The 72,089-nt window shown below is 32.8% G+C and overlaps 1 protein-coding gene and 1 pseudogene across 2 annotated transcripts; both read right to left on the reverse strand.

The window, feature by feature from the left end:
- Positions 1-28,584: 28,584 nt before the first annotated feature.
- LOC107620398 (uncharacterized) lies at positions 28,585-30,667 on the reverse strand (annotated as a pseudogene).
- A 27,685-nt stretch (positions 30,668-58,352) lies between these two features.
- On the reverse strand, positions 58,353-62,259 carry LOC107623650 (alpha-galactosidase 1). 2 transcript variants are annotated; one of them, XR_015907011.1, is made up of 16 exons: positions 61,914-62,259; positions 61,625-61,683; positions 61,361-61,417; positions 61,231-61,265; positions 61,022-61,125; positions 60,850-60,925; positions 60,705-60,763; positions 60,546-60,611; positions 60,379-60,462; positions 60,228-60,292; positions 60,050-60,132; positions 59,861-59,951; positions 59,689-59,738; positions 59,468-59,608; positions 58,514-58,710; positions 58,353-58,441 (listed from the first exon to the last, which is right to left on the reverse strand). XR_015907011.1 is itself a non-coding variant. In XM_021113482.2 (15 exons), the coding sequence occupies exons 1-15, from the start codon at positions 62,069-62,071 to the stop codon at positions 58,618-58,620; spliced, it is 1,221 nt and encodes a 406-aa protein (XP_020969141.1). In that variant the 5' UTR covers positions 62,072-62,183; the 3' UTR covers positions 58,353-58,617. The 2 variants fall into 2 exon arrangements, 1 of the variants encoding a protein (XP_020969141.1); XM_021113482.2 differs by having other exon boundaries at positions 58,353-58,710; positions 61,914-62,183.
- Between the last annotated feature and the right edge of the window lie 9,830 nt (positions 62,260-72,089).

Raw genomic sequence — 72,089 nt, forward strand, 5'->3', positions numbered from 1 at the left:
TTGAGGATCATTTATCAAAACGGTTCACATAACGGCAAAGAGCGCTATATGAATTAAAATACAAAAATACTATAAGTACATTAAAATTAGTCATTAAAATTAATTATTAATGTATTGGTGTATAAATATATATGTGGGTTAATTTATTTTTAATGTATATTTATATTTCAATATATATTTTATACTGGTGGCTAATTTTGATGGCTGATTTTAGTGTACAGATAATATAGTCAATTAAAATAAGTGTCGAAAATTTAAATATCATCTTGTGTATATAATAATTTATTGGCCTATAACAAATTCTTAAATCCGCAACAAATTAGTTCTTAAGATGTTGAATTAGGAGATACTATGGAAAATTGTACACAAAGTTGTTGGTACTGGATTTCTGGAACGGCGAAGGTGGTACCTGTAAAGACACTCTAACACTCAAGTCAGAATGGATCTAAGAGGTATAGATAAAAATTTAGAATATGTCGTACCTAAAGGAGCCCTTGATTCTTTTATATAATCTTAGTTATCTTATCTTATCTTGTTAGCTAAGATAAGAAAAATATTTGATTTTGAATGTTGATTAAGAATTTGAGGTTATCAAGTCAGTTCAAACCATAAGAAAAATCTGGACCAAATAATCGAATTCGGAGACTATTCCGGCGAGAGACCCGAGAATTGGGTTTGGAACCAGAAACGGATTTACATTTAAGCATGTGGGGCAAGTGCCCCCATTGAATTATTTTTATAAAGTTTTATATTGAATATATAAAAAAATATATTTGCCCCATTCAAAAAATAAATTTGACCCCACTAAATTTTTTTTAGTTCACACACTTCTCAATGTATAAGAATGAAAAAAAAATTCAAAACATAAATATTAATCAATAATGAATATATAAAAATACCAATTCAAAGTATATCAATTCAATTTTAATAGATAAATCTATTATCATTAAAAATTGATACACTACAGATCAAATGATGTTAAAATAAAATTATTTTTTATTTGTTAATTCGGTGCTTAACAAATTAAAAAAAAATTAAATAAATGTAATGAAGAGCCAAAATTTGACTCTGTCCAATATTTTTTTATTATGAAAGATTAAAAATTTATCCATCAAAAATATATTTAGTTGGCTTAATATTAATAAAAACTTAATATCTAAATTATTTGAATATTTAAAAATGATTTTAAATTTTTGGTTGTTGAAGAAAGACCCAAAAAACAAAAATTGAAAATAAAACAAAAAAATGATATCTAAAATCAAATGGTTTAGTTTCTAAAATTAAAAAAAAAAATATTGTTACAGAGATTTGAAAGAATATTATTTTTTTATTGGTGTTTTTTTTAAATTAGTTTTAGGTTTGTCAATAACAACAATAGTTGAAGAAACTTCTTTAGCTATAAATATTATAGAGTCTATTTCGTAGTCATATGGAAGATAAATTTTTAAATAATTATTTAATAACATATATAGAAAAAAAAAACTTATTTAACTTACTATTTTAGTATTTAAATTTATTCGTTAGACAATTTAAAAATTAATTATATTTTATAATAACAAAAAATAATTATAAAAATTATGGTCATATATATATATTATCTCCACTAACAAAATTTTTTCGATCCGGTCACTGTTTGGAAAAGAAACAAATAAAAGAACTACTTAAATTTGCATTGTTATAAGATAATGTATTTTGCCCTATGGTACGATATTTTTTAAATATTTTCTATCTTTTAAACATTGTGGGAAAAAAAATAAAATTTATCTTTCTGTATTTATATCTTATGCATGTTTTAAACACAGTTAAAAATAATAGTTGTTGTTGTTGTTGTTCATAAAATAAAGTACTCAGTTAAATCTTAAAGTTAGATAATAAAACAGATAATCATGGTGTTCAACGGTGTTAAGTAGACATAAAACTCAATGAGAGAGAATCTAAAATGGTTCATCAATATATGATCAAAAAAGGGTTCATCCGTTCATTCAAAATTAAATTTTGACCGTTCGCATTTCTATATATACACACACTAATTAAAAAATAAATATAGAAAATTATCTTTTAATTAGTTAATATTAACTAACTTAATCTTATTATAAAATTAATTTAATTCATATTTTTTAAAAATTTAAAATTTAAGATTTAATATTTAAAAAATTATAATGTAGAATTTAAACTTTAAAGTGAAAAAATAATTTCAAAAAACTAGTTAATATTGTCTAAAGAGTAAAGATGACTTTCAAATTGAATTCTTAAATTAATTCAAAATTTCTCATAAATGGAAACATGTCTGGATATCTTTGTTTCCCCTTAGAATAACAAAAAGCGATAGACAAACTGTAATTTACCATTCATTTGTGATTTATTTTAATTTACCGCAGTATATAATTCCTAACATATCCATTTATATATTATATGCAACTCAGAATTTGATCGAATGATACATCGTCACTGAAAAGTTGACAATACTGAACAGAAATTCATTGTTGCATGAGCGTGACTGAGTCATTATCCATTTAATTTGATGGTATCATGAAAAAAATAAGCAAAAATACAAAACTATACAGGTAAGCTCTCCTTGTCTTGACACGTCATGATGCTGTTAAAGTTTATCAATTCCAGTAACCTTATACTGTGTAATAATATACATGGTTTTGGTGCGTTCATTTCAATCAAAATCATATATCACTTGGCTCAAAAATCAATAATTGATGAATGGGGTAATTTACAGAAGTGGCAATAGATAGAATAGAATAGAGTTAAGCTCTATTCTAATTTTATTCATAATTTTAAATTTCTCAAATTGAATTTTCATGTATTCTAAATTTTTCAACCTTTTATTCCACCTAACTTGTAAAAATAAATTTATTTTTATTTAAATAATATAATATTTAATTCTTTTATATATTATAATATCAAATATTATTTATGTATTATTCGCAAATAAAATTATTAGTTTGGTGGTATTAAATATTTAAAAAAAAAAAGAAATTTGTGTTTAAATATGAACAAACACGTTATATATTAGACTGTGTTTATTTTTGTAGATATTACAGAATATAACACTAAGATACTGAGATAATAGAATATGAGTACTAAAAATTATTTTTTGTGTATTGCATTAGATATAATGTATAAGATACTAATGTAATGTTTTGTGTTATGTTTGGGAATATAAGAGACTACAAGAAAAATTGGTCTATAAACCAACAAGATAAAAATGGTATTGAAGTAAGAAAATTAAGAATAAATAAAATAACGTAAGTAGAAGAATGAATTAAACTTTCATTGAGTAAACCTGCAGTATGCCAAAGAAAAGAAGCGAATGAACAATAAAAGAAATGAATATATCAAAGTCAAGAACGAAAATTCTGCAAGAAGAAGAGAATACCTGAAAAAAAAAGAAGAAGAACGTAGAAATAGAGAATTGAAAAGGCAAGAAAAAGGTGTACCTTTTTGAGAACGATGATGCATAGAAAAAGTTCAAATTAGGAAAAATAAGAAGGATAACGGTAGAATAACAAAAAATATCTATGGACAAAAAGAAAAAAAAAATTATTCCACTTTCTTAAATTTCGTGTTTATCATTGTCCTTCGTTTAAAAGTGGACAAAAAAATTGTATGAAGACATTGTGTCTAATGTCCATGTCTCTTTGTCAAAGCACCTTTTAGATATTTAATGTTTATGCCTCTGTGTTTTATCCACAAAACAAATGATACCTTAAAGTACGGATTAGACGAATAGAATTGACTTGATATTCAAACTCGATCCTATTTGTTACGGATTGAATTACTAATTGACTCCAACCGAATTAGAACGAGTTAGATTCAGGTGCAAATAGTATTGCTAGTCCTAGTTTTTTTTTTTTTTTTGGAGTAGGAGACACATGAATGATTTAGGGCTAATAATGAATAGAATAGTGTAGGATTTAGATTTTATCTTAGTTCTATCTATATGTTTAAATTTTTTCTAAAACTCAACCCTATTCTATTTGCGCGTTGAAAATCTCTCAAATTTAATCCTACCCACATTTTAAACTTCTCCACTTGATTCTCACTACAGGAAAAAAGTTGAGTACCGTTAAATTTATCGGCAAATTTACCAAAAAAATCTGCCAGAATAAACTTCGCCGGTAATTATTTACCAACGAATTTTTTCATCCTCCATTAATTATCGTCAAAAAATTTATGTTAGTAATTTTTACCGTCAGATTTTTTTCCAATACATCCGACCGTAATCTATTATTAATTGATAATTAAATTAATAACTATCGACGGATTTAACCAACAAAAAACTTAAATTTTAATTTTTTTAAAAAATTTGCTTAAAAATTAATATATAATTTTAAAAATTTTAATTCAATCATTTCTAAACTAATAAATCATAAAATACAATACTAATTAAGTCAAAAAATAATTAACTCAAATAATAATAAATTTAAAAATTAACAACAATAAATAATAAGTCAATAATTAACTCAAATAATTAATAAATTAAGATTAACTCAAATAATTAAAAATAATTAACTTATAAAATAATTAACTCAGATAATAATAAACTTAGAAAATTAATAACAATAAACAATAAGTCAATAATTAACTCAGAAAATAAATAATTTAAGATTAACTCAGACAAATAATAACAATCAACTAATTAACTTAGAAAATAATTAACTCAGATAATTAATAATAAATTTAAAAAATTAACAATAAAAAATAATAAGTCAATCATTAACTCAGAAAATAAAGAAGTTAAGATTAACTCAAATAAATAATAATAATTAACTCAGATAATAATAAATTTTGAAAAATAACAATAATAAACAATAAGTCAATAACTAACTTAAAAAATAAACAAATTAAGATTAATTTAGACAATTAAGAATAATCAACTAATTAACTCAGAAAATAATTAAATTAGATAATAATAAATTTAAAAAATTAACAACAATAAACAATAAGTCCTCAAAAAATAAATAAGTTAAGATTAACTCAACAATTATTAACTCAGAAAATAAACAAGTTAAGATTAACTCAAACAATTAACAACAATCAACTAATTAACTTAGAAAATAATTAACTCAGATAATAACAAATTTAAAAATTAACAACAATCAACAATAAGTCAATAATTAACTCAGAAAATAAATAAATTAAAATTAAGATTAACTAAAACAATTAACAACAATCAACTAATTATCTTAAAAAAATTAACTCGAACAATACCATAACAAAAATTAAAACAATATAGTTGGGGATCTTACACTTACAGAACAATAAACAGAAATCAAAACAATAAACAAAAATCAGAATAATAAACACAGAATCATTAAAACAAAATTCAAAATCAAAATCATAAATAAATTTTCAAACATAAAATCATCAAAACAGAATTAAAAAAACTCAAAATCAAAACAGAACTAAAAAAATCTTAAATCTAAACTAATACATGAGCTAAATGTAAGAAGCAATTAAATCTCTAATACAAAACCTTAATTGTAAATTTTCTAGTACAAAAAAAATTAAAATTAGATAAATTAAGATTTAGGATTTAATTACCTAAAACTAATTGGTGAGTTATCTAGAGATAGTGGTAGCGCATAGGACTTTTCTAGCATGGTGGCAGCACGGACGGTGAAGTGGTGGCAACAGTGACTAACCGACAGGGCTGTATTAGTTTTTTTTTAAAATAAATTAAAAAATAGTAGGAACAAGAAGAAGGACAACATACTTGGAGGGAGGAAAGAGGCAACTTCGACGACATAGGGAACAATGATGACAACGATGACAGCAGTGGCAGAAGCGACAAAAACAACGACGATAGGGCGATCAATACAACGTAAAGAGTTCACACAGTCTTTGAATGCTGTTGATGGTGGCCGACGCTAGTGGAGTGGCTGTCGGAGGTGGTTTGTGTGGGAGAGAGGGGGAGAGATAGAAAGGAGAATGTTAATAAAGAGAGAGAGTAGTTTAGAAATGAGGGAGAGAGGGTTCACAATTTGAATTTAGAGCAAGATTACCGTCGAATTTATTTTTTGCGAATGAACAAAACACAATATTCTACTAATTTGAATTATTGGCAGATAAATCCGCTTCTAAATTCAACGGTAATGATCGCGCCAATATTTTTTTCTCTCTAATTATTATCGGCGAATTTATCATCGAAAAATCAAATCCGACAGTAATTTTTTTATCTGACGAATTTATTGCCAAATCCTTCGATAAACCTACCGCTAATATCCGATGCTAAATTTGATGGTATTCAGTATTTTTTTTGTAGTGTCTAACTGCAACAAATCATTTTTTTAGTCAAAGATAATATTTAATTATTCCATATTTCATAAACATATATACTAATAAAACAAAAAATATAAAATTAAATCTATATTAAAATTAAAAGCAATAAAATCATAATGAAATTCATGTTAAAATTACAAAAGAAAGAAGACGTGGGTGTGATATCCATCATCAATTTTATTATACATGTATAAGAATTTTTAATTACATAATAACCATAATATATTTGAAGTGTAGGTTAATCGGGTATGGTTAGACCTAAACCTGTATCCGACCTTATCCACAGCTCAAGCTGTTGTGGATTGGGTTGCCAACAGTATCCGAACGGGTTGGATCGGATTAGATACCCACGAATAGAATAAATGAGAAATTCTCCACATACAAGCATTTTTTTATACAAGTCTTTACAAGTCATTATATTAACGCGCTTGAACCGTTACTGCACGTTCTTCTTCCTCTTTCTCTTCTTCTTCTTTTCTTTCGTTTCTTCCTTTCTCTTTCTCCTTCTTCAACCGTTACTGCACAATTTCACTGCACCTTCTTCTTCTTTTTGCTGCACATTCTTCTTCCTCTTCCTCTTCCTCTTTTTCTCCTTCTTCATTTACGTGCTTTTCTCTCTGTTTTCTTTCTTTGTTATTCTCGATTTCCATTATTTTTTGATATCAAGCTCTGAAATCATTTTTGAAGAAGAAGAAGTAGCAGAAGATAAGGAGGAGAAAGAGAAAGAGTTCTAAATTATGCATAAGGTGTACTTCAACGAATTTTGGGTGTATTTCTTAAATCCTTTGGGTGTAGTTTTGTAATCCTTTGGGTGTATTTCTGTAATAATTTGGGTGTATTTCTATAATCGTTGTACTTCAACGAATTTTGGGTGTATTTCTTAAATCCTTTGAGTGTATTTATGTAATCGTTTGGGTGTATTTCTATAATCGTTTGGGTAAATTCCTGTAACCATTTGAGTGTATTTCTGTAACCTTTTGGGTGTATTTCTCTAATCGTTTGGGTGTATTTCTGTAATCGTTTGGGTGTATTTCTGAAGTTTCATTATCTTCAAAATGATTTCAAAGCTTGATTTCAGAAACCATGAAAATCGAAAAAAAAAACGAAGCAAGAATACCAGTAATAAACGCAAGTAAAACAACTAATAAAAAGGCAAAGAGAATAACGAAGAAATACATGGAGGAAGAGGAAGAGGAAGAGGAAGAGGAAGATGAGTCGTTCATAATACACGGTGAGTGTAGTGTTTTGGAAACTGAATAACGCATTAAAAGACCCGTATATGTAGCAACTTGTAAAACTTGTAAGTCAAAAAGACTTGTATGTGTAGCAAGCCTCCATTGCCAGCTATAAAATAATTATGTGTCTAACAAATTAAATATAATGACTTATTAATTTGTGTTTTCATAGTTTCTATTTGTCTTTTTTTTTCTATTTGATTATTTACGCCATGTTAAATACTATATATACGAATGTACATTTAACCTAATAAATAAAAAAAATAAATTAAAATGAAACCAAATTATTTTTATTTAATTGTTAAAATTAAAATAAAAAGTATTAAATATACTACACAATTCTAAATTAAAAATAAGGGAAACACTAAAAAAATGTATTAACATTTAATAAATATATCTAATATTTCACCTTTTGTATAGTTCAAAAATTAAAGAATTTATTACATTGACATATAATGATAATAATTATAATAATATGAATTTGTTGCTTTAATAAAAATATTATAACTAAAAATTATTATAAAATGTTTATTAAATAATTGCATCCTTTAGAATTATTCATTTATGTAAGAAATGGTATAAAAGAAAGATTATCCGACAATTTAACAATTGAGTGTGGCAATAAACTATTTGATTGTAGTAATAGCTTCTTCTCACTTTATAACATTGTCCTATTTAATTTGTATATTTTTGAAATAGCAGGTAATTAATAATTCAGCTACATTTTTTTAATAATATATAGTTAAATATTTTTATAATTTTTTTTAAATAAAAGGAAGAGTGAATCTAACTTAAACCCTTAAAATAAAATGCTTGCCACACCATTATATATACTAGCTAGTACTACTATTTGCTAGGTTACAATTTTAGGTTATGCTTATTAATGGAGCCTAAAAATGATAGCCCATTATTTTAGCTAGGGTGATAACTGAGAAGTAGTGTATGTACCCTTCTTGGAGGACTATACTTGATATATAGTTGCCAATAAAGTTGGAAAACTGAGAAGATTCTGTTTTGGATTTGATTGTTCTTACTTCTTACTCACATGTTCAATGATCAAATCATATAAAAAAAAATATATTGTACGGCTGAATGCTTTAGTATAATTCTTAGGGTCAGGCATCAATATATATATAATAATAATAATAAATAATATAATATATGGTAATTAATTTAATTTATATCGCATGTATGCTGCCTAATTATACAAGATCATATAAATATTAATTAAACGGACCCTCCTATCATGTAGAAAATTACATAAAGTTATTATTATTATTATTATTATTAGTGAGTGGTGATATGATGAAGAATAATAATAATTGAATGTGAGTGCAATACATGTAACGTTGCTGATCTGTACGCGTTTTTGTGTCCATTTCTATATATCCTGCGACCAACTTAATGGGCAGAGAATAAAAAAAAAAAAAAAAAAATAGGGGGTTCAATTATGCAGAGAATTATATTGCTCAAATTCAGAAAAGTTTCTCGTGACATTCTAAATTATTGGAAAGAAATATATAGTTAGACATGAAATATTTGTCTCTTTATATAAAAATGAAATTGATTGAAGATTCACAGATTTTACAGTGCCTGCTGTATTTTTATCTGCCTTATTAGTAGTACATTTATATATGTGCGTGTTCCGAAGAATAAGATGAATTAATGCCAGCCTGCATTATTTATCTTATTCTAGCTATGATTCTTCCAATTTTGAATTGGAATTTTATCTTCTCTGTCACCCATTTTTAATTTCTTTAATTATATATATATTGTTGTTATGGATAAATATTTTTGTGTTTGTAATTTTGTATAGCAGTGTTCTATAGGATGCTTGTGACTTTGCTAGCTATCAAAACTCACGTGAGTTTTCACTTTGGAAAAGTACATTATATTCACATGCATGATGCTAATATGAAGACGGAAAACAAAATTCATTTAAAGTATAAAGTTGTGTGATACATGCTTCTGTTGTTCATCATGGATAGGTAGAAAGAGAGAACAAAAAAAGGATGTATGTTAGCATTGGTGATGATTATTCAGGAATCTATCAAAGATAATATATATAAATAATGAAGAAAAAATAAATATATTGGGTATGTATGTGTATGTATGCATGTACGAAATATGTGGATATAAACAGTGGCAGACCTTGAAAAAATTTATTGGGGAGACAAAAAAAGTTTAACATAAAAACTATATAATAATATTTATATTAAAATAAAACTTATAAATACAATTATTTATTTTTAAGTTTATTATTAATATGATATTATATAGATTGATATTATAAAATATTTTAAAAATTTTAGAATTAAAATTATAAAATAAATAATTATATAGATAAAAAAAATTAATTTTACTACAACTGAGTTTAACATTAAAATTGTATAACCCAATTAATAATGATAATAATAAATAATAATAAGACTAAGATTTTAATTTGTATAAATAAGTCAATAAAATTTTTAATTTGTACAAATTTATTGAACTTCAAATCTAAGATGTTATTGTAAAATAAATAATTATATAGATAAAAAATTAAATTTACTACAACTAATTCTAATATTAAAATTGTAAAATTTTTTGTTGATGATAAAAATAATAAATGATAATGAGAATAAGATTTTAATTTATATGAATAAGTCAATAAGACTTTTAATTTTTGACAATTTATTGAAATCTAAGTCTAAAATGTTAATGTTTAAAATTAAAAATGATTGAATAAATGCAAAAAGTGAGAGTTGATCCCACAAATTTAATCTAAAAGTATGAGTCCAATTTGAGTAAATAACTTAATTAAACTCCTTTTAAAAAAGAGTTTAAATAATAAATATTTATATTAAAAGTAGCTTATAAATAAATTATTTTGTATTTAGTTTTTTAGTCTTAAAAATATTTATTTTAAAAAAAAGAATAATAAAAAAATTATTATAGGAGAAGTCATTTTTTAAAAATAAGTTATAATTTAATTTTAAAATTATATCAAACGTTAATACTATATATTTTTATAAATTAAAAATAAAAAATTACTTATGAATCTATCTAAACTATTTCTTATACCAACTGAACTATATTTGTTCTTTTGTATTGATACTATTTATTCTTTTATATAAATTTTGGAGGGACCATAATCCCTATTGTCCGAACTATAGCTCTTCCTCTAGATATGGATTTATAATAATACGTCTTTAGGATACTATTTAATTAACAATATTACGTGATCAATAAATATTCTTATTTTAGATTAGTACTTAGTCAATAATAATTTATATTCATATTTGTAAATATTTATACATAAAAAATATATAATTTACACTTATATTTATTAGAATTTGCACACATAAATTAATATAATTTATATTCATATTTTTTAAAATTTATACATATAAATTAATAAAATTTATATATTAAAAATAATTTAATATTTATATTAATTAAATAATAATCAAAATTACTAAAATCGGCCGGTATGTAAAATTTTTATTATTTAATAACAGGCTTAAATAAATTGACGAGAAATCGGTTTACACTAGGAGTAAATCCAATATAAGTCTTGTTAACTTATACCGTCTCATAACTTCTTATGTGTAACAAATTTTATTAATTCCATAGTTGAATTATGTCATATTATCTTGATAATTAAAACTTACGAAATTATAAAAATTTGGATATTAATAAATATGTAATTTAATCATTATAGTTACTTGCATTATTTTTAAAATTATAATATATATATTATGATGATATATCAAATTAATTAAATTTATAAAATTTTATTAGATTGATTTATATAGTAAAATTAAATATTAAAATTCAACGACTAACTTATATGTATACTAAGAATTAACTACTCGCATAAAATATATATTAAAATATAAAATACGCATTGAAAATAAATTAAACACTATACGTATATATAAATATATAATGACTAATTTGATGACTAAATTTTAGTGTCTAAATAGCATTTTTGAATTCATATAATATAAAAGTCTTTTGACAGTACAAATCTTGCAACATAATATTTATAGAGAAAATATATATAAAAAAATAATATTAGAGGACCATGAGAGTATTATTTTTGGTTTTTATTTAATTATTAATTTAATTTCTTTAATCTAATAATCTAACAACATATATATTTTATCACATATTTTTAATTTTTAAACAAAACTAACTAATGGTCAAAAATAATAAATTCTGATAATCTTATAACATTCTTCAATATCAAAATCAACATTTTGATATTAAATTTCAAAAATTATTAAAATTTAAATTGAATTGATTTTATTTTATTTTTAATTTAAGTTTAAAAATTAAGTATGTATTAAGACTAAAAATAACTTTAAATTGATAAAAATAATTAAATAAAAATTTTTATTTAAATAAAAATGCTCCATTTATACTAAAAAGTAGTTATTATGAGTTTGTATATACTTATATTAATTTAGATATTTTTTAATTAAATATGTTGGAGCACTTGAAAAGCAAGGAATCGGTGTGATTTTGAGAAGGTAATAAGCCCGGCACCAGAGATAGTGAAAGAAGCCAGCAATTTAGTGCGTGAACTCGTGAGCCATACTTGATAGATGCTGCTAATTTTCTTTATTCTTACTTTACTCTTTTCTAAGCTCTTAGTCTTTCAGTCACAGTTGGTGATAAATAGAAATACCCAATTCTTTTGTACTTCCTTATGGAAACATTTTATTTTATATTAATAAAATAACATTTATCTTTCAAAAAAAAACTAATAGAATAATCTAATCTACAATAAACAAATAATTAAACTTATTTACAGTAGTGTAACAACTTTTTACGAGATATTAAATGTATGTATATGTAATCTAGGCACAACAACTGGTTATAACTTATATATATGCTATAATTGTTAAATATATTAGGTAAAGTCTTGAATCTAATAACAAAATAATAAAAATATTATTATACAATTAAATTGGTTTTGATCCGTTTACAAAAGTGAATTTCAAAATTCAATTCAATTCATGCCATTTTTTAAAAATAAAATTCAATCCTATTCAAATTATTTACGATTTTGATCGGTTTTTAATTGCTTTGTTTTTAAACAACCCTAGTATAATTATCAGCACCTTAATGTTATTGTGCAACTAGAGCGAGGTAGATTTATCACCTACTTAATTAGAACACTATGTTGTTATTGCGTGCTCCATGGACTATAGTTCTGTAACTATATGAAATCTTTGCACTTTAATTTGTACAGCTATACTAGTTTGTCTTCTATATATACGTGACTATGTTACACAATAATTTTGCTGCCTACTGTTACTGTCAACTTTGATAATACATGTTATTAAATAGCATTTGTTCTCTTTGTTCTCTTCTATATATTATTATTATTATTATTCATTCATTCAATATAATTTACATTCTGATCTATGAACCTATAAAGCTCCTCTATACTACCATATAGCTACACAAATTCGTTCTCTGCCAACAACCTCACTCTTTGTGTGCTTTGTTTGTTGATGGATCAATTATCGAAAACAGAAAGCAAAATCAAAATGAAGTAATAAGAAGAAACACATTTTTTCTAAAAAAGATAGCGATCATCTTCTCAATTATTTCTCCTTGTCTAACCCATAAATCAAGAAGTCGTCTCGCAGTAGTATGACATGTTATGGAGAAATGGTAAAGCTGGACATAATAATTTAAAGTTATTTTATTCAATTTAATAGATGTAATTTTAGTGTATATAATATTTATAACGGTTTCGCTACGTTACCAACAGCATATCTGCCAATTTCTGCCAACTCTTATTTATAATTGTGTTTTATGGAAGTGTGTTTGTGATGTGTCTAATAAAAATGTATTTTTTATATAAAGAGACACATCCAGAAAATATATCTATAAAGACACTTCTATTAAACACAGCTATAAAAAATACATTTTTATTAGACACATCCACGAACACACTTTCATGAAACACAATTATAAATAAGAGTTGGCAGAAGTTGGCAGATAATATGCTGGTACCCTATACTTTTCCTATTTATAATTATAAATTTATTATATCATGTTCTATAATTGTTATATTTCGACCTAATAACGTTATACTTTGGATTCTACTCCATTTTCAAAATAAATAACCGTCCACTTCAAAGACTACTTTATATATATATATATATATATATATATATATATATATATATATATATATATATATATATATATTAAATTTATTAATTTTTATTTTTAAAAATTAAAAATTTATTTGCTGATTGAAATTAATGAATATACATGTCATCAATTAATTGGAACATACAAGAAGAGTATGTAATATCTTTAAATTAATTGGGTATGGAAGAAATCACCTTTTTCCATATCTCGAATTAACTTCAAAGTTCGGACATAATAGTATAACGTTTGTTACCTTATATATACAACAATAAATAGCAGTATTTGCTGGACAATAAGGCAGGCCAATAACACAATTGGCAATTACAATACTTTCGTTCTGTTTTATACTTTAATAAATATATCACTGATTTGAGTGTCAGAATGCTTTTTGTAGGTTTCACGTTCAATATGAAATTCTGAGGACCTCTCATCCCTAGTGATCGGGAAGCTGGAAGCATTCACGACATAGCACCAGCGAGTTATAGCTTAGAGAGTATTCTTGATAGAACATTTGAAACCCACCGTGGGCCGATTTCTAATATTGCCCCCATAATCTGTTTTCCTTTGTTGGTACCATCTCCTTTTTGCAGGATTCCGAATATGGTTGATGACTCATTGTCGCCACCCCCTCCCACTCATGCTGAATTAGTGACCATGAATGCTACCCTTCAAGCAAAAGCGAAAAAAATGTCCGACCTTCTGGCAGGTAGGACAGACAAGGAAGGGTGATAAAAAGACTGCAAGCAAGAAAACCCTTAAAGATGAGCATCACTCTAAAACAAACACGGCAATGGAAGTAACCCCCGAAGTCTAACATGAAAAGAACAAATCCTTTCTCTGACAACATAATGAACTTCTAAATGCCAAAGAATTTTACACTTCCAACCACATTAAAACCCTACGAGGGATTCGGTGATCCCAAAATTCACGTCACTAAACTTGAATCCATGATGTTTTTGAATGGTGCTTCCGACCCAATCTTATGTCGTTCTTTTTTGACCTTTTTGGATGGAACTGTCTTATTATGATTTTCTAGTCTCCCTGCAGATTCAATTTCCAGCTTTGACAAATTTGCCGATCTATTTGTCAACCATTTTGCAGCCTCAAAGATCTATGTCCATGACTCCGATTTCCTCAGCACCATCAAGCAAGGACAATATGAAAGCCTCAAGGACTACATGACATGATTTGCAAGAGTCGCAATAAAAATTCCCGACCTTAGCCCCGATGTACATCTTCATGCGCTGAAAAGTAGACTGTGTCCAGAAAAATTCTAGGAGATTATTGCTGTCACTAAACCTAAAACACTGACCGAATTCAGGGATAAAGCATCAGGATAAATAGAGATCGAAGAGCTGAGGAAATCCAGCAAAGCCAAAAAAAACAAATAATGCAAACATCCCAAAGAGAAAAGGATAGACAAGGAAGACATAGTCAGACGCGTGAACAAAGAAAACCTTAAATTGACGCTGAAGTTTGACTCCTACACAAAGTACAACACAAAAAGAGAGGACATAATAAAGGAAATTCTCCACACTAAGCTTATAAAGCCGCCCAGCAAAGCAGGAACCTATCAAGATGAGAAATATGTGGACAAAAGCAAACACTGCGCATTCCATCAAAAGTTTGGTCACACCACTGATGAATAAGTAATAGCCAAGGACCTATTGAAAAGACTGTCAACACAAGGTTTACTGGATAAATACGTCAGTAGTAGTAGAGGCCAGAAAGAAATGACAAACCCTAAACCCTAAACCAGCCAAAATATGATTCAACTTCTAAAGATAAAGGAATTTGGCATGCTCCATCAGAACTTACCACATCAAGGGGAGTTATCAACTATATCTCGGGAGGCTTAGCAGAAGGAGGAATCACTAGCACGGCCAGGAAAAGAAGTTACCAAACCATGCTGACCATGGAAGGATCCTCCAAAGCGCAACAAGCTTCGGTTCCCACAGAATGCATTTCTTTCGATGCATCTAACTTCAAGTAATAGTGCCTGAACTTGGACGATCCTGTTGTAATTTCGGTAAACATGGGATACCTGACAGTTAAGAAAGTCTTACTTGACCCAGGGAGTAGCGTTGATATGTTATTCTACTCAACTTTTAAAAAAATGCAGCTCAGTGAAAAAGCTTTGCAACCTTCAATCGGAGAATTGGTAGGCTTCTCCGGAGAAAGGGTATCCGTGACAGATTATGTATGGCTAAGAATGAAACTAGGGGAGCCATCACACTCGAAAACCCTAGATATTCAATTTTTAGTAGTTGAGTATGTCAATCCTTATAATGCATCTTGGTATGACCATCGCTTAACTCCTTTGGAACTATTGTTTCTACAGTTCACCTGTGTATAAAGTTTCATGTGCAGGGTAACATCATAGCGATAGTGCATGCCGACCGCAAGGACACACGACAATGCTATAATGCAGGCTTGAAATTGAGACCACCGCCAACAGAAACTATTCAATAGGTCAACTCTGTCTACAACACAGAGGACATCCTGACCCTGGCCGAACTAGATCCCCGAGGAAACATCTCCAGCCGATCTTCCCCAATGGATGAGCTAAGTAAGGTACAACTTACCGAACTTGAACACCAATACACTAACATCAGATCCGCTTTTTCTGCAGGACATGAACAAAACATCACCACGTTGCTCAAGTCCATTGCCGACCTTTTTGCATGGACATCAACAGATATACCTGCTGGCATCGATCCGAATATCATATGACATAAACTTGCTATTAATCCTGGTGTCCGACTAGTGCGTCAGAAAAAGAGAAACCTAGGGATAAAAAGAAGAGATGCAGCCATAGCAGAAACTCAAAAATTGCTTGATGCAAGATTCATCCAACAGCTCAGATTCTCATCATGGTTGGCAAATGTGGTCATGGTTAAAAAGATCTCGGGAAAATGACGTATGTGCATGGATTTGACAGACTTAAATAAAGCATGTCCCAAGGACTCCTATCCATTTCTGAGCATAAAAAAACTGGTGGATGGCACATCGGGTTTTAAGGTGTTAAGTTTTATGGATGCCTATTCCGAATATAATCAGATACTGATTCACCCGGATGATGAAGATAAGACAGCGTTCATAATAGATTACGGTAATTTTTGCTATAAGGTAATGCACATTGGACTTAAAAATGCAGAATCAACATATTAGAGGTTGATGGATAAGGTCTTCAAAGAACAAATTGGTCAGAACATGGAAGTCTATGTTGACGCCATGGTCGTCAAGTCGGATTCGAAGGAAGCCCACCAAGACAATCTCCATGAAGTATTTCAACAACTTCAAAAATATAACATGAGGTTAAATCCAGAGAAATGTGCGTTTGGGGTACACGGGGGCAAATTCCTCGGTTTCCTATTGACACATTGGGAAATTGAAGCAAACTCCGATAAATGCCAAGCTGTCATACAAATGCAATCACCCCGAATAGTCAAAGAAGTTTAATAACTCACTGATCGTCTCACAGCATTATCAAGGTTTTTGCCTGCAGCCTCTGCACAATTGATGAGCGGATAATTTATACCCTTTTTGGCATTGTTTTTACATAGTTTTTAGTATGTTTTAGTTACTTTTTATTATATTTTTATTAGTTTTTATGCAAAAATCACATTTTTGGACTTTACTATGAGTTTGTGTATTTTTCTGTAATTTCAGGTATTTTCTGGCTGAAATTGAGGGACCTGAGCAAAAATCTGATTCAGAGGCTGAAAAAGGACTGCAGATGCTGTTGGATTCTGACCCTCCTACACTCGAAGTGGATTTTTTGGAGCTACAGAAGCCCAATTGGCGCGCTCTCAATTGCTTTGGAAAGTAGACATCTTGGGCTTTCCATCAATATATAATAGTCCATACTTTGCCCGAGATTTGATGGCCCAAACTGGCGTTCAAACGCCCATCAGAGACCCTTTTCTGGAGTAAAACGTCGGAATTGGCACCAGAACTGGAGTTAAACGCCCAAACTGGCACCCAAGCTGGCGTTTAACTCCAAGAATGGCCTATGCACGTGTAAAGCTCAATGCTCAGCCCAAGCACACACCAAGTGGGTCCCGGAAGTGGATTTCTGCACTATCTGCACTTAGTTACTTATTTTCTGTAAACCCTAGTAACTAGTTTAGTATAAATAGCACTTTTTACTATTGTATTCGCATCTGAGACTTTTGGACTTGGAGGCTGGCCACACGGCCATGCCTAAACCTCTTTCTCTTATGTATTTTCAACGCTGGAGTTTCTATACCTCATAGATTAAGGTGCAGAGCTCTGCTGTTCTTCATGAATTAATGCAAGTACTATTGTTTTTCTTTCAATTCACGCCTACTTCTTCTCTAAGATGTACTCTCGTACTTAATTCAGTTAAGTTAGAATGAAGGGGTGACCCGTGACAATCACCCATTATCTTCGTTACTTGCTTAGCCAAGATCCGCGTGCCTGACAACCACAAGCGGTCTACATGATGTTCAACGTAGTCATTGGATGACAGTCGGAGTATATTCTCTTGGGTCTCTAAGCCACAATTCGCATCGTCTCTCCTGACAACAGAGCATCCGAATCCGTGATTAGAACCTTCGTGGTATAGGCTAGAACCAATTGGCAACATTCCTGAGATCCGGAAAGTCTAAACCTTGTCTGTGGTATTCCGAGTAGGATCTAGGAAAGGATGAATGTGATGAGCTTCAAACTTGCAAATGTTGGGCGCAGTGACAGTGTGCAAAAGGATAGAGAGATCCTATTCCTACGCTAGCGAGAACCGACAGATGATTAGCCGTGTGGTAGCTGTACCTGGTATTTTTCATCCGAGACGAGAAATCCGACAGTTGATTAGCCGTGCAGAAGCCGTACCTGGTATTTTTTATCCGAGAGGATCATACAGCTTGCCATAGAAGGGAGCACGCATGATTGGAAGAAGACAATAGGAAAGCAGAGGTTCAGAAGCAACAAAGCATCTCCAAACGCTTATATGAAATTCCCACCAATGAATTACATAAGTATCTTATTTTATTTTATGTTTTATTTATCTTTTAATTATCAAAACCTCATAACCATTTGAATCCGCCTGACTGAGATTTACAAGATGACCATAGCTTGCTTCAAGTCGACAATCTCCGTGGGATCGACCCTTACTCACGTAAGGTATTACTTGGACGACCCAGTGCACTTGCTGGTTAGTTGTGTGGAGTTGTGAAAAGTGTGAATCACAATTTCGTGTACCAACAATCTTATCATTTCATTAATAATCTTAAAAAAAAGCCAACAAATTCACCTGGATCGACAAGTGCAAGTATGCATTGAAAAACTTTGAGAATCTTCTTAGTTCACCACCTATTCTTTGGAAGCCACAACATAGTAAATCTCTTTACTTATATCTTTTAGTTAGCTCTGTACTTGTCACAGAAACATGCAAAGAAAAACATTCAGTTTACTTTGTTTGCAAGGTGCTAAAGAATGCAGACCAACCATAGAGAAACTAGCGTTTGCCTTAGTAATCACAGCTCAACGGCTACAACACTATTTTTAGAACCACCAAATCATAGTTTAGACGAGCCAGCCACTCCGACAGATACTAGCACAACTAGACCTCATAAGACGACTCATCAAGTGGTCGGTTGAATTATCAGAGTTCGACATCTCCTACCAATCAAGAAGTTCATTGAAGAATCAAATATTGGCCGATTTTCTCGCTAAGTTTACTACACAAGAAATTCTCCCATTTTGGGAACTATATGTCGATGGAGCCTCTAATGATGGGGTTGTGGGGCAGGAATCCTCCTTAAAGATAACATTGGTGTCCATGCAGAGCAATCTATAAGATTTTCATTTCAGGTGAGCAACAATCAATCTGAATACGAATCCTTACTCGTTGGACTTCGGCTGGAAAGGGAAGAAAACATTCAAAACCTTAAAGTCATTGTGATTCCCTCCTCGTCGTTCAACAAGTAATTGGTAACTTCCAGGTACAAGACCCGCTTTTAGAACAATACTTAAATGTTGTAAAAGATCTTATCCTACATTTCAGACATTTTGACATATCTCACATACCTAGAGAACAAAACAATAAATCAAATATCTTATCCAAATTAGCTACTTCTAGGGTATAGGATTTTTCAAATACTTTATCATAACAAACTCTTGATGCGCCGACCATATTTAACAAAGATGTTCTAACTTTGTCTCAACAGGCAGATTAGAAAAACCCATACATAAGTTATTTGAAAACAGAAAATATACCATCTGAGGTGAATCCGAGGTTATTTAAAAGGAAAGCAAGCTATTACACCATCATGGGGGATAACTTGTATAAAGAGAATTCTCCCAACCATTACTTAAATGTGTCGAGCCTATGGAAGAAGATTCGGCAATATCTGAAGTATATGAAGGTATTTGCGGAACGCATATAGGAGGATGAAGCCTAGCCTCGAAACTCTTAAGAGCAGGATACTACTGGCCGACATTAAGAAGAGATTGCATGGAAAAAGTTTAGCGCTGTGACAATTGCCAAAAATGTGCACCAATCATTCATAGCCAAGCTGAGCTATTACATGATTCTGAAATCGAATGGCTTTTCCACAAATAGGACTCGACATAATCGGACCATTCCCAACGTCGGTGGAACAGGTAAAATTTTTACTGGTAGCTATAGATTACTTCACAAAGTGGATTGAAGCACAGCCACTTGCCAAAATAACTTCGAACAAAGTACGCTCTTTTATATAGAAATTCATATTATGTAGATATGGTTTTCCCAAAAAAATCATTTTTGATAATGGTTGGTAATTTACTAATAAGAGAATTTCATCTTTTTTAACCAATCTTCACATCAGACACCATTTTTCCTCTGTAGAGCACCCACAAAGCAATGGGCTCGCAGAGGCAGCTAATAAAGTTATTTTGCAGGCTTTAGGGAAAGAATTAACAGAGGCAAAAGGATGTTGGGCCGAACTTATTCTTAAAATTTTATGGAGTTATAACACAACACCATAATCATCAATAAAAGAAACACCGTTTCAACTAGTATACGGCGCAGATTCGATGGTGCCTGTAGAGGTCTCACAAGGATCACTACGAACTGAGCTTTTGGGTAATGAGACTAATAGCGTGGCATGACTTGCGAAACTCAAAATCTTGGAGGAAGAATGCAACTTAGCTAATCTACGAGAACAGTCTATGTAACTCACCATACAACGAAAGTACAACAAGAAAGTTTGGCCAAGAGTGCTGCAACAAGGAGACCGAGTACTAAGGAAGATTGAATAGGTTTCGAAAGCCTCCAGGACATGGAAAATTAGTTGCACTTTGGGAAGGCCCTTATAGAGTATCAAAGATTCATGAAAAAGGAGCCTATTCTCTAGAAACACTGGTTAGAATTGTGTTACCCAACACTTAGAACATATCATCCTTAATATTGTATCATAGTTTTTTCCTGATCACGAGGTTTTATCCCACATTGGATTTTACTCGGACAGGTTTTAACGAGGCTGATCACCCCACACCTTCCGCAATTGAAGGTTATTTCAATACAAACAAGCCTATTTTCTACATTTCATGCAAACCAACACATAAAAAGTTGGAAATTACAAATGAAGATGATCATACTGCCATGTATAAATATCTTTCAAAACAACCCGACATTAAAAGTCGGCCATAATCCAACAAACATAAAAACTGACATCCAAAAGGTTGGTCAATAGTCCAGACTTCACAAGATTCAAAGTTTTCAAAGTAAAAACATTACAAATTCAAAATCCTAGATATCTTTATCCACAAGGGCAATATTTTCATTCTTTACTTCACCAGCTTCATCCTCTACAAGCTCCCCATTGAGAACGATCTTTGTGATATCAAGCTTGCTGATATCAAACTCGGGTGCAAAGGCAGCCACATGGCTCATAGCTCGATCAAAATATGTGGCAAACATCTCTAGTACATCATTCTCAAGCTCATGAATTCTGGATGTCATTCTACCTTTGTCATTATCATTCTTCTTAATCTGATTCTGAAGAAGATGAATTTGATCCTAAAGCTTTATGATTTTCATTTTCCTATCCTTCATTTTAGCAGTAACATCTATGATGACTTTCTCTTTTTCTTTGATGGATTTCTCCAAGGCCACCACTTTCTCATAGCAGCACTCTCTTCAGCACCTAACAACTCAGCAGTGCGGCCCATACACAACAGCCTTGATGCAACTATCTATAGATGAATGATCATATTATAACAAACAAAAAAAAATACATAGGCAACCAATGAAAGAAAATAAAAAAATGTTATACTTTAAAATGTTAGTGGAAATTTGCAATCCACTAAGAAGTCTAAAAACAAGTTCTCTTTGTCACTCTTCTCAATAGCTTCTAAAATTTGCATTGGTTTTGGACACCAATATAGAGAAAAATTTTCAACAAGCTTATCATCCAAATAGAAGGGGTATTCAGTTTCCGATGACCGAAACTTTACAAACATGAATTTGAAATTTTTTTAAGGGAGATTTATACAAAACAAACAGCAATCGACCAGGATAACTACTGAGGTTAACCCAGAGACCCTTTCATACACACTTTGATTGAAACAACAAGAAAAAGATATTCAAAGAGGAAGGAAATTCAAGAAACTGCATCAAACATTCATAGGCCCATAAAAAAGCCCATGAATTTGGATGCAGTTGGGAAGGGGCACAGTTCAACTGCGTCAAAACCTTGGAATGGATTGCATCTGATGCATCTACCAAGTACATGCGACTTTTGAAATTGCTCAGATGATGCCTTGGATCAGTGGTTCCATCATAAAGATCATTGTCTGGGATCTTAAAGTTTCTAGGAACTTTAGCCTGCATGATTTTTTCTATAAATAGATCTTCGCCTATTAGAGGTTTTCTTCGCCTGCATGTTCCGGATCTTAAAGTCGGACTCTAGTTTCAAGAGCTTTTCTTCTAGATCCCTTCCTCGTCAAACTTCCCTTCTCAGGGATCTTTCAGATTCCCGCTATCGCTCTTGCTCCTTTTCGAGTCGTTCCAGCGAACATTGATGCTCGTGGACAAGTTCCATGATCTTTGTGGGATCTCTTAGCTCGGATGTTTCAGATCAATATATTTTCTAGCCGATCATGTGTCCTTCCAGGTTTGAAGTGTGGGCATCTTTGGTCGCACCTCTCCCCCTATTGGCTTGGGGAGGTATGACTATCGCTCATTCGTCGTTGTGTTGTTCTTCCTCTCGGACTTCCGAATCGGAAGCTGTGTATCCATATTCAAGGATGTCATCCGTCATCACATGGTCTTAATTTTCAGATTCCCGGCAACGGTGCTAATGTTTCGAAGGTTACCTGAATCAGGATGATTGGACCTGAAGGTGAGGTCCAGACACCTTCTAGTGAAAGGTATGATGTCTTCTCCTGCAGGGATAAAGCAGTCCATGTTCCTCGTGAGGAGGTGGGGGTGGTACCTACAAGGGACTCTGATGCTTAAGTTAGCAAGGGTTTTAGGTAGGCTTTTAGTAGATTGGATTCGAATTATACCTTAGCATATCAGGGTATTTATAAGTGTAGATGTAGAGCCGATAACCATCTTTTAAAGTTGTTCTATCTTTGATGGTGGGTAGTCGTTTTCTTTTGTTAGGGAGGTTGTTAAGATTTTCTTTCTAGATTAGCAGCAAAAATTATAGAGATTGGTTACTTATTCGGGTAAGTAATATCGAGTTTGACATTGATATAACCGACCTTCATGAGGTCAGGTTGCTGTTGACCTGATTAATATCTGTAGATCAGATTTTATTCAATGTGAGCCTGACTGTGTATTAGATCAGGGTATGAATAATAACCATATTCGAATTAGTAGTTTTAGTAATAGGTTACTAAAAAGGGTTAATAGTCAAATTTGTCCCTGAAAGATCACTCATTCTTTAAATTAGTCTTCAAATGATTTTTTTAGTTATATTAGTTCCTGAAAGATAAAATGTGAATCAAATTAGTCCTTCCGTCAGTTGGATGATAACGTGTCACGTTAAGTGCCACGTGGCATGATGATGTGGCAGGTTAATGCCACATGTCACAAGATGATTGGTTGATGTGTCAGGTCAGTGACACCTAGCACACCACGTGTCACTTAACATGTAAAATAGTTATTTATAATCAAAATAGTCCTTAAAAGTCCAAACATAAATCATTTTCATCCTTAAAATTTTAAAAATTAATCAAATTAATCCTTATATAAATTTTTTTCTTCATAATATTAAATTTAAAATATTTTTTAATACTATTAATTTTAATAGAAATATAGTTGACAAACAAAAAATTAGTAATTGTATTTTTTTCTTAAAAATTCTTTCAATAGAGTTATCTCTCTCCTTTAATTTGTCTTAAAATCTCTCTTATTCTTTTCTATTCTAAAACATTCTCTTACATTATTACATTTTGCTTATATATATATATATGCTCAAAATTAAAATGTATGTATTTATTAACCTAAACAAAGTTATATGCTCAAAATCAAAATTGATGTATGTTAACCTAAATAAAATTATACTACTATTTTTTTTCTACTACATCTTTTTTTTTTCATTACGATATTACTTACATATAGAATCCAATTGTAATGATACTTAGAGTAAAAATTTAAGAAAATCCACAGATTTTATTCCAATTCTAAACTTTACAAAATATTAAAAATTTGTTGCTTAATTATTATTATTATATATGCTAAACGAATTGCTTCTTAAGCGTAATACGTGCAAAGATCATAATAATTTTGTGTGTGTTTCATATGTTTGAGATAGATTATATAATTTTTCTTTTTATTTCACAAATCAATGAGATAAAATGAAATAGGAAATATTATACATATGCATAGCAGAGGCTACTCCGTACTAGTACATTATATAAATAGATATGCTTCGTATTAAAATAAAATTCCTTGTGTTTTAAATAAAATATTTAAAAACTATATTAGAATATTAAAATAAATATAGTAGTTATTTAAATATTTTAATCTTTTAGATATTACTAAATAAATATAATAATTATTTTAAAAAAAATTATATTAAAATATTAAGATTCAAAAAGTGATCCCACAAATCAGTTTTTCAATTATTGAGTTCTAATATATAAAGTAAACAATAATTATAATTTTTAAAAATTTAAAAGATTTAAATTTTAAAATAATTACTATATTATTTAGTAAAATTCAAAATATTAAATTTGTAAATATATAATCAACAATAATTTGATAAACTCATTTAAATAAAAAAAATACTATAAAAAATTATAATTTAAAAATATAAAATTTTAAAATACAAATGACAAAATAACTTTATAACAATTTATTATTTTTATTATTTTATGTAAAGAGAATTTTGTTTATTAAGTTTTAAAAAATAATATTAAAATTAGTAGTATCAAAAAATATTTTAAATTTAATATTATAAAAAAATAAAAGAAATTTATATAAGTACTAATTTGATTAATTTTTAAAATTTTAGGGATGAAAATTACTTACCTTTGGACTTTCAATGACTATTTTGATTATAAATAACATTTTTAAATGTCAAGTGATACGTGGCATGCTAGGTATCACTGACCTGATACGTCAACCAATAATCTTATGATACGTGGCATTAACCTACTACGTCATCATGCCACATGGCCTTTAACATGACACGTTATCATCCAACTGACGGAAGGACTAATTTGACTTACGTTTTATCTTTCAGGAACTAATATGACTAAAAAAATCCTTTGAGGACTAATTTAAAGAATAATTGATCTTTCAGGGACGAATTTGACTATTAATCCTTATTAAAAATGAACATTAAATATTATATTACACCAATCATATATATTATATTGCACCAATCATATATATATATATATATATAATTTATGTAATTATTAGCACATTAATTTTAATTTTTTTTGTACGGTTATTTTCAATCCGACACTACAAAATAAGAGAGCTATTTTAACATCTTTTTTTTAACAATCATAATTAAGTGTAAAAATTAATATATATATTTGACAAATATTATAAATGTCAAATTATCATATTTGTTCTGATAAATAATTTGACCGTAAAGAATTATTGTTCATTTTTGACGGTCTTTATTTTTAGCTTACCACTATTCCTCTTCTTCTCTTGTTGACGACCTTGCTCCTCTTTTTCCCTTCCGTCAAATTTGGGATCACCTGCTCCTCTTCTTTCTTTGGTTCCAACTCTCAGTTTTGGATTCCACTACTCATTCTTCATATTCAAAATCTCAGTTTACTCTTCAGTTTCAAGATCTCATCTCATTTTGCAGCTCCAAAATCAACTTGGTCTTGTTAGGTATTTCTTTTTCCTCTCTCAATTTTTTTATTCTTTCATAAATCTGATTTAATTTTTGTTTTGATGCTTTAGATTTCAAATTTTTTTTATTCAAACTTCTTATTACTAATACGTGTTAGAGACAAGAGAGAAATCTGAGAAAAGTGTTTCTGTGTATTATTCAGGTTGATCGAAAGTATAATGTACAAGGGGTATATATAGGTGCCAGAAGAATCAAAGTAATAAAAGTATAGAATCCTACAATTAATATACAGATATGACATATAAATATAAAAGATACTAACTGATCTAAAATGATTCTAACCACTGTCTGACACGTCAGCAGCTACGTCAGATGCCACGTCAGCTGCTTCGTCAGCAGAGCAAGACACGTGACAACACGCGATAGGAGGAAGGAGACGCGTCAGCGCTGACGCGAGCACAGAGCTAGCAGCGGGTCAGAGAATGCGGGTCGGTCCGGGTCGGGTCGGACGCGGTCTGGGCAGATCCGCGTGGGTGCTGGCGACGACACGTGGCGCTGTCTGGGACCGTTGATCCTGGGCGTGGATCCAACGGTTCTGGATGGCGTCTGGGGAGAGAGAACCTGAAGCAGTGACCGGACTTCTGGCAGCGCGTTAGGGCGCGTCCAGCGGTGGTAGGAGGCGAGGTAGGCGGCGTTGGAAAGCTTGCAACGAGTAGAAGACGAAGGTGGCGGCAGTGACGAACCAAGACGTCAGGAAGAAGTCGAAAATGGAGGATAAAGTACTGCCGGTGAAACAAGATAAAGGAGGTAGGAACCAATTGTTTCTGAAAAAAAAAAACCTAAGCTCTTGATACCATGTTAGAAATAAGAGAGAAATATGAGAAAAGTGTTTCTGTGTATTATTCAGGTTGATCGAAAGTACAATGTACAAGGGGTATATATATGTGCCAGAAGAATCAAAGTAATAAAAGTATAGAATCCTACAATTAATATACAGATATGCTATATAAATATAAATGATACTAACTAATCTAAAATGATTCTAATGATTCTCTAACAGTACGTATTAAGGTAAGTTCAGATTCTCAGATCTATTCCCTAATTTATATTTTCTGATTTGGCTTCTTATTGAGTTGTTCTATAATTCGTACTTTTTATTTGTTCGTCATATCTAATTGCTCTTGAATTTGTTTTTCATATCTGATTTATGTAAATTGATCTGAAATTTTGGTAAAGTTTTTGCTCTTTCTCATTTGATTTTTCTATTTTTTATTCATAATAAAAAAATGAGAAAAAGATAACTGTAACTTGGTGATGCAATGCTATTGTTTGTTCTGTTTCAGAGTTTTATTCATTTTATGTTTTATCTAATTTAACTTCTAATCCTTTTTCCTAAATCATAAGTTCATATCAAATAGGAGTATCTAGCGTTATTTTGAGAGTTTGAATTTTTATATGTTATGATCTATATTGTTGTAGTGTGACAAGCCAAAAATTAATCTATAAAAAATAATTTAAATCCTCGATACTCATATAAGTTGGAAGAGTGAATTGACTATTTAACAACTCAAGTTGATTACATTAATTTTAATTTAATAAATTGTAAATTTTAATTTTATCATGGGGATGACACTTTTTTTTTGTTTTTGGGTTATGAAACACGGATTATTAAACTTGTTGCATTATATTTTTGAGCCCCTGGAATTGTCCCAATAGACTTCGATTTATTATATTATTATTATAATTTGTTTGGCACAATTGACAATCGTTGGGCCAAAAGATCCATAGCTCATATTAATTAGTTAATTAGTATCAAGCCCACTCTTACAAAGAAAAGAAATAAAGCTAAAGCCCTCTCTCATAGTCTCAAGCTCTCAAATGTAAAATGTGGGGGGTTTAGTTTTAGTACCTATTTCACTGGAGATGTTAGAAATATTTTCTCATGAAGATTTTATTTAAAAATGTAATTTATTTATTTAGCTAACTTAAATAAATATAATACTTTTATAACATATTAAAATTAAAATTTTATAATGCACTATCTAATAATTAAAATAAAATATCTTCACATAAAGATAATTATGTAATCTTTCTTGGAGTATGTAATTTAGTTTTAACTTAGACAAATATAAAATGTTTAAATATAGCAACAAATATAAATTTACTTAGTTATATGTTATGAGCTTTTTTTTTTCCACATCAATGAAATCGATCAAGAAAAAGAGAATCAAACATGAGTTCTTAAATTAAGTCCTAGTTGTTTAAAAAACATTGAAATTGAGAAGAAAAATATTTTTCCAAGAGTTGATACTAGCTAGTTTAAGGTCAATCCTCGCACGCTACTCATTTTTCGATTTTGATTTTTGAACACGTAAATTATTAAGTTGTGCAAGTAAAAAATGTCTAAAAAATAAGATGTCTACATATATACCTGATGAATACTCCAATCGTAGAAAAAAAAATGTTTTTAATGAAAATAATTTCTAAAAAAAGAAATTAGAGCGCTGAATATAATTATTTCTCTTAATTGTCATCGAATAATCTTGAAATATAACACTAATTATATACACACTTGCACACCATTAATTACTTCATACTTTGTATCTTATGTTACATTATTATATTGATACATTGTTTATGGCTAAGTTGGAGACTTTACTAACAAAATCAAACTCATGCAACAAATAAACCAATCCCAATGAAGCTAAGAACACTGTGACAGGACCAAGCATCCACAGCATCAAAGGAACACTAACACAAAAAAATATATTCCCAATTAGAGCCAATGTGAACCCTCTTTCTAGAATTGTTTGTGTGTAATTCCAAGACAAAAATTTTCCATGAGTGTTCATAAGAAAATTTGCATCAATTAAGAACCCTATGGCCATTGAGCTGAATAAGAAGCTAAGAACAAGGCATAGTGATGCTGAGCCATATTTTTAGTGTTATGATTTTGTCTGATTTTGAACCAAAGAATTTGCTGGTGAAGACTGAGTGCCTTGCACTATAGGCATTGTTGGTTAGAGCTGCCAAAGCCATGTTTATTAGAATGGTTATGGAAGCTATGAATATGGCTTCCATCAGAGTGTTTCTCATGCTTTGCAGTTTGCACTGTTAGCATGTTCTTCTTATCATCACCCTGTACCAATTAATAACATCACAATTATTATTATCCCAATCTAACAAAAAAAAATTATTATCATTAGGAATTCAACTCAAGTAACTATGTTTGTCTCTTCTAACAAGAAATCTATTTATCTCTAATGTTCAAATTTAAAGGTATTAAGGGCCGTTTGGAAAACTCTAGAAGTAGCTTTTTTTTTTTTACTTTTGACTTATGAAAAGTAATAGTATTAATGTCTGGTGCAATTTTCAAAATCAAATTGCAACTTTCTAAGAAGCTATTTTGGAGCTTATAGAGAAGTTAAAAAAAATGACTTCTCTCATAATACTTCTACTTTTCATTATATTTCTATAAAATAAGCACTTTTAGAGTTAAAAATCCAAATACAAAATAACTTATTTATAAGTTACTTTTAACAGAGTCATTTATTGTTTAAGTTATTTTATCAAAAGGAGCTTAATTAAGTTGGTTACCCAAACTGGGCCTAAATGTAAACACACAAAGTAATTTCTTCAAAAATAATCAAGTGGTTAGTTCATTCGTCTACTTAAACAAATGTTTAAAGTTCGAATTTCACTTTATGCATGTGCAACTATTCATTGGTCAGTGACAAACTCTAAATTGAACTAAGATTCGCAACGAATTAGTCCTTAACTTGTCGGATTGGGGATTATCGTGAATAAAAAAATTTATCCAAAAAGTTTCATTAAAAAAAAACTTTTCCAAAATTTTATTCGGACGTTTAGTCCTTAAAAAATGTCAACGACTAGTTTTGAAGTAGACATGAATTAAGTCATTCAATTCAATGTTTATTTGACCAATTAATTTAGTTTTAAACATTGATGGTTATTTTATATTAGGAAAAAATGTAACACCCTAAGTTCTTATACTATCGTGGAGGTTTTTAAAATAAGGTGCCACACTTGATTAAGCAAAGAAATGACTAAATCGTTACGCAAGGAAGGAGTAAATACGTGTAGAGCGGAAAACGAGTAGCGCTAAAACGTTGGGATTTGGATTAAAGTGAAATAAACATCTTAACCATGAGTACGTTTCAAAATACTTATAGAAAACTAAAACAGGAAAAGAAGCTAACTACGTCCTAAACTAATCTCGTCGAAGAGACTCCCCTACTTGCATCCTATCCTATCCTTGGTCAGGAGTCTTTAGTTATTCACGAATCGAGGTACCAGGGGTCTCCTTCCAACACCCTTTCGCTCAGTGAAGACCCGGTTCCGTTGTGTGGGATGAACCAAAACTCGACGGGGTGCCGAAGTGGGGGAATAGGGTACGTATTCCACCTTTGGACTTCCGCAAGGGTTCAACTTCTTCTCTGTATCCGCCTCCATGGTGTCTTCCTTCTGGCCAGGGTCGTCGGATTCCTCTTCCTCGGCCTCGGAGTCGGACTCGAGGTGTACCACCTTAGGTGACCGCTTTCTAGATGTTGAAGCATTCCTATCTAGGAAGGTTATGACGGGCAGCTGGGGTTCTTCTTCCACGGGTTCTCGACCTAAGTGGATATTCTGGAGCACGGTAGTAGTGGTCGCAACTACCCACGCGTGCTTTGAGGGGGTCATACTCAGAAGTTACCCTCGGGGGCACTGCGTCGTCTCTATCCGTTGTGCCATGTTTCTCTGGAGATAGTATGGGAAAAGAAAGGGAGTGAGAACCTAACGTCTCAGTAGGAGTGCTATGTAACACCTCCATATCCATCTCCAGCCCACGTGCGGGATTTTAAAAACAAGCGTATAACATGGCATGTAATATGCATCTTCTTTTTTGTAAAACATGTGTGTAAAAGAAAGGGAAAACATATAGGAAAATAGAAGGATAACATCAACATAATCATAATTAAATCTAAGGAAAACATAGAACTCAAGCTTTCATTCGTGCCTTCTTTCTTTCTTAATTTATAACTTATATGGAGGGTATTGAGCTCAAACCGGTATAAGTGGGAGTCCCCTTCCCTTACCGAAGGTTCTTATCCCAAACGTTTTGGCGATCACCTTCCCTTACCGAAGGATCATCTCGATCGATCACCTTCCCTTACCGAAGGATCATATCGATATCTTGTCTTTGGGGGTCACCTTCCCTTACCGAAGGATCATTCCCTCAGTTTAATTTACAATCAAGGTTATTTAGACATACACAAGAAGAGAGTCATATAAAAAGATATATTATTATATAAATTTGATGGGATAGTCCCCTTCCCTTCCCGAAGGTTCTTATCCCAAACGTTTTTCGATCACCTTCCCTTACCGAAGGATCATCTCGATCGATCACCTTCCCTTACCGAAGGATCATATCGATATCTTGTCTTTGGGGGTCACCTTCCCTTACCGAAGGATCATTTCCTCAGTTTAATTTACAATCAAGGTTATTTAAACATACATAAGAAGAGAGTCATATAAAAGGATATATTATTATATAAAATTGATGGGATAGTCCCCTTCCCTTCCCGAAGGTTCTTATCCCAAACGTTTTTCGATCACCTTCCCTTACCGAAGGATCATATCGATATCTTGTCTTTGGGGGTCACCTTCCCTTACCGAAGGATCATTCCCTCAGTTTAATTTACATTTAGGTGTTTTAAACGTACACAAGGGAAAAATCATATAAGTGCACATAATAAGGATATTAAATATTTTGAAGAAAAACATGTACTCTTGACTTTAAAGGAATAATGATAGAAGAGATCACATAGATGCACATAGGATTAAATTTTTAAATAAAATATTTGAGAAAGCATATACTCTTGACTTTAAAGGAATGATGATAACATAATGGTATAATAGGTTACATGGATGCACATGATGGAATAGGGTAATTTAAATAATTGAATTAAAATATTATAAATAATAATATAACCATGTAAGAGATCACACATATACCTATATGTTGAACAAGACATAAGAAGGCATGTACTCTTGGCCCTTAGAAGATATTAATGATATAATGTAAAAAGTATAATCTAAGTGCATATAGTAAGAAAGTGAGTATTTGAAATTCTTGGATTAGATATTATAAGAAGTATGTACCCTTGATCTTTAAAATAAAGGAGCAATAATGATATAAGGGGTCATTTTAGTTGCATATAATAAAATAGGGTTCCTTGAACAAGATATAAAAAGGAGCATGTACTCTCAATATTAAAGGGATAATAATAATGTAACAGTATCAAAGGTCATGTAAGGGCACATAGTAAAATTAGGGAATGTTAAATAATTTAATAAAACGTTATAAAGGGGCATGTACTCTCAACATAAAAGGAATAGTGATTAAAGGGTCATGTAAATGCACATAGAAAAGATATGGGATACATATTAATGGATTCAAGAGGGTATAATTGACAAAATAGATAATCATGCTCAATGTAGATGAGAGATAAGCAAAGAATAATTCATGCCATAAAATACATGAAAGGTGGTAGCCATGCATGGATGAAAGAAAACAAAATAAAGCATACTACATGCCAACATAAGTAAGAAAGGCATAATTCCCTACCTTCTTTTCTAACGCTTCTTTGAGCTTGCCTCTTGTGTTTACCCACAGAATGTTATTTCTTTGTAGAGAGAGAAGGGAGAGGATAAGTGTTTGAGAGAAGTGATTTTCTACCTATGGGTGCTCCCCTATTTATATACATTTGGAGATGGGGTGGTTGAGATATTTTAAATTTCAAACTGAGGGTGGTTACCAGGTTCCTATCCAAAATTTCAAAATTCTAAACTTATCTTCTAACTGATTTTCAAACTTCAAATTTAATTTTGTTTCTAGAAGGGGCGGTTGTTACATTATCACCCCCATAAGAAAAGAATTTGTCCCCAAATTCCATGTCTGAACTTGGTCGATAAGGGTCGTTTAACTAACTTAGGGGTCCTACTGAAATATCCTTACTGTTGGGGAGAAAAGGAGATTCTCACCACGATTGTTACCTGTAAATAAGTCCGGGAGCTTTTGTCTCATGTCTACCTCTTTTTTCCATGTGTAGTCTCTGGAATTGCCGCTACCCCATGCCACCTTTACCAGTCGTATCGTCTTGCTCCTTAGTTGCTTCGTACTTCTGTCTACAATCTCTATGGCTGGTAGTTCAAAAGTCAGGTCGTCCTTGAGTGTTACATCCTCTTGCTGCAACACATGGCTTGGATCGTGCTGGTATTTTCGGAGTTGGGACACATGGAACACGTCATGTAGTCTTGATAGATTTGGTGGTAGGGCAAGATGGTATGCCGACTTTCCTATACACCGGAGGATTTGGAATGGACCCAGGTACCGGGGGCTTAGTTTTTGTACCTTAAGAGCCCTCCCTACCCCGGTGGTGGGGGTGCTTTTTAGGAATACGTGATCACCTTCCTGAAATTCGAGGGGTTTCCTTCGTTGATCTGCATAACTCTTTTGTCGACTTTGGGCGGTGCGCATTCTTTCTCTTATCCTCTTGATATCTTCCGTGGTCTGTCTTACTAACTCCGGTCCTAAGTAGCCTTTCTCTTCTGGCCCGTACCAGCATAAAGGAGATTGACATCTTTGCCCGTACAGTGCCTCATATGGTGCCATCCCGATGCTACCATGGTAACTGTTGTTATAAGCAAACTCGATCAGTGGTAGGTGACTCTCCCACTTTCCTGGTCTGTCTAGGACACAAGCTCGTAACATGTCTTCCAACGTCTGGATGGTCCTCTCCGTTTGTCCATCTGTTTGCGGGTGGTATGACGTGCTTAGGCACAATTTCGTCCCGAATGCCTTCTGCAATGCATTCCAAAACCTCGAGGTGAATCTTGGGTCTCTATCCGAGACTATGGTCGTTGGTACCCCATGTAACCTCACGATCTCTCTGATATATAGCGTGGCTAGTCTTTCCAATGAGTCGGTCGCCTTAACTGGTAGAAAATGGACAGTCTTTGTAAGCCGGTCCACGATGACCCATATAGCGTCACGCCCTGCTTGAGTACGGGGTAGTCCCATGACAAAATCCATCGATATGTCTTCCCATTTCCACTTCGGGATGCCAAGGGGTTGCAATACCCCTGATGGTTTCTGATGTTCGATTTTTACCTTCTGACAAACCAGGCATTTATTCACAATCGTGGTTAAATCCTTTTTTCATCCCTGGCCACCAGAACATCTTCTTCAAATCATGGTACATCTTCGTCATGCCAGGATGAATGGTAAAATCTCCTCTGTGGGCTTCTTCCGCAATCTTGCTTTGAAGGTCTCCTTCCCTTGGGACACAGATTCGACCTTGGTATCTCCATACCTTGTCCCCTCCTTCGGTGAAGCCCTTCAATCTTCCTTCTTTGACAAGGCGCAGGGTTTCTTGAAAGTTGGGGTCGGAACTCTGTGCCTTAGTTATTTGTTCTTTGAATTGACTTGCCACTGTTAGGTGGTTCAGACGTATGCTTTTTGGAGCGAGGGTAACTTGTAAGTTCATGTCTCTAAAATTCCTTATCAACTCTGCTTTTATCATCAGCCATGATGCCTTGAGTACCTTCCGACTCAGAGCGTCAGCCACCAAGTTAGCCTTTTCTGGGTGGTAATTTAGAACAAAGTCATAATCTTTAAGAAACTCCATCCACCTCCTTTGTCGCATGTTGAGTTCCTTCTGGTCGAACAGGTACTTTAAGCTCTTATGATCGGAGAATACTTGAAACCCTAACTCCGTACAAATGATGCCTCCATGTCTTTAGCGCAAATACTATCGCAGCTAGTTCGAGGTGGTGAGTTGGATAGTTGGCTTCATGGGTCTTCAGTTGTCTTGACGCATACGCCACTACCTTTTTGAATTGCATTAGTACGCAACCCAATCCTTGTCCTGAGGCGTCGTAGTAAACTTCGAAGGCCATGTCGGGGTTAGGTAAGGCTAGTACTGGGGCGGATGTCAAGCGACACTTTAACTCTTGGAAGCTTCTTTCGCAGTCTGGCGTCCAAGCAAACGGGGTATCCTTCCTGGTTAAACGGGTTAACGACAGGGCTAGTTGAGAGAAACCCTCTTATGAACCTTCTATAGTAGCCCGCCAATCCTAAAAAAACTCCTTATTTCTGTGACTGACGTCGGCCTTTCCCAGTTTAGTACCGAGTCTATCTTACTGGGATCCACTGATATTCCGTCGCCGGAAACCATGTGTCCAAGAAATTGTACCTCCTTCATCCAAAACTTACACTTGGATAGTTTTGCGTACAACTTTTTCTCTCGAAGGGTTCCCAGTATTACGCGCAAGTGCTCCCTGTGTTCTTCTTCTGTCTTGGAGAAAATCAAAATATCATCTATGAATACCACCACGAAACTGTCGAGGTAAGGTCGAAAAATTCTATTCATGTAGTCCATAAAGACGGCGGGGGCATTGGTCAACCCAAAAGACATTACTGTGAACTCGTAGTGTCCGTATCTCGTTCGAAATGCTGTCTTTGGAATGTCTTCCTCTCTTACCCTTATTTGATGATACTATGATCTCAGGTCGATTTTTGAGAACACTGTTGCACCTTGTAGTTGGTCCATTAAGTCATCTATTCTTGGGAGGGGATACTTGTTTTTCACCGTGATTTTGTTGAGTTGCCTATAGTCCACGCAGAGACGCATGCTGCCGTCCTTTTTCTTCACAAACAATACTGGAGCTCCCCAGGGAGAAACGCTTGGTCTGATGCATCCTTTTTGCAGCAGCTCCTCTAGTTGGTTCTTCAGTTCAGTGAGCTCCACTGGAGCCATCCGGTAAGGGGCTCTGGAGATTGGCCCTGTCCCAGGTATCAATTCTATGGAGAACTCAACCTCTCGTGTTGGGGGAAACGAGGGTATATCTTCGGGAAAGACATTGAAAAGTCGTGTACTACTGGTATCTCACAGAACTCCTGATGGGAGTCTGCTTTTATCGAATTTAGCAAGGCATATTCTTGCCTCGTACTGGTGTCTTCGGAGGATTTTGGAAGGTCACGTGTGTCTCGTATGGATTGAGAATGGAAGATGGCTTTTCTCTCAAAACAATCTAACAAGACTCGGTTTTCGTTGAGCCAGTCCATTCCTAGGATGATGTCTAATCCTACTAAAGGGAGGCACACTAGGTTAGCAAGGTATGATCTACCTGAAATGAGGATGCACACCCTCTGACAGACCTGCTGAGGGCAAAGACTCGTCCTTGACGTTGGGGTGCATCGGCAGAGGGTGGGGGAACTGCTGGACATTCCCTTTTTATGGATAACCATAGGAAGAGGCTCCATTAGTCATATCTCCTAGGATCGACTTTGCTCTGATACCAATAATGTAACACCCTAAGTTCTTATACTATCGTGGAGGTTTTTAAAATAAGGTGCCACACTTGATTAAGCAAAGAAATGACTAAATCGTTACGCAAGGAAGGAGTAAATACGTGTAGAGCGGAAAACGAGTAGCGCTAAAATGTTGGGATTTGGATTAAATTGAAATAAACATCTTAACCATGAGTACGTTTCAAAATACTTATAGGAAACTAAAACAGGAAAAGAAGCTAACTACGTCCTAAACTAATCTCATCGAAGAGACTCCCCTACTTGCATCCTATCCTATCCTTGATCAGGAGTCTTTAGTTATTCACGAATCGAGGTACCAGGGGTCTCCCTCCAACACCTTTTCGCTCAGTGAAGACCCGGTTCCGTTGTGTGGGATGAACCAAAACTCGACGGGGTGCCGAAGTGGGGGAATAGGGTACGTATTCCACCTTTGGACTTCCGCAAGGGTTCAACTTCTTCTCTGTATCCGCCTCCATGGTGTCTTCCTTCTGGCCAGGGTCGTCGGATTCCTCTTCCTCGGCCTCGGAGTCGGACTCGAGGTGTACCACCTTAGGTGACCGCTTTCTAGATGTTGAAGCATTCCTATCTAGGAAGGTTATGACGGGCAGCTGGGGTTCTTCTTCCACGGGTTCTCGACCTAAGTGGATAGTCTGGAGCACGGTAGTAGTGGTCGCAACTACCCACGCGTGCTTTGAGGGGGTCATACTCAGAAGTTACCCTCGGGGGCACTGCGTCGTCTCTATCCGCTGTGCCATGTTTCTCTGGAGATAGTATGGGAAAAGAAAGGGAGTGAGAACCTAACGTCTCAGTAGGAGTGCTATGTAACACCTCCATATCCATCTCCAGCCCACGTGCGGGATTTTAAAAACAAGCGTATAACATGGCATGTAATATGAATCTTCTTTTTTGTAAAATATGTGTGTAAAAGAAAGGGAAAACATATAGGAAAATAGAAGGATAACATCAACATAATCATAATTAAATCTAAGGAAAACATAGAACTCAAGCTTTCATTCGTGCCTTCTTTCTTTCTTAATTTATAACTTATATGGAGGGTATTGAGCTCAAACCGGTATAAGTGGGAGTCCCCTTCCCTTACCGAAGGTTCTTATCCCAAACGTTTTAGCGATCACCTTCCCTTACCGAAGGATCATCTCGATCGATCACCTTCCCTTACCGAAGGATCATATCGATATCTTGTCTTTGGGGGTCACCTTCCCTTACCGAAGGATCATTCCCTCAGTTTAATTTACAATCAAGGTTATTTAGACATACACAAGAAGAGAGTCATATAAAAAGATATATTATTATATAAAATTGATGGGATAGTCCCCTTCCCTTCCCGAAGGTTCTTATCCCAAATGTTTTTCGATCACCTTCCCTTACCGAAGGATCATATCGATATCTTGTCTTTGGGGGTCACCTTCCCTTACCGAAGGATCATTCCCTCAGTTTAATTTACAATCAAGGTTATTTAAACATACACAAGAAGAGAGTCATATAAAAAGATATATTATTATATAAAAAGATATATTATCATATAAAAGATATACTATCCCATCAATTTTATATAATAATATATCTTTTCTATATGACTCCCTTCTTGTGTATGTCTAAATAACCTTGGTTGTAAATTAAACTGAGGGAATGATCCTTCGGTAAGGAAAGGTGACCCCCAAAGACAAGATATCGATATGATCCTTCGGTAAGGGAAGGTGATCGATCGAGATGATCCTTCGGTAAGGGAAGGTGATCGCCAAAACGTTTGGGATAAGAACCTTCGGTAAGGGAAGGGGACTCCCACTTATACCGGTTTGAGCTCAATACCCTCCATATAAGTTATAAATTAAGAAAGAAAGAAGGCACGAATGAAAGCTTGAGTTCTATGTTTTCCTTAGACTTAATTATGATTATGTTGATGTTATCCTTCTATTTTCCTATATGTTTCCCCTTTCTTTTACACACATGTTTTACAAAAAAAGAAGATGCATATTACATGCCATGTTATACGCTTGTTTTTAAAATCCCGCACGTGGGCTGGAGATGGATATGGAGGTGTTACATAGCACTCCTACTGAGACGTTAGGTTCTCACTCCCTTTCTTTTCCCATACTATCTCCAGAGGAACATGGCACAGCGGATAGAGACGACGCAGTGCCCCCTCGAGGGGTAACTTCTGAGTATGACCCCTCGAAGCACGCGTAGGTAGTTGCGACCACTACTACCGTGCTCCAAACTATCTACTTAGGTCGAGAACTCGTGGAAGAAGAACCCCAGCTGCCCGTCATAACCTTCCTAGATAGGGACGCTTCAACATCTAGGAAGCGGTCATCCAAGGTGGTACACCTTGAGTCCGACCCCGAGACCGAAGAAGAGAAATCCGACAACCCTGGCCAGAAGGAAGACACCATGGAGGAGGACCCAGGGGAGAAGTTGAACCCTTGTGGAGGCCCAAAGGTGGAATACGTGCCCTACTCCCCCATTTCGGCACCCCGTCGAGTTTTGGTTCATCCCACGCAATGGAACCAGGTCTTCACTGCGCGAAAGGGTGTTGGAGGGAGACCCCTGGTACCTCGATTCATGAATAACTAAAGACTCCTGATCAAGGATAGGATATGATGCAAGTAGGGGAGCCTCTTCGACGAGATTAGTTTAGGACGTAGTTAGCTTCTTTTCCTGTTTTAGTTCCCTATAAGTATTTTGAAACGTACTCATGGTTAAGATGTTTATTTCACTCTAATTCAAATTCCAACATTTTAGCGCTACTCGTTTTCCGCTCTACACGTATTTACTCCTGCCTCGCGTAACGATTAAGTCATTCTTTTTCTTGGATCAAGTGTGGCACCTTATTTTAAAAACCTCCATGATAGTATAAGAACTTAGGGTGTTACATTATTGGTATCAGAGCAAAGTCAATCCTAGGAGATATGACTAATGAAGCCCCTTCCTATGGTTATCCATAAAAAGGGAATGTCCAGCAGTTCCCCCACCCTCTGCCGATGCACCCCAACGTCAAGGACGAGTCTTTGCCCTCAGCAGGTCTGTCAGAGGGTGTGCATCCTCATTTCAGGTAGATCATACCTTGCTAACCTAGTGTGCCTCCCTTTAGTAGGATTAGACATCATCCTAGGAATGGACTGGCTCAACGAAAACCGAGTCTTGTTAGATTGTTTTGAGAGAAAAGCCATCTTCCCTTCTCAATCCATACGAGACACACGTGACCTTCCAAGATCCTCCGAAGACACCAGTACGAGGCAAGAATATGCCTTGCTAAATTCGGTAAAAGCAGACTCCCATCAGGAGTTCTGTGAGATACCAGTAGTACATGACTTTTCAGATGTCTTTCCCGAAGATATACCCTTGTTTCCCCCAACACGAGAGGTTGAGTTCTCCATAGAATTGATACCTGGGACAGGGCCAATCTCCAGAGCCTCTTACCGGATGGCTCCAGTGGAGCTCACTGAACTGAAGAACCAACTAGAGGAGCTGCTGCAAAAAGGATGCATCAGACCAAGCGTCTCTCCCTGGGGAGCTCCAGTATTGTTTGTGAAGAAAAAGGACGGCAGCATGCGTCTCTGCGTGGGCTATAGGCAACTCAACAAAATCACGGTGAAGAACAAGTATCCCCTCCCAAGAATAGATGACTTAATGGACCAACTACAAGGTGCAACAGTGTTCTCAAAAATCGACCTGAGATCAGAGTATCATCAAATAAGGGTAAGAGAGGAAGACATTCCAAAGACAGTATTTCGAACGAGATACGGACACTACGAGTTCACAGTAATGTCTTTTGGGTTGACCAATGCCCCCGCCGTCTTTATGGACTACATGAATAGAATTTTTTGACCTTACCTCGACAGTTTCGTGGTGGTATTCATAGATGATATTTTGATTTTCTCCAAGACAGAAGAAGAACACAGGGAGCACTTGCGTGTAATACTGGGAACCCTTCGAGAGAAAAAGTTGTACGCAAAACTATCCAAGTGTGAGTTTTGGATGAAGGAGGTACAATTTCTTGGACACATGGTTTCCGGCAACGGAATATCAGTGGATCCCAGTAAGATAGACTCGGTACTAAACTGGGAAAGGCCGATGTCAGTCACAGAAATAAGGAGTTTTTTAGGATTGGCGGGCTACTATAGAAGGTTCATAAGAGGGTTTTCTCAACTAGCCCTGCCGTTAACCCGTTTAACCAGGAAGGATACCCCGTTTGCTTAGACGCCAGACTGCGAAAGAAGCTTCCAAGAGTTAAAGTGTCGCTTGACCTCCGCCCCAGTACTAGCCTTACCTAACCCCGACATGGCCTTCGAAGTTTACTGCGACGCCTCAGTACAAGGATTGGGTTGCGTACTAATGCAATGCAAAAAGGTAGTGACGTATGCATCAAGACAACTAAAGACCCACGAAGCCAACTATCCAACTCACGACCTCGAACTAGCCGCGATAGTATTTGCGCTGAAGACATGGAGGCATCATTTGTACGGAGTTGAGTATTCTTCGATCATAAGAGCTTAAAGTACCTGTTCGACCAGAAGGAACTCAACATGCGACAAAGGAGGTGGATGGAGTTTCTTAAAGATTATGACTTTGTTCTAAATTACCACCCAGGAAAGGCTAACTTGGCACGTCATGATCGCACTAAAAGTCCAGGTGCTACTTACCTCTACTCCTTTAAATTTAGTATTATATTTATTTAATATTGAGCCTTTGCGAGTACAACCTAAATTTTTTTTATTAATAAATAGAAAAGTCTTTACTTTAAACTACATAATCACATAATTATATCCACATAATAATAAATATATAGACTTATTCAAAACATCTCGAATACAAGTCCTACCCCTCTAAAAATCAAAACAATAATTATCGAGGGAAAAAATCTAATAACTAAACCAAATTCAGAAAATACAATCATACATAATAAACTTGTGGTTCAATCGTGGCTTCGCGCCAAAACTTGCTAAACCTGTCACTAAAAAGAAAATCTGTAGGGGATGAGAACATTGTTCTCACAGGTTCTCAGTAGGAAAGAAAATACCATCAAAATAAAAAAATATTTGCAAATAGAATTAATTTCATTAGAGAAACAGTTTATTCTTGAAATAACCTTTTGGAAAAGCTTTGCGGAAAAAATTTACTTTAAAAAGTCATAAAAAATTCCTTTAAGTTACAAATCAGTAAGGTGAATAGTTTAAAGAAATGAAAATGACCAAAAACGTGCCTAAGGGCTTCCTACCCAACTTACATCGCTCACTCCTATCCAATATATACATAAATCAAAATAATAAGGTAACACCTAGTCTATCCTACTTCAACCTCCATCACCACATATCAAAAATCACCCTCATCACGCCTCTACCAAAAAAGATCTCTCAAATAAATATACACATCAAGGCAAATAAAGAGATCACAGGTAGGATTCAGGTACAACAAGTAAAATAAGTAGCAGATAAACATGGCTAAACAATTAGGCAAACCAAAACAAATACACACTCAGTCAAAACATACAAATGCATATGATGTATGCTTATCCTATGGTTGATGAGCTCATCTGTCGGTTATATAGCTGACCCGACATGTTCTGATAGCTAACCATTGAACAGTCCTTATGTACATGCATCCCCAAACTAAAAATTATCCATGGAGAAAATCTCAAGCTCAAATTAATCTATATGCATACCCATGGGGCCAACCCATGGAGTTAAAGTGCCCAGTCACATCTTGCGATAAAAGGTCAACAGAGTATCGAGTATCAACATGGAGCAAGTGATGGCAAGCCACTGCATCTGCTGAGAAAAATTCGTGTTTTAGATAATTCAAATACATAAGTCGTATGAACATTTCAATCATAATTCATCAATATCCACATCATTCTTAATCATGTCTCATTCATCACAAATCTTGTCATCAATAACATAACCATCATCATCAATCACAGTCATCATCCCACATCACTATAATCAACTGGAATCATCACCAAACCTCAATCATACTTAATCATTATCTTGTCTCTAAATCCCAAAATCATCATCAAGCCTCAATCAAAACCAATTGTCGCTAACCACATCTCAATTTCAAATATAACCTTCAAACAATTTACCATACTTATCTCCAAGTCAGACATCACACAATTATCATTATATTCTTTAAAATAACTCTCTTTCTCTCAAATCTAATGTTTAATTCCATTAAAACCTCAAACTCACCCTCCTATTCCCAACCCTTGAAAAAATCTTTAAAAGTATTCAAGGCTTATCTTTTTTGATAATTAATTCAAACCAAACTTATTTTCAAAATCATAACCAAAACTTCTTCAAATTCTTAGAAAAATTCAGACAACACCTCCCTTAAAAACTGGAGTTTGCCACCCATCACGGGTTTCCTCTTTTCAACCTCAACTCAACAAACCAGCATTTCAAGTCAACATTTTCAAATCTGTCATGCAAGACCAATTATTATCGATTTCAATCAAAGAAAACCAAAATCAACATATTCAATCCATTTCATCAGAAATTCAAAAATCAACCAATTCACCAACAAATATAACCTTTCAATCACAGCAGAAAATCATTTACATCACAGATATTTATTCATTGCATTAATAATTCACTAAACTCATCAGGTATTCAAACCCAAAATATTTTTAATTTTTAAAATAATCCCCTACCTTGATTAGCCGAGTTCGCATTAACTTATCGTGACAATTTCCTTTCCTTTTAATTCATGGCAGCAGCGATAGCATTAATTCCCACAAGAACAGCAACAGCTCTGACGCCTCTTATAGTGACCGCGTCATTACAAATTACAATTACAATGGCTAAAACAGTTTCAAGAAACCCAAGACAAGGATACATACAAAAATTGAATTAGAACAAGCATGGCAAAGATAGTAAAACATGTAAATAGACTAGAATCGAAGAAGATATCTGACCAGAATCATTAGGAATAGCTCCAGTGTCAGCTCCCAGCGGCAGAAGTACGACGATGGCATTAGCTATGGAAAAGCAAAACGATGGAACGACGAAGAATAGAAATCAGACCAGGGCATTCGTCCTAGCGGCAGTAGCATCACTCCAAGTGGTTAAGGCAGCGGAGACACCAACAATAATAAAAATAGTGGAACAAAATAGAAGCAGAACAGATTCAAGAAAGGAAGAAGCAGAGTTACCGGTGAATCTGTCCCGATTTCGGCGATAGTTGTGACTGGTGGCGACATGTTCGATGGCGACGGGACATCCCTCATGCGACGGCGGCTACAATCCCCTTTTCCTCCTTCTCTGTCGAGTCCTGTTTTAATGCTTCTCTTCCTCTCACTTGGAGTAGCAACATCGACCTCTTCTTCCCTATTCAGTTTCTCCCAGCGACGACAGTGGCTTCCATCAACGGTAGCGGCAGCGATGATGGTCCTGGGCAGAATTGGCGGCGTCCACTACCCCCCCCCCCGCGCGCGCGCACGCGACAACTTTGATTGGTGACAGTGGCTTCACACCTCACGACAATGACGGCAGCGCCAGGTTGAGACGGAACGGTGACGGCGAAGGCTTCTCTTAATAAAATAATTTCTGAAAATAAAATCTCATAATAAGATTTTTTGAAAATTTTGGGTCTTACATCTGATATCCGATCTGCATATTGGATCCAAGTTTAAAAACTGCGGATATTAGATCTGATGATTTTAGTGCGAATCGGAACGAGATTTTGACCATATCCGATCCGATCTGATCCGCGTTCACCCCTAGCTGGCATCAATGATTCTGTGTGTCTTTGTGACTAGTCTAGCTATAAGTGATCTGCATGCTATAGTTTCAAGTTACACAATACAAAGTATAAATATATTTTTGTAACATTTAGTAAGTGTCTCTTCTAGAAAAAAATTAATTTTCAATAAAATAAAATGAATTTTAAAATATTCACTTTTTTTACTATTTTAAGAAAAGTTAATTTTTTTAAAGAGTGAAAATAATAATGTCCTCGCATACAATTTTATGGTTTATCAGTGGCTAAGAGAAGGGGGTTGAATCTTAGCCACTTTTTTGCTGAGTAATACTTGCTGCCTTTTAAATTAGCTTCAGGAGATTTTTTTGAGTTTTGTCTCATAACCTAACATGAGACATTTTTTTTTGTCTCGTACCTAGTCAGGAGATATTTTTTAATTTTGTCTCCTTAGCAACAGAAACTGAAATGGAGTAGAAGAGAAAGAGAGAATCACACCAAGAAGTATCCTAGTTCAGCTGTCAAGTGCAATGCAACATACATCCAGTCTCCATCACAATAATGATGGAATTTCACTATAATCATCTTGATTACAGACACCAATTCTCCCTAGGAACTACCCTTCCTATCCGGGACAAGTCCAGAATCTATCCCCAATCCTGAACTTGACTTGGTCACCTACCAAGCTTTCAACTGCTAAGTGATAACACAACACAGATGTACAAAGGACCTCTAAGACACCTATGGCTTTTTCTTTTAATTTTGTATACTCTGCCTTTTTCCGCTCTAAGGCTTTTTCATACAAACCTCACTGTTTGCCTTTTTTCATGAGACTTAAGACAGACAAAACTAAACAGAAAAATATAACATGAAACACATTGAAGGAGAAGAACTTCTGTTAGCTTGGGTAGCTATGAGAACTCTGTGCTTTCACTCTTTTCTCCTTGCTTCAAGCCTTGGCTGTCCACCCTTATTATAGAAGGGGAAGCCTCCAAGGTTGAAACAGTTGAACCGAGCCAACTTCTTCTTCTTCAAACATCAAATCGTTTCGGACAGAGAGAGAAGAGAGAGAACCGAATGTAAAATCCAACATGCATTTACTTCTTTCTCATCCCTTCTCACCAACCTTCATCAATCTGGGCCTTCCATCTTGACTTGCTCCCCAAGAAGGATTCCTGACCCTTGATGAGTCCTTGATGCTTGACAGCTACATCTGCTCTATCTTCTGCCTCTTCCTCCACGTAGCTACAGTAGCTACCTTCTATGATGGTTGATCAAAATTAGAGACGAGCCATGCCCAAGGGATCTTCTTCTCTGACTGAAACAGATCTCTTCCATTTTTGGGTATGGAGAGCTTGAGACTTCTTCACCACATCTTACTTTTAGTGGCAAAGATCTCAGTGATACCATACTGTAGATCTTCTTTTTGTTAAGGACATCATCACCTTAGCCCTTTTCTTGCTTCGAGCTTCACTGCTACAGTGCCTCATCTCTGATAACTTGCTTCTTCTTCTTCTCTGTGACATGACCGAAATAATAAGAAAGAAGAGAGAGGAGAGAGAAAAGCTTTCAAATAGAAGTAATGAAAAAATCAATTAAAACCAACTTCCCATAGTCTTTGCCTAGTAACGTGTAAAACATTAAAGGCCATCAAATCAAATTGAACTTTCTCTTTTCTGTTTTCAAGGCATGCAATAAATCCAAGTTAATTAAAATTTGAATTCCATAACCATTGAAGATGGGAATGGTAACCGTAGAAAGCATGCAATCAATTTAATTAAAATTTGGATTCCACCAAAGTGAATTGGTAACCAAAACATGCCTCAACAAAATTGGGCCCTTTTGTTTTTGTGATCAACATATGGCATCCTTGGGCCATTTCCTTCTTATTTGTTTTATCAATATGGGCTTATGATTTGGGCTTATTTTCATTTCAAATTTCAGCCACTTATATTTGAATTGATTTTGCACACAACTAGAATAATTTTTTGACCAAAGTGGGCTGCTCTATCTTTTTGACCCAATAAAAAATTAATTTCTTCCTCCTGCACACTAATAAACATATCAAACAAACCATTGGAAGCATTAAATAAGACACTTAATTTTAATAATTTTTTAATTTATATTTTAATAATGTTTGATCATCATTTAATTAAATATAAGTTTTCCAAACTCAACAATCTCCCCCTTAATGACAAACATTATTAAAACTGAATTGAAAAGGATTTGGATTAGAAAACTCCCTTGATGATTTGGCTGAATTCTCCCCCTTTCAATTGTTCAAAATGCTCCCCCCTTAATGTGTGCTGATTAACACAATATTCAAGAAAGCAAATATTGTGTACAAGCTCCAAAGGATTCCTAAAATATAGAAATTTCAAAAATTTAGATCCTTTAAGACCGAGCCATATTTTCACAAAAAAATATTTTTCACACCTTAATAAAATTCCATAGTCCAGTCAGCACACATGCATTTGAGCAAATAAATTTATCAATGACAATCAAAGCTCAAGTCGAAATTAATCCACTAACACAAAGTGCTCAAAACAGAGCCAGATCAGAGCATAAAACAGAGTAAAACAGGACATCAATTCAATAAAACATAACAATTTCAATTCAGCCCTTTTTCAATTATCACAGTTTCAATTCAGTCTTTTTTCTCTTTTTTCCCTTTTGTCATCAAAGAGGGACCGTGCAAAATAATGGACATATTTACTAAAATAAATACTACCTTAGATAACATAAAATTTACATTTTACTTTAACACACTTATATTTTCACATCTTTATATAACACCCAAAGGTCAATACGAGTGAATTACATTTTTTTTAATCCATATACAAAATAATTTATGCAAAATTAAGATTTATAGAGTATATATATGTGAAAAAAAAAATTAAAATTTACAGGTAAAATTAGGTTTAAAGAAGCAGAAAATAATTAAAAATTAATTTTTATTTTCTTTTAAAAGGTATTATTAAATTCTAAAAAAATAAATAATTTACTTATTTTAATTAAAGTATCTTTTTTAAAAAAATATATATCTAATTAATTATGTCTAAAATCTAATAAAAATATTTTTAAGTTTTTTTTAAATATATATTTTACTTGTAAAAGAAATAATCCAAACAAACTCTAATCGTGACGATTATGAAAGTTGTATGCATAAATAACAACAACGATAATTCTGGTATATTAAATGAGGGTGGTTTCACAACCTATACCTATAAAAGCAGTTTGAAGTAAGTCATTATATAGGGGTGGCAATGGGTAGGGTAGGATGGGTTTGGATTAAACCATAACTCTATCTGCAGGTTGAGATTTTTATATGAACTTAACCATATTCGACCCACAGATTGAGAATATCTAACCTTAGCTTTACCATTTTTAATTTGTAGGTACCCGATCCTATCCACAAGTTACCAAAAAGATGCAATATTATTATATAACTTGATGATAATTTAAAATAAAACTGACTTTTATGTTAAAAAATGTACTAAATTATTAATTAATGATCTTCTTTTAATGGCTAAAGACCTTTTATATTTAGTGAGAGATCTTTGATTCAACATCCACTTAAAACATATTTTTATATAAGTATATAATATATACATATATAGGGTGCAGGTTGGTCGGATAGAATTGAACTTCAACCTGCACCTTACCCGACCTACACGAAAATTCTACTTACACCCTACCTTACCCTACCCACTGCAGATTGAATTCGTAACTCTATCCAATTGGATTGGGTACCCGTGAGTATGTGCATGTTACCACCTGTATCATTATAATACATGATGCAACCTCATTAAGGAATTTAATATATTAAAAAAATAAAATATATAGTATTGTCATATTGAGCGTTAAATACTTTGATATTAACTATTATCAATAATTCTATGTGTGTATGTGACTGGTTTAGTTATAAGTAATTTGCATTCTGTAATTTCAAGTTACACAATACAAAGTATAAATATATTTTTGTAACATTTAGTAAGTGTCTCTTCAAAAAAAATTTAATTTTTAATAAAATAAATAAAATTTAAAATATTCACTTTTTTTTACTATTTTAAGGAAACTTAATTTTTTTAAAGAGTAAAAATAATAATTTCCTCGTATGGCACTGGTTTCACAAAATCCATGTAACTTAATTGTAGAACGCAAAACTGTATCATTTTTCAAAGTATTTTAACACATTTTACAGGAGTTAAAAAATTGTCGCTAATTAAAAAAACCCCATAATTTATTGTTTTTTGTGGTGTTCACATATAATCTATCAGTAGTGGTGCTAATTCAAAGGATTGTTAATGAATGCTTCAATAATCTATGTGTGGATAAAAATTTAGATTAAGTTCTTAATAGCTGTATCTCAACACGATGCTACTAGAAATAATGTGAGATCGGATTCGATCTGCATATTTATGGTGGTTATTCAAATTTGATTCGAAAATTGCAAATATAAATTTGATCTACAAGATTATCAGATCGGATCAGATCGGCACACTAATAGAATCGGATTGCAGATTTTATGTAGGTATCTGCAGATCCATATAAATAAATAAATAAATAAATAAATATTTTTTTATATTCTATTTCAACTAACAATTATTATATATGTATTATTTTAATCTTATTATTTAAGAAAAATATGTTTAATATATTTTAAGAGTAAACATATTTAAAAGAGTAGAAAAAAGGGATTGTATTGTTATTTTTAATAAAAATAAGCTTTTAAAAATATTTTTGTGTTTTGCGGATATATCCAATGTAACACCCTAGCTAACTTTTGGCACGTCATGATCGCACTAAAAGTCCAGGTGCTACCTACCCCCTACTTCTTTAAATTTAGTACTATATTTATTTAATATTGAGTCTTTGCGAGTACAACCTATATTTTTTTATTAATAAATAGAAAAGTCTTTACTTTAAACTACATAATCAGATAATTATATCCACATAATAATAAATATATAGACTTATTCAAAACTTCTCAAATACAAGTCCTACCCCTCTGAAAATCAAAACAATAATTATCGAGGGAAAAATCTAATAACTAAACCAAATTCATAAAATACAATCATACATAATAAACTTGTGGTTCAATCGCGGCTTCGCGCTAAAACTTCCTAAACCTATTACTGAAAAGAAAATCTGTAGGAGATGAGAACATTGTCCTCGCAGGTTCTCAGTAGCGAAGGGAATACCATCAAAGCAAAGAAATACTTGCAAAAAGAATTAATTTTATTATGGAAACAGTTTATTCTTGAAATAACCTTTTGAAAAAGCTTTGCGAAAAAAATTTACTTTAAAAAGTCATAAAAAATTTCTTTAAGTTACAAATCAGTAAGGTAAATAGTTTAAAGAAATGAAAAGGACCAAAGACATGCCTAAGAGCTTCCTACCCAACTTACATCGCTCATTCCTATCTAATATATACATAAATCAAAATAATAAGGTAACACCTAGTCCATCATACTTCAACCTCCGTCACCACATATTAGAAATCACTCTCATCACGGCTCCACCAAAAAGGATCTCTCAGATAAATATACACATACAAGGTAAACAAAGGGATCACAGGTAGAATTCAGGTACAACAAGTAAAACAAGTAGCAGATAAAAATAGCTAAACAATTAGGCAATCCAAAACAAATACACACTCAGTTAAAACATACAAATACATATGATGTTGTATATCTATGGCTGATGAGCTCATCTGTCGGTTATATAGCTAACCCGACATGTCCTGGGTAGCTAACCATTGGACAGTCCTTATGTACGCGCATCCCCAAGTTCAAAAATATCCATGGAAAAAATCTCAAGTTCAAATTAATATATATGCATGCCCATGGGAGAACCCATGGAGTTAAAGTGCCCAGTCATATCTTACGACAGAAGGTCAACAGAGTATCGAGTATCAACCTGGAGCAAGTGATGGCAAGCCACTGCGTCTACCGAGAAAAATTCGTGTCTCAGATAATTCAAATACATAAGCCATATGAATATTTCAATCATAATTTATCAATATCCACATCATTCTCAATCATGTCTCATTTATCACAAATCTTGTCATCAATAACATAACCATCATCATCAGTCACAGTCATCATCCCATGTCACTATAATCAACCAGAATCATCACCAAACCTCAATCATACTTAATCATTATCCTCTCTCTAAATCTCGAAATCATCATCTAGGCTCAATCAAAACCAATTGTCACTAACCACACCTTAATTTCAAGTATAACCTTCAAATGATTTACCAAACTTACCTCCAAGTCAAACATCACACAATTATCATCATATTCTTTAAAATAACTCTCTTTCTCTCAACTCCAATATTTAATTCTATTAAAACCTCAAACTCACTCTCCTATTCCCAACCCTTGAATTTATAATTAATTTACTTTTTAAAATTTTTAACTAGTTAATCAAATCTCTTTTCGTTGTTATTAAAAATTAAATAAGTTAAAATCACAAATCCACCAAATCATAAAAATTTGATTCTCTTTAAAATCCTTAAAAGTATTCAAAACTTATCTCTTTTGATAATTAATTCAAACCAAACTCATTTTCGAAATCATAACCAAAACTTCTTCAAATTTTTAGAAAGATTTGGACAGCACCTCCCTTAAAAACCGGAGTTTGCCACCTATCACAGGTTCCCTCTTTTCAACCTCAACTCAACAAAACCAGCATTTCAAGTCAACGTTTTCAAATCTGTCATGCAAGACCAATTATTATCGATTTCAATCAAAGAAAATCAAAATCAACATATTCAATCCATTTCACCAAAAATTCAGAAATCAACTAATTCACCAACAAATATAACCTTTCAATCACAGCAGAAAATCATTTACATCACAGACATTCATTTATTTGCATTAATTCACTAAACTCATCAGGTATTTAAACCCAAAATATTTTTAATTTTTAAAATAATCCCCTGCCTCGATTAGCTGAGTTCGCATAAACTTATCGTGACAATTTCCTTTCCTTTTAATTCATGGCAGCAGCGATAGCATTAATCCCCACAGGAACAGCAACAGCTCCGACGCCTCTTATAGTGACCACGTCATTACAAATTACAATTACAATGGCTAAAACAATTTTAAGAAACCCAAGACAATGATACATACAAAAATTAAATCAGAACAAGCATGGTAAAGACAGTAAAACGTGTAAATAAACTAGAATTGAAGAAGATATCTTACCAGAATCATTAGGAATAACTCCAGTGTCAGCTCCCAGCGGCAAAAGTATGGCGATGGCAATTGCTATGGAAAAGCAGAACGATGGAGCGACGAAAAATAGAAATCAGACCAAGGCATTCGTCCTAGCGGCAATAGCATCACTCCGAGTGGTTCAGGTAGCGGAGACACCAACAATAATCAAAATAGTGAAACAAAATAGAAGCATAACAGATTAAAGAAAGGAAGAAGCAGAGTTACTGGTGAATATGTCCCGATTTCAGCGACAGTTGTGACTGGTGGCAGCATGTTTGATGGCGACGGAGCACAGTGGCGGCGGGACATCCCTCCTGCGACGGCGGCTACAACCCCCTTTTCCTCTTTCTCTGTCGAGTTCTGTTTTAACGCTTCTCTTCCTTTTGCTTGGAGTAGCAACAACGACCTCTTCTTCCCTATTCAATTTCTCCCAGCGACGACAGTGGCTTCCATCAATGATAGCAGCGGCGACGATGGTCCTGGGCAGAATTGGCGGCATCCTCTCCCCTCCACGTGCAACAACTTCGATGATTGGTGAAAGTGGCTTCGTAAAGAGGATGATGACGGCGGTGCATACCTCACGACAACGACGGCAGTGCTAGGTTGAGACGGAACGACGACGGCGAATTCTTCTCCTAATAAAATAATTTCTGAAAATAAAATCTCATAATAAGATTTTTTGAAAATTTTGGGACTTACATCTGATATCCGATCCGCATATCAGATCCAAGCTTAAGAACTGTGGATATTGGATCTGATGATTTTAGTGCGAATTGGATCAAGATTTTGACCATATCCAATCCGATCTGATCCGCGTTCACCCCTCGCTGGCATCAATGATTCTGTGTCTATGTGACTAGTCTAGCTATAAGGCTGTGTTTAGTTGATGTCTCAAAATAATAAAGACATAGACATAAATACACATGAGTACATAGACACTAAAAGACACTCAATTTTTCATATTGTTTGGTAACTTAGACACAGCAGAATATACAACTCAAAATTTTACTAAAATGTCAATTTTATCCCCACCATTCTTCTCTACTACTATTTTTGTCCAATCTCTTCTTTCAGAGTTATCATCAACATCAATACCACTATAATCTTCAACCAAATACAAAAAGCAACAATATGCCAATCTAAATTAAATTTAATAAAATCAACAAAAATTTCAATTTGTTACATATCTATAAAATAAAATACACAGATTTATTTTTTTAATAAAGGGATAATAGAAGAGGAAAATCTCGGAGACGTTCTTTCTGGAAAGAATGAACAACGTCGCTAAAGAGTGAATGTGGAGGGAAGTGCTATCCAAGCTCGAAGTCACCGGCAAATCTGGATGACGATGGATCTGGACTCCCGTAGCCCGAACCCTTCGAGAGAGAAGGAGGAGCAGACGCAGCGTTTCTTGATGGAGGAGCAATGGCAATCGACGGCAAAAAAAATGAACGCAGATCTGACTATTCGAGGAAGAGGACAAGGTAGAGAGAGAAGGCACAGTGAGCAAAGATGAGAGTGGAAGAGAGGAGTGCTGGGTGCTGAGAAAAGAAAGTGGGAGAGAAGCAACAGTTGGCATTGCAAAGAGGAAGAGGGAGAGGCGGCGATCGGCAGTGGGGAGTGAGAAAGGATAGTGGATGGAGCTACTGAGAACAACGAGAAGTTACAGCCAGAGAGGGAGGCCATGCATGAGAGAAGAACTGGAGACAGATTTGAGAGGATGGGGGATTGAATTTGGAATTTTGAAAATTAGATAAGGATAAAATTGTAAAAAATTAGTATCTCACAAATTATGTCTCAGTGTCTCAACTATTTGGAGGTACACAAATTTAGTATCTCTGTGTCCATCCGTGTCTTTCCGTGTCCATCAAAAAATTATGTCTCACTAAACCAAACAGGAGACGTGTGTTGCCGTGTGTATGTCTCTTTGAGACATGGACATCAACCAAACACTACCTAAGTGATCTGCATGCTATAGTTTCAAGTTACACAATACAAAATATAAATATATTTTTATAACATTTGGTAAGTGTCTCTTCTAGAAAAAAATTTAATTTTCAATAAAATAAAATGAATTTTAAAATAGGTTTAATTACTCTGTAGGTCTCTATAGTTTCACCGAATTTTCAATTAGGTCCCTATACTTTTTTTCTTTTCAATTGGGTCCCTATACGTTAATTTTTTTTCAATTAAGTCTCTGCCGTGAGAATAACGTTAAAGATAACAGAATATTCTCGATAAAAAATAAATATTCTGATGATTTAGTTGTAATAACTAGTTGAACAAACATGTATTTTTCTAAAATACCAAAAGAGCCCCTGCATCTTATCCCAAAGAAAAAAAACCTAACTAGCCCTCAGTTGCTCTATGGAGATCGCGTTCACTGTCATCTCCTGCATCGGTCCGTCGTCTTCATCCCTCTGTGGCGTCGTCTGCAGCGGACGCTTGGTGGTCGGCCGTTCGTCGCCTCCTTCTCTCTGCGTTGGTCTGTTCTGCGTTATTCTGTTCGAAAGTCTTCTGCGCTATTTTCCCATCCAAGCAGTCACTGTCTCTCGCGGTGCTTTGCCTCGCCTGATGTCACTGCGCCGCATTGCACCGCACCGCGCCGAGCCTCGCCGCGCCTGACCTCCCATCTGGCCTCTCGTCCCCGTGCTGCGCCTCTCCTCGATCTCCCTGTACTCGATCTGTCACAAAATAGGTAACATATAACATTTGATTTTTTTTTTTCAGTTTTTAAAACTTGATGTAACATGTTTGTGCTAATTTTAATGTTCAAAAAATATGGCATTGGTTGAGTACCTATTTTTTGAATTAATTTCTGGATTGTTTTGATATAGTAATTTAAGGATTTACAATATGAATATTTATGTAAATAAATTTTGTTAATTAGTGAATTGACATATAAATTAATTTTTTGTTGAATTTGGGTTTGGTTGGTGATGCAAAAACTGTTGTGGATACTCTGAATAAGGAGATTAAGGATGATTCTTTTTATTTGGCCAGAAACCACCTTGGGTGGAAGCTGTATGAATGAAGTTTAAGGATAATGTGGCGAAGATGGAGGCTCAGATTGACTAGGTTGGATGCAGGATTTGCGGCTGCAGTGGCTTGTTCCGATTGACTTGTTGCAGTTGAAGGGAATTTTGGATTTGGATTTAGTGCCATTGAAGTTTGAGGTATATACTGCTGAACCCATGCTTATGTTTATCTATTTAATTGCCCTTCCATTATGTTATGTGGATTGATGCCTTTATCTTTAGTTATATTTTCATCATCATATAATGGAATGGTTTTTATTTTAGTCTATACATTATTGTTAACTAACAACTATAATTAAGATCTTATATGAGTGTCTTGCCATGCCGGAGTATTCTTTCACTATAAGTGTCTTGCAAGGATCCATCCAAAGGAGGTGGAACTTGTGGATTTGATACACAGACATAGTGTTTCATGTGCCTTTGTGAGAATGGAAATTTCACTACTCATTGCAAAGGTATCTTATATAATTACAACCTCAATAATATAATTCTGCCTTTTTAGTAAAGTAATGATCATGAATTGGATTTTGTATGTTATTTTATAGATTATAATGTTACACAGCACAATACGAGGGCACATGTAATTGCAAGTTGTTACTGCTAATTGAAGTGGTGTGTTGATTATTGTTCATAGTAAACTTTTTCAAGTTGAAAATGAGGGTAATGTGTTATGTCTGCAGGAATAGTAACTGGCATTTCGGTTGCTGAGGTATTTGAAATTGGAGCAGGTATCTGGTACTCGACGAAAGTGAGAGCTAAAGTATCAGTAACATGTGGAGTCCAAAGCAATGAGAACAGACTCTTCTGTCTGATATATAATTCTTTCTTTAGAAAAAGTTACGTTAATAAATTCTTTATCTCGTTGTATTATATAAAATTTGATTTGTTATATTTTGGGGGATAATTTTGACAATTCATTTTATATATACTTATTACTATTATTTTTGTTTCATTTTATCCAATCTTTTTTTTTTGTATGTTCTTAAGATAAGATATTTTAAAAGTTAAAAAAAAAGAGAAGGTATTTTTGTTACAATTTATATATAAATAAGCAAAAGAATGATAGTAACAAAATAAAAAAGATTATAGGAATATCTTTTATGTTGTAGAATCATTGAATAAGGATTATAGGAATATATTTCATTGAATATTTATAGTTTTATCGAATTTTTAATTAGGTCCCTATACTTTTTTTTTTAATTGAGTTCCTAAGGGTATACAAGTAATTTCACAATTCATTAACATTTTTTTTACGTTTAACGTTAACAGGGACTAAATTAAAAAAAAATAATATATAGAGACCCAATTAAAAAGAAAAAAAAATATAGAGACCTAATTAAAAATTTGATGAAACTATAAAAACTTGTAGAATAATTAAACCTTTAAAATATTAACTTTTTTTACTATTTTATGAAAAATTAATATTTTTTTAAGGAGTGAAAATAATAATTTCCTCACATAGCGCCAGTTTCACAAAATTCATGTAACTTAATTGTAGGACACAAAACTACATTTTTTTTAAGTTTTTTAACACATTCTGCAGAAATTAAAAAATTGCCGCTAATTAAAAAAAAATATACTTTATCGTTTTTTGTGGTGCTCGCATACAATTTATCAGTGGTGGTGCTAATTCAAAAGCATGTTAATGAATGCTTTAACAATCCATGTGTGGATAAAGATTTGGATTAAGTTCTGAATGATTGTATCTCAATACGATGTTACTAGAAATAATGTGAGATCAGATTCGATCCGCATATTTGTTGTGTTTATTCAAATTTGATCTGAAAATTGCAGATATGGATCTGATCCACAAGGTTATCGGATCGGAACGAATTCGATCCGCACACTAATAGGATTGGATTGCAGATTTTATGTAGGTATTGAGGGTTTTATATTCGATCTGCATATCCGCACATCCGCAAAAATACATAAATAAACAAATAAATAAGTAAATATCCTTTTTATGTTTTATTTCAACTAATAATTATCATATATGTTGTATTATTTTAATTTTATTATTTAAGAAAAGTATGTTTAATATTATTTTAAGAGTAAGCATATTTAAAAGAGTAGAAAAAAAGAATTTTATTGTTATTTTTAAATAAAAATATGTTTTTAAAAAAAAATTTGTGTTTTGCGGATATATTCGATATCCGATCCAATATCCGATCCGCATATCGGATCAAAGCTTAAAAACTGCGGATATTAGATCCGATCCCATGATTTTAGTGCAGACCGGATCGAGATTTTGATCATATTCGATCTGCGTTCACCCTAGCTGGCATCAATGATTCTATGTGTATATGTGATCTGCATTCTACAGTTTCAAATTACATAATACAAAGTATAAATATATTTTTGTAACATTTAGTAAGTGTCTCTTCTAAAAAAAAGTTAATTTTCAATAAAATAAAATGAATTTTAAAATATTCACTTTATTTTATTATTTTAAAGAAAATTGATTTTTTTTTCAGAGAGTAAAATTAATAATTTCCTCATATAGTGCGAGTTTCACAAAACCTATGTAACTTAATTGTAGGGCACAAAACTGCATCATTTTTTTAAAGTGTTTTAACACATTCTGCAAGAGTTAAAATACTGTCATTAGTTAAAAAAAACCCACAATTTATCCATTTTTGTGGTGTTTACATACAATTTATCAGTGGTGGTACTAATTCAAAAGTATGTTAATGAATACTTTAACAATCCATGTGTGGATCAATATTTGAATTAAGTTTTGAATATCTGTATTTCAACACGATGCTACCAGAAATAATACGAGATTGATGCCACTGAATAAGGACACTATCATAATATTGGACCACAGGAATCATATATGTAGATATGGAAGTAGAATATTACCATATTTATTTGTTGTATTTCATTTATTGTTATAATAACATCATTATGTACATTATTACTTTTTATAATTCATTACTCACTTGATACTCATAAATATAATACACTAAATTCATACTCTTCAAATCTAAAAATGACTCATATGAATTTTAATTTTGAATATTAATTATGTACAGATATTTGAGAATTGAGATACATTATAAGTTGCTTTTTTAACTCATTATTATTTTACTTTATTTGTTTGTAGCCTTTCAACTTGAGGTGAGGCAAGTCAATCAAGAGTAGTTTAATTTGTGTAGAAGTTTACATTAGTATTTTTTTTAATGTCAAGAGTTCGAATCCTCATATAATGAAAAAATGTTGCATAGAGAACACCATTTCTTGCTTGAAAATCCCATTATTTTGCTAGGTTAATGTAAATGTTAGGCATCCTAAAATGTTCAAAACACAGGTGGAAAGATATTTTTTGGTCCCTCCAAATAATGTTGTTTGATATGAAAATGAAACTATACAAATATCAAATACGTCATATATCAAATAAGTAATAATCCAAATATGAAAATGGAAAAATCATAAAAAAACATTAAGAGTAGAGTTAAAACTCAATTCTAATTAGATTCTTGGATGGATCCAAAAGAGAGCAGGACATGATGAAAAACAAAAAGAAAAAAAAAATCACAAGTAATTCCTCGTATGTGATAGTATGAATGAGATTCGAAGGTATGAAGATAGTACGAATGTATGAAAATGTATGATATATAACGTGATATTGAGTTGGTTTTAATGGTTCTGGAAGAAATATGCATGTATAAATTTATTATTTGTCATAAACTTATTTTAGGATTAAATCCAACGTGTTTAAAAATTTGACAAATTTACGAGCTTATTCAAGAGTTATACGAGTTATAACTCAAAATCGTAACTATAAAAAATCCATAATTTGAAATTTTACACTTTAAACAGATTAATTTTTAAAAAAAAAAAATACAAAAAAAAATTTTCACAATAATAGACGTGAACAAACTACGTTTAAATTAAATTTTTTATTCTAATCATAAAAACTAATCTAAAAGTAATATATTCACGTCTATTATCATAGAAGATTTCAGTGATACTTTTTTTGTTCTAAGACTAATCTGTTCGAAATATAATTCTTTAAGACTTATTTGTCACTTTTCTCTAAAATTTATAGTTGATAATTCACACTTAACGTACTACTCAGATAGAGGTTCATGTTTCACATATAGTTTATCTTTACAAAACTAGGAGCTAAAATAAGATAGAACACCTCAATTAGAACAAACTGAGAAGAAGAATGTTTATTGAGTTTAAACATTCAATCCCTTTTTCTTTTTATTTGGAAGAAAAGAAAGTTGTTCCAATAAGGTAAACTCCAGAAGGTGCAGTCCTTAGCTTAGTTTGTGGGTGGTTTGAGAAGTCAAGCTACTGGCTTCAAGACATACATTTTACAAGAATGTGGTTCCAATGTAGCACTCAATTTATTCACGAATAGTTTCTTCAATGTCTGGTGCTGCATTCATTCAAAACCATACCTTACAACATCAGTAACCCCCCAAATAGTTTCAAAACTCATATGCAGTTGTATTCATATAAAATTGATAGTTAAAAATTATTAGAGAGTAATTTGGTCAAATATTCAAATCATTCAATGATTCTTAACTAAGACAACTGATTTGCGTTTCTACCTAGCCGCTAATGTATCCATGTTTAACTTTTTTTTATCTTTTAAATTTTGGGATTTGGGTCTAATCCCTCTTAAATTTACTAATTCATTTTTATCTTCGGTTTCTAAAAATATAAGCATATTTCTAAAAATATAAGCATAAATGACCCTAAAAAACTTTCAAAAATGTGTTTCAATCAGAAAACAAGTTTTATAGATATCAAAACTAAAACATAATATACACTAGAGTAATGATTAAAAATCCTAATATATTATCCTAATTATCATCTTAATATTAAAATAGTAAAAAAAATAACAATAACTATCTTCTTATTTTTTTTTAAAAAAAAAATAACATATATATTTAAATTTTTACTTATGTAAGTATTAAGAGGATAAATAAGAAGATGAATTAAGACTTCGAATCATTACTCATACACAATAAGTCCATATATTAAGTATGGAAAAAAAAGTGAAAATTCACGTGCAGTTGTTTTCACGTGAAGTTGATAGTTGAAAAACGTTATATAGCAATTTAATCAAACATGTCAAATCATCTAATAATTTTCAACTATCAACTTCACTCCACAAAAAGAGAACATACCTCCCAAAGGTCTCTTGCTTGAACAACACTGTTTTGGGGAATGCCAATGTCATCCCAATTGGCTGTGATGGCATTGCGCAGAGGCCCTCTATTAAGCAACACAACAGCTACCTTATACCCTGAAAGAGGACCTGCCCATATCTGCACCCAAAAACATGCATATCAACCCTTCTTGCTAATTTGAGACTATACACACACAATCATATTTGTGTTTTAATTACCTCTTGATCACCTTCCATCCTAACCTTCTTAGCTTGTACACCAAGCGAATCTAACACAGTACGAATTTAACATTGTTAGTGACAGAATAACAAGTTAACGACGACTACTAAGCCTTTTCCCACTAGATAGGATCAGAATATCAATGTTAATGTGATGATCGCATCAAATCACCTTGGTTAACTGCAATAACTTCTTTGTTTGTGATTATCTCCACAATCTCTTTAGACATGTTTCGAACGTCACAACCGAGAAGAAGAGGAGCCTGCACCAAAACTTATAATGAGAAACAAGAATGACCCCAATGAACATTACTAACTCTAACTATGACATGAACTGGGATACAAGCATGCATCTTCATACCTTGGAAATGGCCCATAAACTGAAATGAACAATGTATTCATCTTTTGTCATTCCTCCATTTCCCACCTCAAGCATATCAGGATCTGTTCATTTGATAAAATCCAACAGAAAACTTATTCAATTTCAGAATTCAGACAAAGCTACTGATAAGTGAAATCTAAATTTCTAAATTTCTAACCATTCCAACCGCCCGGTTTTGCGAGATCAGCATAAACTTCATTCATATCAGCCCTTGAAATCATACTGTAAAAAGAGGCTAGTTAGATAAAATTCCAAATTCAATTACAAAACTTCTAGAATTAGAAAAAATTGAATCCATATTTATGCACCTGTCCCATGAATCATTGATGTCATTTGTAGTTCTCCAGCTATTTCCGACTCGACCGCCCCACAAAGCCGGATGCATGTCGCCCCTAAACAAACAAAGCAATTGCAATTAGAAGGAAGAAACTAAAATTAGAAGAACACAAAATTGTGGAACATATAAGAGTTTTACCATTCACATAGAGAGAAGAAGATTGGACGACCAGCGTTCATTAATGCTCGAGTCATAACAGGATATCTGCAAATAAGAAAGAAGAGCAAAGTTTTCAAACTCATGAATGATGATCAAAGGAAAACATAAGAGGTAAAGTGAAAATATACTTTCAACTACCTAACAGTTGGTTTTGATCCATCATTGTTACAATTGTCATACTTCAAATAATCAATACCCTGCAAAATAAGGCATCGTTACGACTTATTTAATAGCGATCGATTGATATGTATGTTCCTTAAAAAATAAAGATAATGTTTGCTACCCATGATGCAAAAGTCTTGGCATCTTGAAACTCATGACCAGGTGAACCAGGCATCTGTTTGCTACAAGTGAAATACCTGCAAAATCGCGAAACGAAACCTTAGTTTAAAGAACTAATGGTTGAATGAGAAAATGGGACTAGTTTGTTTGGGAATTTGGCCAAGTCTATGTACCCTGCATCCGAATAAATTCCGAGCTTAAGACCCTTGCTATGAACATAATCTGCAAGAGCTTTGATTCCAGAAGGGAATGTAGATTTCTTTGCTACCAAATTGCCCTGCAAGATTATTTGGAACATACTGTTTTTTGACACAATGCAATAACTTTGAAGGATAAAAAGAATAGAAGGAAGAAAATCAAAGAAAAACCATAGGTATAAGACCTTATCGTCACGGTGTAGCTCGGCCCAGCAATCATCTGCATGAATGGTATGATTATAGTTACAGCATTTTGCTTTGTAAAAAATGAAATCAAAATATAAGAACTGAAAATTTAGTTGCTTTCATATGTACCTATGTTTACAAAAGTGTATCCAAGCTTTGAAAGACCAGTCGAAACAAGCGCATCGGCTGCAATCGAAAATCTATAAATCAGGTCATTGCCTTAACAATTCTTGATTGTATACAAATAAAGACTAAACTGAAATGCAAACAGTGATAGGTTTGAAATCCAATTTGGGGAAGAACTGCAAAATTGAATACAGAACAAACAGAACAGTGCCTTCTATGAAACATGAATTCACATGGAACAAATTAAAGATATGGATGATCAAATACCAGTTTCCCGGATGATTTTTTCATTAATTTGACAGTTGAAGTGATTCCAACTGTTCCATCTGCACAAAGAGTTTTTACAAATCAATCAGCATCACCAATCATTTGATGCATATATCCAAAACAATTGAACATGAATGAAAAAAACAAACAAATAAATAAAGAGAAAGATCCAATCATATATGCCAATGACAATAATTGATAAAAAATAATGAAACAAAGAAAGTATATAACAAAATAACAGAATTGCAATCAAAAGAACAAGAAAACAAAGATTTAAGATTATACATACCCCATAGGAGGAGTTGTTCCAAGGCCATTAGCAAGAAGGCTTCTTCTGTGTTGGTCCACCTCATTACCAAAGTTGGCTGAAGCAGGAACACAATTCAATGAGAGATTCAAAACCACCACCACCACTACCAAGATCTCATAACCAATCCTTCTCTCCATTGTTGCTTACTTCAGCAACTACTCTATGTTACTATGTTACTAGTTACTACTTACTACTGCTACCCTTTACCTAGTGAACTAGTGTGTTTTTTCCTTATCTATTTATATTATTTTATTACATTATTGATTTATTGTAGATCAAGAGGGTACAGTAACGTGTTCCTTTGTCAGAGGTTACTGTTTTATGTAATCATGATCATCATTCTAGAAGATATATATAATAAATTTGTCATTATCTAAATTTAAATTTCACGTTTGAATTGATTTGTTTATTTTTAGGATTAGATTTAGATTTAAATTTGTAAAAATAAGAAAGAAAAAGAATTTTTAAACAGAAGAATGAAACTTATGCAGAAGGAATTAAAAAGTGTTATTTTTCATTTTTTTTTTGGTTTGTACATTAGAGTAGGAGTATATATATATATATATACACACAGAAGCTTTCACTATTAATCTAATTAGGGATGTGGATGGGTCGAGTGAAACTAAGTTTGATGTGGCTCAGATCCGACCCGACCCGAAATATATACCGGATCTATTTATTATATTCGAATTCGGTCTTAGACCCGATGAAACCTATACATTTTCGGGCTACGATTATACCGGGTGAAAATCGGGCTGTTAGCATTACATTACCGTGATACCTTCTTATAAGCTAGCATGTGAAAATATCTAGATTTCCAAGACTCCAACCATTATTTGACATGATAAAATTCACTTAGAAAAATATAACAAGAACCAACTCTTCTCTAAAATTAAAGCATAACCATAATCAATACTAATATTGTCTAATAACACCAAATATTTAAATCAATATAAATAACACAATATTATGCATTAGTCTAAAATCTTATGCATTTTAAACATAAAACATTAACGTATATTCTTATAATAACTAATAATAAAAAATATTAAGGTTTACAATACTTAAATTCCACATAAGAATAGCCATCATTCATCACTAATAACACAAAATATTAATTGTGTATGATGACCGGGCCACCGGGCCGACTTCGGGTGACCCGAGTCATGGCCCGGACCCCGCCCGAAATAATGACCGGGTCTATTTTTGAGACCCTTACCCGACCCTAAACCCGGTGAAATCACACCAAAATAGCCCCTAAAGTGTCCGGGGCCGGGCCGGGCTATGCACACCCCTAAATCTAACTAATCCTGCTAATGAGTAATAGCTCAAATGGCATAGTCTCCCCATACTCAATTAAGAGGTTGCGGGTTCGAGTCTCCTATCTTTGGTAAAAAAAAAATCCTACTCCTCATAATAGAATTATTTGAAAATATTATTTAAATTAATTTGAGAATTACTCAACTAATCTTATTAGATAGAATCTGTTTTTTCCTTCTTTTTATAAAAGATTCTTTACATTCTTTATATATGTTAATACCCCCCTCTCCCAAGCTCATGATGGTCTGATTGCGAATCTGAGTTTACTCTTAAACTTATCAAATTGGTTAAAGACAAGGGTTTAGTTAACACATCCGCTACTTGTTATGTGGAAGGAATGTGGGTAACAGCAATGGAGCCTTTTATCACTTTGTCTCTCACAAAGTAAAAATCTAATTCAAAGTGTTTGGTTCGATTGTGTAAAATTGGATTATAGGCAAGCAACACAGCTGAAATATTATCACAAAACACAGTGAGAAAAGCATAGCAGGACTGGTGTTCTTTATATATGTTAATAAAATTTAATATTTTTTATTTTATTATTTAATTAATTATGATTATAATCACTATCGAATAAAATTGTAATTTATTTATATATAATAAATAAATTTGGTATAAGAGTTTAATATTTTTTATTTTTTTTTATAGTATTTTCTAACCTAACAAATTTAAAATTAAATTGTTATGGATCAAATTTTTATTTAAAAGTTTATTATTAGTCAATAAATTACTATATCTATAAAATGAGATTCGAATATCCAACATTTTTTTTATGAAAAAATTTCATTTATCATCATTAAATAATGAATATTAATTATTAACATTAGTAAGTATAACATAATCATTATTTATTTAATGAGAATAATGTAAGATTAAATTATTAACGTTAAATACAAATTCAAAATAATCATGAGCGTATTATTTACGAATTTTTCAAATAAATAGGGGTGACAATGAGACGAATAGGGACAGAATTTTGTACTATTTAATTCCTCCATATCTTACAATAACCCGTATAAAATCAACTCTATTCTTACTGTGAATAATAAAAATTTGAATCATAATCTGTTATCGTGGATATTCTATTCAACATCCACTCTTGAAACAATTTCTCATTGAAAATGATAAATTAATAAAGATTATAACATTCAAAAGAAAATATATAAATTAAAATAAAATTATTTAAAATTAAAATAAGATTTGGCCCTAGTTAAGATGTGTGGTAATCTTTTAGGTAGCATTTGTTTTGAGGTATTGAGACAGAGAATGAGAGACTGAGATTCAGTATCATGTTTGTTGGTTCAGAGACTGGTACTAAAATTTCTGTCTCTGTTCCAAAATTTCAGTATTTCAGTACTTTCAAAAAGTGGGGATACATGAGACTAAAATTTTTAGAGATAGAGACTAAAACTTTAATAACATTTTATACCTAGAATACCTTCATTTCAAATAATTAATTCTAATTTTACCCTTTGTACAAATTAAATTAGAATTTTATTCTTGTTTCAATTTTCGTCTCCCACTTTGCACCAAACAGAATACTAAGATTTATTTCAATCTCTATCTCTTAGTCTTTGTCTCTCAATCTCAGTCTTTTAATTATTATTTTTTTTTGAAAAGGAAATTTTGAGTTTAAAAATATAAAAAATTTAAAAATAAACAATTAATTTTTGCTAAACAATTAATTTGAAAATAAACAATTAAAAATAAATAAATAATTTAAAAAATAAAAAATTAATTAATTTTTTTTTAAAAAGTAATGTATTGCTTACTTAAAATAATTTTTTAATAAAATTCAAACGGACACTGAATATACATGTTTCCTATATATTGTCCTTTTGAAACACAAAACCATGTTTTCTACTTAACTCCTTAATTAGAACTATAGAGATAATTGTGATGGAATTAACTTAATTATTTTAAGAAATTTCCATCATTAATTAATTAATTAATTAATTGCAGGTTATGAAGATGACATCAGTGACTTTTGTGTTCTTTTTTGACTCTACATGTTTGGTTGAAATATACTTGATAAGGACATCCGAATATTTTGATAGACCAAAAGCGATTGTTTTTTCTTTTTTGGCTTTCAAGGAAGAAGGATCGGTGGTATTAACAAAATCCAAAGATTATGGCAAGGAATTTTCATATGCTTTTAACAACCTTATGAAGTCCGCAACTTTTTACTTGTGCTTTTATCTTTTTAAAATAGTTTTTTTTTTATTGGTTTAATTACTCTGTTGATTTCTATAATTTTGTAAAATTTTAATTAGATTTTTATATTTTTTTTTAATTGAATTCTTACACTAAATTTTTTTTTAATTGAGTCTTTACACTTTTTTTTCTTTTATTTGAATTTTTGCACCAATTTTTTTTATTTGAGTTCTTATATAATTAAATTAATTACTGTTAAAAAAGATCTAATTAAAAAAATTTTGATATAAAAACTCAATTAAATAAATAAATAAATATATATATATAAAAGAATCTAATTAAAAATTTTATAAAATTATAAAGACTAATAAAATAATTAAACCTCATTTATTTGATGTGATAGTTAATTCCATATAAACAACTTAATGCCTTTTGGAATCAAACAAAAATATTATATTTTTTTCTATTATTTAATTCCTCTTTTGTATATGAATATTACAGTTACACAATCTAATGCATATATTTTTGGAAGATATTTTTGGCAAATTCTCTTTTTTTTTTTTTTTTAAATTACCTTTTATCATTTTATTTTATACTTTGTTTTACAATATATAAAAGTATTTTATAAGAAAAAAAAACTAAAGAATGACAATATGATTTATATTTGTTAATTTAACAATTAAATCCAGCTTATGAAATTTAATTGAAAAGTTATTATTGTTGAGTTGTATTGATCCTAATTTAACTGGCCATTCTCCTTTTCACAATTATTCCAATAGAAATATAATGCTTAAAGGTGGAGGAACTAATACACACTTTCACAGCGATTTATTGTCCCACCATACTTGGACTTTTTTTTTTTACTCTTCAATGTATAAATTTGATTGTTGAATTTTCAATGTAAGATGTTGATTTTAACGTTTAAGTCACTATTAATTTTAGATTTTTTTTCTTTTCTAAATAAATTGTATATGTGGTCAAAGTAATATATTATTTAAGTCAAAAGAAGTAATAGTCATTTATGTTAAGAAATAATTTCATCGAACGTGTACAACCATATTTCACAACTATTAAAAACCATAGACGCCGAGTTCATCTTACAATTTAGAGTTTAGACATTTGATCTCTGATTATGATTTAATTATATCTTTAAATATAAAAATGTTACCTTTTTTTTTTTTTGTTAACTAAATATAAATGCTTTTTTTTTTTTGTATTAACAAAATATAAATGTTACTATAATGGGATTAGCTATGTTGGGCTCTATTAGGATAACCTGGGCCCATATGAGTGAATACAGGTGATTCAAGCAAAAAATTTGACTTAGCCCTTGTAATGTGTCGGACAACAGCAAAAGAATAATTTTATAAAATTTCAAAACTAAACATAATTAATCAATTTGCATTGGTTATCATCTAATCAAGTATTTATATTGAATTATTGATATTAATTGAGGATAATAAATAAAAAATAATTTTCAAAAGATAAACACTTTTCATAAGATAATAATGTTAGGTATTAGGTTAATAATAATATATGTCATTAATTTATTCCCTTAGATTTTGCTAAATCTTAATTTTTTTTCCCTTTCTTTTATTCAAATCAATCTCATGTGGTTATATTGGTATCAGTTTGTTTAGGCTAAATAATATTAAAATGAAATGTATATATGTATATACATTTTTTGTTAAAGATAAAAATAATTAAAAGGGCAATTTACTTTAATAAATCAACTCCAATCTCAAATTACGCAAATCCTCCAAATTTTTAAAGGCTAGGTAAAAGTCTTAAGTTGCATTTTTATATAAATCGAATTGATTAAATTCAATTTATGCAAAGACATAGTTAATCGACTCTATGGGATTCGAATTACATGCAAAAATTCGTTCACGTGTAAATTGAAGCTAATAGTTTTGAATTAAATAACCCCACTAAATCGAAACAAGTAAATTCGATTTATACTATCATAGTAAATCAAATTTGAGCAAATCGATTTATACACGTGAATGAAGCCCATGGTAAATCGAAACCAATGATTTCGATTTGATGGTTTTGGTAAATCGAAAGCCAATGGTTTTGGCACAACTGACGAGACACCAACAGACATAGAACTAGAGCAGGCTGCATGTCCTGAGGATTACGGATTATGATTCGAACCTCCAGAACTAGATACCACATCCACAAGCTTTGCCAACAGTTCTGGAGTCCTCACCTCGGAAAACTGAGGACGACAATGGAACAGAACCCCCAAATCTTCATCACTGCTAATAACGAATGAATCATACTTCACATCATCGCGTAACCGGAAATTGGAATTCTATAGAACAACTTCTTTACCCGTTTCACACCATGCAGGCCTAGTTTCTGGAGTATAATATTCTTAAACTCAGTAAAAGTTGTCGAATGTTTGAAAAAAACACTCAGCGGGTCTTTATCAGTAAACTTAATTCCTGATTGCGTTTTTTTCTTAATGGACCTTCTACAGTGCACAAGAGCTACAAAACTCTCATCACTAGCCATTGTGAATCTCATTATGGTGAAAAATTCATGTTGAGCTCGTATACGTTAGTACTTGGTGCGCAGAAATTGTGATTACACTTTGATTATGTAAAATTCATCGCTCTTTCTTTCCCTGGTAATGGCGCCAAAAACATGATGCCAATACCATGGTTCACAACTTCACACAACTAACCAGCAAGTGCACTGGGTCGTCCAAGTAATACCTTACGTGAGTAAGGGTCGAATCCCACGGAGATTGTCGGTATGAAGCAAGCTATGGTCACCTTGTAAATCTCAGTCAGGCGGTTATAAAATAGTAATGGGGTTTTCGAAAATAATATAATAAAATAAGGATAGAAATACTTATGTAAATCATTGGTGAGAATTTCGGATAAGCGCATAGAGATGCTTCCGTTCCTCTGAACCTCTGCTTTCCTGCTATCTTCATCCAATCAGTCTTACTCCTTTCCATGGCTGGCTTTATGTAATGCATCACCATTGTCAATGGCTACTTTCGGTCTTCTCTCGGGAAAATGATCCAAATGCCCTGTCACGGCACGGCTAATCGTCTGGAGGCATCACCCTTGTCAATGGTTACATCCTATCCTCTCAGTGAATATGGTCAACGCACCCTGTCACGGCACGGCTATTCATCTGTCGGTTCTCGATCATGCTGGAATAGGATTTACTATCCTTTTGCGTCTGTCACTACGCCCAGCAATCGCGAGTTTGAAGCTCGTCACAGTCATTCAATCATTGAATCCTACTTGGAATACCACAGACAAAGTTTAGACTTTCCGGATTCTCTTGAATGCCACCATCATTCTAGCTTACACCACAAAGATTCCGATTAAGAGATCTAAGAGATACTCATTCAATCTAATGTAGAACGGAAGTGGTTGTCAGGCACGCGTTCATAGGGAATGATGATGATTGTCACGTTCATCACATTCAGGTTGAAGTGCGAATGAATATCTTGGAAGCGAAATAAGATGAATTGAATAGAAAACAGTAGTATTTTGCATTAATCTTTGAGGAACAGCAGAGCTCTACACCTTAATCTATGAAGTGTAGAAACTTTACCGTTAAAATTACATAAGTGAAAGGTCCAGGCATGGCCGAGATGGCCAGCCCCCAAAACGTGATCACAGGATCAAAATACGATCCAGGATGTCTAATACAATAGTAAAAGGTCCTATTTATAATAAACTAGCTACTAGGGTTTACATAAGTAAGTAATTGATGCATAAATCCACTTCCGGGGCCCACTTGGTATGTACTTGGGCTGAGCTTGAAGGTTACACGTGCAGAGGCTCTTTCTGGAGTTGAACGCCAGCTTTTGTGCCATTTTGGGCGTTGAACTCCACTTTGCAACTTGTTTCTGGCGCTGGACGCCAGAATTGGGCAGAGAGCTGGCGTTAAACGCCAGTTTGCGTCGTCTAAACTTGAGCAAAGTATAGACTATTATACATTGCTGGAAAGCCCTGGATGTCTACTTTCCAACGCAATTGGAAGCGCGCCATTTCAAGTTCTGTAGCTCCAGAAAATCTACTTTGAGTGCAGGGAGGTCAGAATCCAACAGCATCAGCAGTCCTTCTTCAACCTCTGAATCTGATTTTTGCTCAAGTCCCTCAATTTCAGCCAGAAAATACCTGAAATCATAGAAAAACACAAAAAATCATAGTAAATTCCAGAAATGTGAATTTAACATAAAAACTAATAAAAACATCCCTAAAAGTAACTAGATTCCACTAAAAACATACTAAAAACAATGTCAAAAAGCGTATAAATTATCCGCTCATCAGTACTCTACAAATCGAATTAACTATATTTGATTTAATCATATAGTACTATACATATTAAATCGACACTAATGACTTTGTTTTACCTAAAAATCTATGTATCATCATAAATCGAATTCAATAGATTTGATTTACCTAGCAATTGAAAATCAAATCTACTTGTTTCAATTTAGTGGGGTTATCTAATTCGAAGCATTAGCTTCGATTTACACGTGAACAAAACTTTGCATTTAATTCAAATTCCATAAAGCCGATTTACTACATATTTACATAAATCAAATTTAATCAATTCGATTTATATAGAAATGCAACTTAGAATCTTTACATAACCTTTGAGAGTTTGGGGGATCTGCATAATTTTAGAAGAGAGTTAATTTATCAGGGCTACTACACATCCATATAACCATATAACCAAGTTGGCCCAAGCCCAAATAGATTCAGGCGCATTAAATGGAGAGTGAAAAACACGCGCCAGACACAAAAAACCCCTCATTTTCCATTCGCGCTTCATTATGAAAGAACGTTACATCTTCAACACGAAACCAATACACCAAAACACTCATTCTCTTCGAATCTCTCTGAACATACTCAAACTTCAATCACATTCTTTGCGGAAACCACTACTGCAAAGGAATTGGAAGAAGATTTCGCAAGCAACAACCAGAAACAAATGAAAACAGCAACAAAGACTACAAAAGGTATGAAAAAATTACTGCTCATTTAAAATCTTGCAATGTCGCGTTTCGCCTAGTTTCATTTTAGTTTTACTAGTTTGATTTACTTCGTTTAGTAGATTGAACTATTGTGAATGATTTTTACAGTATAAATAGGGCTTTAAGATATACATGCTTATTCTTATTGGTGTGGATAGTTTAACTAGAGCTCTGTTACTATCTTCAGTACTTCTTTTTCATTGAAGAACACTATTCTTGTTGATTGAAAGTTGATAATGATTTATTAACCACGTGAACGTTTTTCGGTTCGGTCACCTTTGTGATTTTGGCTCTGTGCATGAAGGATTTTTGGTTCGGTGGGTTGTGGCATTTTAATTAACTTGATTAAGATATACATGCTTGTGGTTGTTGATGTATTGAATGAGTTTTGTTTAGGACAATTGACATTAGAGACAACTCTTTTACTTTGATAAGCCATACTACTGTAAAATTGTCTCATTATATTTGATTAAGATATATGTGGTTGTTCTTATTTGTGTGAATAGTTTAACTAGAGATTTGAAAATGATTGTTACTATCTTCAGTACTTCTTTTTTATTGAAGAATACTATTCTTGTTGATTGAAAGTTGATAATAATTTATTAACCACATGAACGTTTTTCGGTTCGGTGACCTTTGTGATTTTAGTTTTGTGAGTGAACGATTTTCGATTTAGTAGGTTGTGGCATTTTAATTGACTTGTTTAAGATATACATGCTTGTGGTTGTTGATGTATTGAATGAGTTTTTTTTAGGACAATTCACATTAGAGATAACTCTTTCACTTTGATAAGACATACTACTGTCAAATTGTCTCATTATATTGGATAGATTTCAGCACCAATGGTAGTTGACCTTGATACTTAAAGAAAGATAATAAGTTTCAGTAAGAGTTTTTAAAGAAGCCAATTTGCAAATGTCATTTTCAAAGATTCATGAAATTTGAAAAAATTTTCTTTTGGAAGATGTTGATTTTATTAAGATATACGTGGTTGTTCTTATTTTTGTGGATAGTTTAACTAGAGCTTTGAAAACAATTATTACTATCTTCAGTACTTCTTTTGAATGGAGTAATAGTATTCTTGTTGATTGAAAATTGATCATCATTTATTAACCACTCGGTTCGGTAGCCTTTGTAATTTTGGTTCTGTGAGTGAACGATTTTCGGTTCGATAGGTTGTGGCATTTTAATTGACTTGATTAAAATATACATGCTTGTACTTGTTGATATATTGAATGAAATATTGACCAAAATTTTTCATTACAACAAAACACAACAAGAAAATGGCAACAATGAAGGAGAAGGCACATTATAACGTAAGCAGATTAAATATATTTATCCGCTTCCATTCGAATAATATTTATTTTGTATTATAAATATATCCTCACATTCTACTTCAAAACTTGCAAAAAACTCACTATTGCAGATGCCAAACAAAGGAAATAGCAATAGTGTACAGGGAAATGAGTCAAGAAAAGAAAGATATTGTGGAAGAAATGGGATTTGGTGCCCTGACAAATGTCCCAGAAATGAACGTCTCTAATATACTGTTAAAAGAATTGCTTGATCAGTTTGATGAAGAGAGAGGATTCCTGAAAACTCTCCAGGAGAGAATATACATAACTCCTTGGAAAGTAGTAGTTGCCCTCGGCATAAACAACGGAGGT

This window comes from Arachis ipaensis, chromosome B10, assembly GCF_059453495.1.
Source record: "Arachis ipaensis isolate K30076 ecotype BB chromosome B10, ASM5945349v1, whole genome shotgun sequence".
Lineage (NCBI taxonomy): Eukaryota > Viridiplantae > Streptophyta > Magnoliopsida > Fabales > Fabaceae > Arachis > Arachis ipaensis.

Coding starts and splice junctions, on each gene's coding strand:
- LOC107623650 (XM_021113482.2), bottom strand. CDS start 62,071: ATGGAGAGAAGGATTGGTTATGAGATCTTGGTAGTGGTGGTGGTGGTT. Junction 61,266..61,360: donor ATACACTTTTGTAAACATAG/GTACATATGAAA, acceptor CCATTCATGCAG/ATGATTGCTGGGCCGAGCTA. Junction 60,133..60,227: donor AAAACCGGGCGGTTGGAATG/GTTAGAAATTTA, acceptor TCAAATGAACAG/ATCCTGATATGCTTGAGGTG.